This window comes from Anneissia japonica, unplaced genomic scaffold, assembly GCF_011630105.1.
Source record: "Anneissia japonica isolate Jap-2015-1 unplaced genomic scaffold, ASM1163010v1 scaffold287869_len1821871_cov162, whole genome shotgun sequence".
Classification (NCBI taxonomy): Eukaryota; Metazoa; Echinodermata; class Crinoidea; order Comatulida; family Comatulidae; genus Anneissia; species Anneissia japonica.
In genome coordinates, this window is record NW_022741034.1 from 1,260,837 (window position 1) to 1,332,925 (window position 72,089).

The following is a 72,089-nucleotide window of genomic DNA, read 5'->3' on the forward strand; positions in this document are numbered from 1 at the left end:
GATATTTTCCCCTTGTCCCCCAGTGGTTACGCCATCGGGCAGCATAAATCAAAGGAGTTATGACAGTTTTTGAAGTGGAGAAGGGGTTGCAGGGTGTTGTGAGTCTGGTCATTATGATATCTTTCCCAGTACAGTAAATACAATCTAATAATACCTGTATTTATTTTTCACGTAAGTGTAGTAAGTATTATAATACATTTAATAACAATAATAATACAACCTAATAATAAAAATAACTTCACTTTTTTTATTGCATTAACTAGGCCTAATCCATCGAAATGCACGTCATCTCTCTCGGGATTCAATATTTCGACATTAATTATGTCATCATCAGGAATGATGGGCCCGATATATTAGGTTTTATTACTAAATTCACTCATCATAGAGCATTATAATTTCTATCGTATTTCTTTAAGTATCACAAATTTAGTTAAATAAATAAAACTTGGTATATTATTTAAGTAAATACAATCTAAAAATTAGGGCTATTAATTTAATGTACTGTACTATATAGTATATGATAGTTTAATAGCAAATCCAACCCAATAAATTAGTTTGTTGTATTAAGTATTGTACATTTAATAACAACCTAATATACAGTATCAGCTAATTATTTAAGTAAATATGACAATCTAATAATCAGGCCTATTAGGCTGTATTTAACGTAATTTAATGTACTATATGATAATTTAAGTTTGTTGTATTAAGTACACCTAATAACAACTTAATAAATGAGCTCATATTATTTTATTAAAATATTTGTTAAGTTGAATTAGTATCATATATATTTTTTTTTATTTATTAGCTAAATATTCATCATTTCTGTTTTTTGTATTTCTTTTAAGTATCATAATACATTTATTTAAAAAAAAACAGTCTGGTTAGGTTGTATTTATGGTCACCCTGTATTTATACAAGTAAATACAATCAATAATACCTGAATATATTTACGTAATATATTAAATAATATTATAGTGCATTTAACAACAACAATAATACAAGCTAATAATAGTATTCATTTTTCTACCTTAAATAAATACCTAATAGAATTTGTTAAGATTATTTATTGTATATATAAGTGTGATACTAAAATGGTAATGGAAATTGTTTGCTTCATTATTGAATTTTACGTTTTATTTATTAATTATATATAATTAATTAAATACATATAGAGTAATTAACTAAGTTATTAGATTGAATTATTATTAAGTGTTGTGTTTATAATTTTTTTCGAGGTAGAATCATGAGTAAACATTTTCCAAATACATTGTTCAATTTGTTACTAGTTATTATTAATGCAAAAATCTGTTAATGATTAGGTTGATATTATTTTTAAGTCGGGGCTGCTTTTGAACTAGAAATTCAATTATAATTAATTTAGTAATTATACAATTATTATAAAGTGTTATTTATGTATTTATATAGAACTTTAATGTTTATGTTGGTTTATGTTTTTAAAGTGTAACATTTTAAAGAAAAAATGTTGAGTGCTATTATAGGAATTATAGGCCTATGAGCTATATTTATGTCTACTTTCAGATTTTATTAGATGGTATTTATTTAACAAAAATAAATGATACTAAAACAACCTAATTAAAATTTCTTATTAGGAAAGCCTCATTAATTGATTTAGGTTGTATTTATTATTATAAATAAATGTACTATATAATATTTATTCAACCAAAAACAATTATTCATTGGGTTGTATTTAAGTATCATATATTTACGTAAATACCCAAATAAATACAGGATTATTAGATTGTATTTATTTATATACAACATGATACACACAAAAAATTTGTATATTAACACGAAAAAAAAATATCAGCTTTAAATGCCAAGATAATTTTTCTTTTAAGTGGTATAAACAATATAACTTTTAAAAGTGAAATTTTGTTTTAGGGTTGACAGGTTTTTGATTACACCCAACATAAATTCAACCTAATAAATTAGGCCTAGTTAATGCAATAAAAAACTAAGTGAATATTATTAGGTTATTATTGTTGTTACTGTAAATACAATATAATAATACAATACATAAATAAATAAATAAATAAATAAATACAGGTATTATTGATTGCATTTACTTGCATAAATACAGGGTGAACATAATATAACCTAACCAGATTGTTTTTATTCAAGTAAATGTACTATGATATTTAAATCAAATACAACAAACAGAAATGATGAATATTTATTTAAATAATTAATTAATAATTCAATATATATGATATATATTAGGCCTAGTTAATGCAAAAAAAATCTAAGTGAATATTATTAGGTTATTATTGTTGTTACTGTAAATGCACTATAATAATACAATACATACATAATACAGGTATTATTGATTGCATTTACTTGCATAAATACAGGGTGAACATAATACAACCTAACCAGATTGTTTTTATTCAAGTAAATGTACTATGATACTTAAATGAAATACAACAAATAGAAATGATGAATATTTAATAAATAAATAAATAATTCAATATATATGATACAAATTCGAATTAATTAACAAATCTTCTTTTAAGTATTATGAATTAATAATTATATATAAAAAAGCTGATTTATTAGGTTAATATTAAAGACGACATCAAACATAAACCATCCAGGACAATAAGCACTTAGATGAAAACTACCCAAATACAACAAATAACAAATGTACAACAAACTTAAAGTATTATAGTACATGAAATTAAATAAATACAATGAGTGTCTAATAATAATGAGACCTAATGATTAGATTCTATTTACCTAAATATTTTGCTGATTTATTAGATTGTTTTTAAATGTCCTACAAACTGATTTATTGGGTTGTATTTATTATTATAGTATCATATACTATATCGTACAGTACGTTAAATAAATACAGCCTAAATAGGCTTAATTATTAGATTGTAATTACTTAAATAAATACAGCCTAACCAGGTTGTATTTGTTTAAGTAAATGTGTGATACTGAAATAATCTGAAATACAACAGAAATTATGATGCTCTATTCTATGAGTGAATTTAGTAATAAATACAACCTAATAAATTAAGCCTAGTTAATGCAATAAAGAAATAAGTGAACTTATTTCTATTATTATTACTGTTATTAAATGTACCATAATTTTTAATATATCTACGTAAATAAATACAGATGTTATGAGATTGTATTTTCTGTGATAAATTTAGTAAAATAATTTAGTAAAATAAATATTTACAACCTAATAAATAATTAGCCTAGTTTAATACAATGGAGAAATAACTGATACTGTAATTCGCTAATTGTACTATGAACACCAGAAATTACCATATGAGTAGGATTTACTGGGTGTGTAATGGCTCCTGTCTATGTCTTCACCCACACCCCTATTCTGAAATGGATCATTCCTTTGTTAATGACATTTATTCCTACTGATATTTCTTCCTACTGGCTTTATTTCATACACCCAGGGAGAAGCTTAGTAATTTTAATGATAATGAGTTACTAATTCGTAATTTCGAATTACTAATTCGAAATTTTGAATTACTAATTTGTTATTTCGAATTCGAAATTTCGAATTACTAATTCGTAATTTCGAATTACTAATTCGAAATTTCGGATTAGATATTGGAAATTCCAATTAGCTCAGCCGGGAGAAGGGCTCCTCCAACCCTTATATTGTTTAAAAAAAAAGAGAGAAAGAAAAAACAAAAGAAAAATAAAGAAAAGAAAAAAGAAGGGAAAACTAATGTATGTATGTATTCCGGTACAAACATAATAGGTCTATTTACTGTAATAAGAAAAAGAAAAAAAATTATCTGACTGTTATGACAAGGGAAAACCTTGAACTTTTTAGAAAAGATACTTCAGAAGTCGGAAAAGCTCATCGCCATCTAGGAATCAAAATTTTCCCGAGTGAGGACTCCTGGACTACCCCTTTTGGGGGTTATTTTTTGGAAACAATTTTGACCCCCCCCCCCCCCCCCCCCCCACAACAAAATTTTAATCCAGATCCGCCCTGCTAAGGGAATGTCCTTAAAATAGAACATTAGTTTGTTTACACTTAAAAAAAAAAATAAGAATCAGTAAATTTTTCCCAGGCTCAATGTTCTTATTTTCTTGAAGATTTCTGGCTCAACATTTTCTTATTTTGTTCTTATTTTACACAATTTTGAAACATAAAAAAGTATTATTGCACAACATTATACACTTTACTAGGTAAATGTGGCCCCGGGAAAATGGCCTCTGTAAAATAGGCCCCAGAAAAAAGGCCCCTGTAAAAATGGCCCGTAATATCAGGTACGTTTAAGTACAGTAGACCTACAACTACTGTAGGCCTACTGCTTTGTATAGTCGCACCTACACATAAGGTACAGATATTTTTTTGGTTTTTCTAGTTTTTAAAAATAAAAATCAGATCTCTTTGACATTTTATCTCACCCTCAATTTGTTCTTATTTTGTTCTTAATTTTGAAGCAATTTCAGTTTTAGTGTTCTTATAAAATGTGTTCTCATAAAAAAAAATGTGTTTTATTTCTTTTGGACATTCATCTTGACTCCGATGTAAGTGCAACAGAAACAGGAGTGAATAAAATAATTTGAATAAATGACTCAGCTTACAGGATGCTGTCAAATGAAGTTTAAGTATACAGAAAAAGGACAAACATGTCTTTGTGTACATTGGCGTCGACTGGTGAGGGACGGAGGTAATATGTCCCCTCAACATTTCAAAGTGAGGGGGACATAATATCAATTCCCCCGCCCCTACTTTCAGTAAGCGTCTATCAGAATGAAAAAAATACCGATATTTTTGGAATTGTCATCATCACCATTATCGATCATCTAATTTTTATAATCCTCATCACAAACATTTAAAATACATTTTCAAAGTTAGAGTGTAGTTTCCAGACGTCTAGGGTGGCATCATTTTCCCGCAATTTTTAGTATGGTCGATCGAAAAATACCGATAAATTTTTAAAATTGCGTCCCCCCCCCCCCCCCCCCCCCCCCCACACACCTAACATAATTGTGTATCGGCGTTTACGGAATTCTATTTTTTGCCTACAAATTCGTCGCAAATTTCAACATTTTTATGCTATAATTTGCGATAGTTCACGACCCTTTGAAAAGTATTTTTATAGATGTGGTGGACTCCACCCTTTCCAAAAATTCTTTATTCGCCCCTAGCTTGCCTCATTTTCCCGCAATTTTCAGTAGGGTCGATCGAAAAATACCGATAATTTTTTTTTTAAATGGCGTCCCTCACACCCCACATGATTGTGTATCGGCGTTTACCGAATACTTTTTTTTGCCTACAAATCACAAATTCCAACATTTCTATGCTATAATTTGCGATAGTTCACGAACCTTTGAAAAGTATTTTTATAGATGTGGTGGACTCCACCCATTCCAAAAATTCTTCATCCACCCCTGGCTTGCCCTCATTTTTCCGCAATTTTCAGTATGGTCGATCGAAAAATACTGATAATTTTTTTTTTAATTGCGTCCCCCCACACCCCACATGATTGTGTATCGGCGTTTACCGAATTCTTTTTTTTGCCTACAAATTCTTCACAAATTCCAACATTTTTATGCTATAATTTGCGATAGTTCACGACCCTTTGAAAAGTATTTCTAGATGTGGTGGACTCCACCCTTTCCAAAAAATTCTTCATCCGCCCCTGGCTTGCCCTCATAGACTTAGCTGTTTGCCAATTCAATTTTATTTTATGAAGCATGTCCATTTCACCGGTGACGAAGTAATGTTAAATCTAGTTTCTATTTTCATCCTCAAGAAGCCTGGATACCCACACGTTATTACATTTCCAAAGGGACGGATATGGGACTTAACAACAAGAAACTGGTCAAAAGTCTTAATTAAATGAACGATGAATAATTCATTTAGAAGAAAAAATGTCGATGCAAGTTTTTCTAGAGTGCTTTCAGTTGAACGTGGTCCTAGATGGCAGGAAATGTGACTTCCCGACTTCTGATGTGTCCTTTAATGACTTTTAAGTTCTTCAAAATTCAGGGTTTTCCCCGTCTTGAAAACTTTCTCGTTCTTATTACGGTAAATAGGCCTGTGTATATATTATATAAACAATATAGTTCTTTCCCAGAAAATTTAGTTTTCTAGATGACGGGAAATGATGTTTCTCGACTTCTGAGGTGTCTTTTAATTAAAGGTTTCCCCCTCTTGAGAAAACGATCAGGTAATTAAACTTTCTTATTCTTATTACAGTAAATACTATAGGCCTATTATGTGTATATATACATAATAAAATGAATGTACGTATTCTTTTTTTCATGAATCGATCAACCCTAAAAAAGAAAGGTGTTCGGGGTCCTCCCCCGGGAAAATTTGATTCCTAGATGGTGGGAAATGACCTTTCCCGACTTATAATTTTCCCACTGTAGCAGAAAAAAAAATCAGCTCAAGGTCCTGAAAATATAGGTCTAGATTTTTTATTTAAAAATAAGAAAGTGAAAATTTAAATAAGAAAGTGAATATAAAATATAAATTAATAGTTTAAATTATAGAATGTGACACAAAATTGCATGTTCGCTACTTTTAATTTTCAAATAAATTGTAATAGTTATTGAAAACGGGTAGAAACTCACACCAGGCACACAGACCTGATTGAGGACCATTCTTGATAACATTCGTCATGTTCATGTTTGGTGGTGTAGTACTAATGGCTGCAATGGCTGTGGAGGCACAGTTTTTAAAGGGTTCAATGTATTAACGGAAAGCTGAATATTTATAGATTCTTCTTATATAAAATATATTTATTTATTTAAACAATATTTTGTGAGGGTGGTCCATCCACCCTGAGCTGATCAATTGGGACCCTCAGTAATATAATTAGAACATAAGTATAAAAATTAAACTTGATCTTTAACATAAACGAATTAATTAAATTAATCCAGAAAATGAATTCCCATTGGATGAAAAAAAAAATCAACGTCAAAACACTAATTTCAATATGAATGAACAATCCTGTCTAGGCATTATGCCCGCAAAAATGCGAAGCTTTAGTATAGGCTTCCACCATTGTCAGAGGTCAGGAATCCACCATCAACTAAACTGCCTAAAAAAAAAAATTTTCAAACATTTTTGTCTATTTAAAAAAAAGTGCGTAAGTTATGGAGATGGTAACAATCAAAAATCGATTATAAATTTAATTCTACATTTTTAGACAAAACAATAAACCCTCTTGGCCCACGGCCCATTTTTGACACCATGACCATGCGTAATATTAACCTGCAGTGTATATATACAAAGAATTTTTTCTAGTAGGATTAGAGTTGACTAACTGGTACTTGATGTGGTACTAGGTTTATCGCATTTATGGCTTAGGGGCCGCGGTTTACCTCCCTCCGTTTAGTCATGCTGGATCAGGAGTAGTAAACTCGGCGATCGTGGGTTCGATTCCCACACGGGGCAAATTTTTTTTATTTATTTTTTTTTGAAGGTCGTGGGTTCGATTCCCGCACGAACCGATTTTTTTTTAAGGCAGTTTAGTTGATGGTGGATAATGAATGTACAGTATTGTACTCGTTGATGACGTCGCAAAATAACAACAAACAACAACGTGTCATGTCCGAGCCTAGGCCGTCATGGAAGCTCACTGGCTCCTGTGTAATTCATGTTGAGCCAACTGCAGACGAAAAGGTTACAATCTTTTCAGAGATAAGCCGGAAGAAAGTTTTAGACAGTGCCCATGAATGGAAGGATTTTAATACAGTACTGAGGAATGGAAGTTAGCGAAGTCCTTGGCTTGCTTAACCGTTTTTCTTCGATCGTCGCTTCCAACCGTCTAGGCGCGTCTAGCCTAAAGAGGGCCTAACATAGCAGGTCGAGATCCATGAAAAGTCGTATTTATAAAGATGTGGGTTACCCACATCTTTATATTTGCACAAGTAATTAAAATTGTTTATTGAGCAGATTAATCACACTGATAAACAATTGTACTACATTCGGCTGATGTATATGAACTTTATTTAGAGACATAATTTCATCATTTTCTTTCCAAAAATCTTAAAAAACGTTAACTAGCACCTTATATCGACTTTTGAATGGTGAAAATCGGCTCAGTATGATAACCATGGAGGTATTTTTGAGAAGGAGATCACTCGGCAACAGTTCCCTTTGACGCGACAAACCCATGTGTTCCCCGCTTTTGCATCGCGCGCGGGCGTATTACCCTATAATTCACTTTTTTTTCGTTAGCAACAACTTGGCAACGACATGCATTTATACGCCTCCAGCAGAGCAGTGTTGTGCAATAAAGCGTTTGATTTTAACCCATTAAATATCTTTATAATAAACAGTGTTCCCCTGATTAGATTTTTTCGGACTTTTAATATGATGTTATTTGTATATTTCAGGAACGGATTCCGTAAAATATTTATGTTAAAATTACTTCTGTGTTCATTATAATTTTGTCTAAAGATTGATTAGTTCGACTATAAAGCTAAGTCAGCGTAAAACTGAAAAATACTCAGATTTTGGATTGATTTTTCGAATAGTTAACCCTCGTTAACCCTAAAATGACTTTATTATAATCCTCAATCATTTATTAATTAATATCTGTTAAAATTAGAATTAGCGAATTTTGGCCAATTTATGGAAATTGAAGTTGAAATATGCTATACTTTTAAAGGTCATGGTTCCATTAAATTCGAAAATGTTTTTGGTGGAAAAAATTAATATGTTTGATATTTTATGAGAAGGACGCACATCTCCGCTCTCGAACATAGCGCGTGCGTACAGTCCTTTGATCTTTACTGTGGCATCGACAATCCGATACTAGTTGCGAGTACAGTCGTCAATTATTAGTCTATGCGTGCCATTCGTTTCATGGTGTTAGTTTTTATTTTATTAATTTTGGGTACCGGTACTTCGCAATGCCTGTTACATATAATTTTTTTTGACCGCGAGCTTGTTAAATGCTTCCATAAATTGCAATTTGATTTGTGAAAATTGACCAAGAAAATGAAAAGTTATAGCAATTTAAAATTTACGAATCTTATAAAATTTCATGTTCTTATGTAACATTAATCTGTTATTTTGACAATGTTGGCACATGGTGCCGAAAACGAACATTTGGGTATATACAGAACATTTATTAATTTATTGGTTACAGCATGCACGCAAAGATCATACGCGGCGGATACCCTACGCGGTGGATACCCTACGTGGCGCTATTTACACGATCTTTTGTTACTTTTTCGCCAGTGACGTCATGGTAAAATCGTATATAATCGCCTATAACTTCATTAAAAAAAAAGCCAAAAAACGATTTTAAGGTTGATTCTATTATTAATGGCATATCAAAAATCGACACTAGATCAAAAAATCATTTTGCTAGTTCTCTTTTAACAACAAATATAAAACGGAGAATCTCAATCAGATAATGAAATGCATTAAAATGCCGAACTACAAATAACAAAACAATTTTGGGTTCCTTGGACTATAAATGGGTATTGACGTAAGATCATGGTAAATGTTGGTACTTAAAGCCTTTTTGAATTGAATTTTTCGGTAGGAATGTTGGAGTGTCACCGTAGTCCCCACAATTTTAGAAATCAGCATACTAAAAAAGTTTCATGCTTCCTTCCAGGTGCACCATTTAGGCAAAAAATGTCACATCCGCCCGACTTTAATGTAATGCTCACTGAATGCACTCCCGGCGTTCCATGAATGCAGCCTCTCTAGACGACACGCACAGGAGCAGTAACAATCTGCCTTGTTTCGTAAACAGATGATATTATTATATACCAAAGAAGGTTTTCGACAGTAAACGAAGGCAATGATAATTTTGTTATTTTGTCATTAAACCTACATTTTGTTTATATTTCATGTCTAGGCCTAGGCCCAGGAGCCCTTCCCTAGCTATAGGTTAGGCCTGGCCCTCGCCCTAGCCTAGCCTAGATAGATAGGGAAGACTGGATACGTACGCCAGGCCTGGAGGCGGGAGGATGCATGCTAGGCTTTTTACAGAAACAACGCAAATGTTACAAGTCGATTGGTTTGGAGACACGTTTCTTTTTATCGTTTTCATACAATATATATTTGGATCATGATAAAATGCTTCAAATAAAATTTAGATTTATAAAATAATTAGGCCTAGGCTTATCGTTAATTTAGAGAGGATTAGTAATAAGTTTGTTTTGTTTTTGTTTGTTGCGTCTCCATTTACATTACCAAATGTTCTGTTTATAACAATACATAGGCCTGTATAAAATAAATTAAAATATACCGAATGATGTGATAATGAAAATAAAGCAAATATATTATTTTATTCATAAGGCCGACAAAATCACTCATTGCATTGAAATTAACTAAAGAAATTATTAACTACTGTACAGTATACAGTATAATACTCCATTTACATTACCAAATGTTCTGTTTATAACAATACATAGGCCTATATAAAATAAATTAAAATATACTGAATGATGTGATAATGAAAATAAAGCAAATATATTATTGTATTCATAAGGCCGACAAAATCACTCATTGCATAGAAATTAACTAAAGAAATTATTAACTACAGTATAATTTGAGGAAAGAAACATTTTCAAAATTTATGTTGAGTTTGAGGTGAAGCAGTCACATGGTTTGTATCTTCTTGTTTGTTTTATTTCCATTGTCGATGCATAATTTGATTAGGCATGTTTATAAAATACACAAATAAATGGAAATAGTAGAACATAGTTTTCTATAGGCCTACAATGTTAATGGCTGTTTCAGGCTTCTTTTGTTATTAAGTAAGCCGGAAATTTCACTCACAAGGCCTATTGTTGCATGGAAACTAACTATAAAAATCGGAAAGAAACACCCACAAACATTCCCACTGTACTCTTTAGGGTGAAGCAGACATCCTGTGTACGCCGCCTTCAGGAATGTGTGGGCGCACTACTGCAAAGAGTGAAGTAGGTTAGATAATAAAATTTGATGCCCCCGGCTCTGTGTAGGCTCAATCTCCAGCCTCCCCCCCCCCACCTTTTGACATCTCTGGATCCACCCCCGATGGATCAATAGTTGCGATTTGGATTAGGATGATGTACTGTTTTTGTAAATTTGAAAATGACGATAATGAAGTTTGCATGTTGAAGTAATGCTGACGGTACAACGTAGATAGGCCTGATTCTGAAAAGGTTTATTTTATTTTTTTTTGGAGAATGTCTCATTTTTTTGTTAATAAATGAAATTACTAGCAGCGAAAACAAACATGAAATTCAGATATTTGATTTAACAATTAAAATACCGCAACAAAACACAAAAGCCTTTAATTATTAAGGATCATTTAGAAATTGATAATATAATTCTACTGTCTTGTACACTTGACTTTTCACTACTGGGAACTGCAAGAAAAAACAACATTGTTTTTGAATAACCACATACTGTAAAATTATACTCAAACTAATTAAAATTTCTGAAACAATAACAATTGTAAAACTTAAATAATAATCATACTGAAAAATTCAGGGATCATAAAAAAAGACAAAATAAATCATACTAAAACACACAAAAAAAAAGCTCTTTAAAAATACAGGACCCAAATAAACCACAGTGCGTATTTGGCGCTCCATGCTGCTGCTGTTAATTGCAATCGAAATGCTTACAAACAATAGGCCGCGACCACTTCTGACCCGGGTCGTTTAGACCTTCTAGCCCGGGTCGTTTTTAAACGACCCGCCGAATCGACCCAGGCCAAATCGACTCAGGGCCGAAACGACCCAGGAAACCAGTTTTATTTTATACAGTTAGTTTATATATTAGTTTATACTGGATGGGACTACTGTACCAGTTTTTATAAAAATTGTTTTTACAGAATCCAATATGGCTTGGGCTGAACCCTTGGATTTTGGTACGCAGGTTTCTTGGCCAGATGGAACTGTTATTGGTAATAATCCAGCAAGAAGGAATGCAGACAGTAACAGCAGTAGTACAAATGGAAACCAGATGAGGACCTTTATAGCGGATCTTGCACCTCATCTGCCAAATGTGGTAATGCACTGTCCACACAGTATCAAATTTTATGTGACAAAAAAAAAATGTGACACGCCCATATTTGGGTGTAATATGACATCATAAAGGTAAAAGGTAAAGGTAGGGGAATAACCCATAACTCGCAGAATCATTGTGCTGAATTGCATATGGGCATATTCTGTGACTCCCTAGCTGCCGTTAAGAGGGACTTATAGTAGGTACATGCTCACGTCATTCAACAATGATAAGGGCTGCAATGAACCATAACATCGGGGTAAAATGATATTTTGTAGTAGAACTGATTTTTTTTCTACAGTAGGACGAAAAAATTTGTTTGATGAAAAAATTGGGAACGGTAATAACAAGATACAGATTTTTGAATATTAAAAAACTGGGGGGAAAAGGGGTGTAACTACGGTATCTTTTTTCCATGTTTCCCGCAGTTTTTTTTAATATTTAAAAATCTGCCTCACATTAACCGTTCCTGATTTTTACATCAAATTACTTTTGTGTATCTTAGAAAAATCAGTTTTTGCAACATATCAAAAAATGTTTTTCCTCCGGAGCCTTACCTTAAAGTGCACACGAGCCCTGGGCAAGGAGAGGCTGGAACCAGCGCCGATGGTAAAGCTGTAGTTAGCGGTCCCCTGCCTTACTGCTGGGCCACTCGAGTCGCAATAATCATGTCCACATCACACAAATTTGTCAGATAAAATTTGATAGTGTCTACAGCTTAAAGCTCTGTCCACACTATCAAATTTCCTTGAACAAAAAACTGTTGTATGCCCATATATAGTCATGATGTGCCTATATATGGTCATGATGTGATGTCATCATGACCATATTAAGGCATGTCACATGTTTTTGTCAAATAAACTTTGATAGTCTGGACAAGGCTTTAGATTTGTGCATGGAAACATGATAATATTAAATTTTAAACAATGTGTGGAAGTGTGTGGTGCGGTCAGCAATACATCATTATGCCCATATTTGGGTATAATGACATCATCATGCCCATATATGGGCACATCACACACATTTGTCACATAAAATGTGATGTGTGGACAACGCTTGTTCAAAAGTGTGAATTTGCTCTGTCCACACCTTAAAAGTTTATGTGACAATTACCTGTGGTTCACCATTTATTGGTATGATATGACATCATTATGCCCATCACACACATTTGTTACCTAAAATGTGATAGTGTGGACAGCGCTGGTTCAAAAATGTGAATTTGCTGTGTCCACACACACACACCTTAAAGGTTTATGTGACAATTACTTGTGGTTCACTATTGTATGACATAATTATGCCCATATGTTTTTCTGATATGACAGTGCATCATCATGCCCATATTTGGGTGTAATACTGTATGACACCACATTTATTGTCACATAAAATTTGATAGTGTCCTATAGAGCCTTAGTGTAGGGGTTAGTCTCATTACTTGTGTCTATGAGCTATTTATTAATATTTCAATTTTATAAAAACTTGCTCTTTATGAAAATGTTATTCATGTTAGTTTTTGGTAAATATACAAATTAAAAATAGCAATTATAATGATTTTCGTTCTTTATATGTTTATTCAAAAACAGGTGTTGTTTGGAGTTGTACTTTCAAAACAGTCCCCCAGATCTGTTGTCAGTAGAAAGTGTAAGTAGTAAATACTATAAGAAGAGAGGAGAGATTAAGTGAGGAATTATGAAAAGGAGAAAAGAAAGGTGGATGAAAGTAGAGCAAGAGAAAATTATTTACATTTTAAATTAACATATTCAAGGGGATATGGCATTATTTACCCCGCTGACTTCATTATTTACTTAATTTTTAGAAACCAATGGATTCTTTGGAATTGGAGCTTTGGTGTTTGTAATAGTCATGTGGGTAATGATATAACAATCTTATCTTAATAATACCACCATTTTTTAAATTTTTTTAAATAATACACAGACCCAAACACTCAGAGGTACGTGTTCAGTTTTGTGCTGAGAGATTCCGTCACAGACTTTATCAACATCTCATGTTGGGGAGCTGGAGGCTTCATCAAAGAATTGGCAAATAGTTTCAAAATTGCAGACATTGGTAAGATTTTTAACGATAACTGGTTAATAGTAATAGTTGAACTGGTAATCGGTGGAGCGGAGTGTTGAATAGCTTTGGCGATTTAAGATAAATGCTTGCCTCTTAATCCAAGGGTCCTATGTTCAATTCCTGTCATAGCAGGACTTTTTCTCGCAACTACTCCACTCCACTTTGTAAGTCTCATAGAAGCATCACATTATATAATTTATTTAAGAGGACCCCTGAATATTAGCTGACCTTCTAGGATATGCTGGGAGCGTCACCCTCTATAAATATGGTTGAAAAAAATGTTTTATTTATCATCTGGAAAATATATTTTAGTTTACAATTAAACAGAATAAAGAAAATCATAATTATGTTAAATGAGGTGTTCTACTATAATATGAAATAATAAGGTCAAATAATCATGTGAAATAAGAATATGAAATATATGAAATAATCATGTGAAATAATATGAAATATATGAAATAATTATGTGAAATAATAATATGAAATAAGCATGTGAAATAATAATATGAAATAATGATATGAAATAATCATGTGAAATAATAATATGAAATAATCATGTGAAATAATAGTAATATGAAATAATATGAATAATAATTAGGCTTTTGCACCAGAAGTTTACTAATTTTTTGTTTGTGAACTCACCATAAACTCATCAAGATATTTTATGAATTATAATTAATAATGATATACAGCATAATCAATTTTTTTAAATATTTACTATGATATACACATTTATTATTATTTTTAGTGGTAGTGAAAAATCCTTTGATACAGGCCAAGCAGAGCTCAGATTTTGAAGCTGAGGACAGGTTTAAGCCATCGACTAGCAGGTAGCTTAGGCCTACAGTTTAGGGCAGTTTGAGGGCAATTGACCTTTCCACTAAGCCCCGCCCCTTTTATATCTGATCCTGTTCTGATTGGTTAGTTGTTAAGTATGAATGGCACCCAGGAAAGGTTCATTGCTGTTCGATTTCTAATCTCAAAGTTATCATTGTAGGCTTAGTCCTCTCACATACGTGACCAGCTGTCGCAAGACCCTCTGTTTGTAGGAAAAATTTAAAATTGAGTTTTTTGGTCTTTTCAAATTCTGCATAAAATCTTCTTTAAAACAGTGTTTATATTATGGAAATTGGTTGATTATTTACTAAAGTTTTGCCACAAATGGAGGGTTTTGCCAGATCCGGTCACATATATAATTAGTTTTATTTCTGCTTTGAACTAACTACTAAAATTATTGAAGAATCAGTTGTTTAGTTTTTATTTTTAATATTTTTGAGGTTAGTAAATTTTAGCCAATGATTTTTTAATAATAATTGTTTATATATTGGATATAGAATAAATAAATCCCATCCTGGAATGGACTTTTCCAAAAGGACCCTTTTCCTTAATAGAAACTGTTTCTAAATCATAATTTGATACTATAGATCAGTACTTTGGAAAGGTTCATATTATGAATTTGAGGTATTTGTTAGTGACTAACACACAAACCATTTGTAAAAAAAAAAAGAAAATCAATATTATTTCATATCTATATTGTTGCTGTTTTATAGATTAACCTTTTTGTCCACTTTTTTTTAAACTAAACTTTTCAACTTTCCAGGATTTGGTTAATTAGTTTCATTAAAATAAATTGTATTGGAATAATATGTTTATTATTACTTCAGTTTTATACACCTATTTATATACTTTTAGTCATTGAATTAATTTTTTTTGTGATATGTCACTCCAATTTTGTTGAATATTTGCACTAAACACATTTGGATTTTTTTTTTTTTATTTTTTTTTATAATTTAGGTGTTTGTATGATTAGAGTTCAGATCAACACATTTTTAGTGGGGCTAAAGAAGGTTTTAAGATTTATCATTTAACTGGGAGGTGTTGTACTTTGATCTGTATCATTCATTTATTATACAGTATTTGATCTTAACACTCATAGACCTGTCAGTTTAATCAATTATAGTTTTCTTTCAGAATTGTGATTTACAAATTCTTTCTAGATTATAAGTTATTTTAATTTAGTCAGATGAGGCTTGTCATCCCAAAACCACCATTAGTAACCAAAAAATGAAAATTGACTTTTTAATAATGTTCTTACTCTCCACATTGTAAGCTTAAAAAAGTGATAATAATGGAATCGATTTGCTAATTTATGCCAAAGTTATGATAAGTATTATGGCTTCTCTGAACTAAGGTATATATGGTCATAGACAATCTTGCTCCCCAAACAATTTGTCAGTGTCTCACAAAAATAACTGCAAATGGCCGCATGGACACTCGGCAGATCACTAAAGGGGACTTACATATCCCCAGACCCCACTTTGAACTTTTCAAACTTTCATTTAGCTTTAATGCCCCCTCTTTCTTTAACTCTCTTCCCTTAGATATCCGCAATGCTTCTACTTACTCCTCCTTTAAATCGTCCCTCAAAAGTTACCTCCTTTTTTCTCTCCTGTAATTCTGTTTGTTTGTTTGTTTGTTTGTGTTTTGAATTTGCACTGAGAATTCATTTTTTGATTTCTACCTTATTATTTATTTTCTATTTTATTTATTAATTTAAATTGATTTATTTTCTTTAAATTAAGAGTGATTTGATTTATAGTTCTCATATACATTGGCCTATTATCTATTTTAAATTTATTTGATTATTTTATTTAGGCTACTTTATTCCCTTTGTTGTTTTGCCTATTGTTTTTTAATATTGCTCTTTCATTTACATCTTTAATTGTAATTTAATTTTAATTTTTATATTAAGTTTTTCATTTAAAATTTGAATTAATTCTTTATGTAAATTTTGAATTGAAAGGTTGTTATTTATTTTACTGTAATTTAATTAGTTTAATACGCTCTTTTGTTTTGTTTTACTATGTGTATTGAGGGTCTCTAATGATCAGCTTCGGCTGGATGGACCACCCTCATTAAAGATTGTTGAAATAAAATAAAATAAATAAAAATAGACTAAAGAAATGATTCTTTGCTCTATGATATGGTGACTACTTATCGGTAAGACAGCGGTGTCTACCTGATGGCTAATTGTCTTTCAAAGAAAGATGGCTAACATTTATAATAATACAATACTATGCTCATTACTCGGTTTCACATATATTACACTTGTATTGGGATGGCGTGCCTCATTTAAGAAATTTGGAAGAAATAATTCTCTTATATCTCTCCTCTATGTCTTCAGTTCATTTCAGTTATCTCTGAGTGAAAACCACTCATCCATCCAACTTTACACCGGTAGTGATGTGGACCAGTTCCAGAGTCTTCTGCATCAGCCAATCAAGGAGGGAAATGACTACTACACTCTTGAGGATGTCATTGCGAATGGACAAGAGCTTAGTGGACAACACATTAATTTGCTGGTACTAGTGAAGAGTGTAAGTAGGCAGGTGTATAAAGTAGCACTGTGAGGGGAGAAGAAGCAGGTCAGTGCCTCAGCGACCCGTCTTCAAAGGGGCCTTGGGGGAGGGGGGAAAAATAAGATAAATTTTCCTAGTACTGCTGTAGGCCATCTCTCCACCACTGTCTTCCCTACTCACTGCACCGTACGAGCATCTTACACTCTCTCTGTGTGCTATACAACACGGTGCCATCTGTTGATTGTCATTGTCTGTCTGAACAGATTGTCATTAAAATTGTGTTATGTTCGCATCGTTGCGTTGTTTTCTCCTAAGAATTGCATCGGCCTACGACCATCCAAAACAATGAGTGCCTGGCTTTAGCGGTATTGTTCATTCCAAATTATTTTACGCTGCGGACAATGTGTTTTCATTTGCCCTCCCCTCCCCCCTCATTATTTCATTTTTTAAAAGTAACAATCATTTCATTTCTTCCCCTTTCTCTATTGAACATGCTTCACCGACACCAGATATTCATAACATCAAATAATGAAAACACTGTAAATTTTTATAGTGCCATATCTGAAAAATGCACTCATGGTGCTGTCCCAAGTTAAAATAAAAAGCAAGAAGAAACAGAATTATTTGAAGTGGATGACAAAAAGAAAAAAAAAAGGCAGGATTTAAAGAGTGAAAGGGATCCTGCAGAAGGAATGACTGTGGAAGGTCATTCCGAATCTTTGGAGAAGTGCAAGAGATGCTCTTCAAACCACATAGATTACACGTTTGATGTTTTTCAAGATGATGTTTGTCGGATGAGGAAAAACTCAAGGAATAAACTTGTTATTAAATTGTTCTTCTCTCTGTTAACTTTCATATGCCAGGTTGGGAATGTTAAAGATATTGTAACCAAAGACGGACGGAACATCCATCGCTGTGAGGTCAAAGTGTTTGATGATACTTATCTAAATTTCTCCATCATTATGTAAGTGGATTCCAATATTTAATATATAGAAATGTGATTATATTGCTACTGCACCTCTCATCAGTGATTATATATTTTCATATTATTATTTGATTTGAGGTAGTGCCATCCTGGCGAGTCAAATGGCAAGCGGTTAAGGCGGGGGCGCCGTAACCTACTGCCATAACATCAGCGCTGGTTCGAACTGCACGCTCGCCTATGGTTCTGGGGGTGGAACAAGTCTTCTCGGATAAGGACTATAAACCGTAGGCCCAGTGTACGCAATTGGCTCATGTGCACTTTAAAGAACCCAGTACAACTCTCGAGATGAGTAGTGGGTTACCCCGGTGTACTGGTCCATACAGCCTCTGTTGTCTTGTGATGGGATTGCCACTTTGATGAGTGATTAGTTCACTGTTTTGCGTATCCTTGGCTTTCGTGCCTAAAGCTGAATTAATAAATATTTATAGTTTCAAAGAGTGGAGCCTTTTTTTAGTCATGAGGAGCAATCCCGGTCATTGCAGGTTTTTAACTCAATTCAATAAATGGTGTAAATAAAAACATTATTATTCATAAAGATGACCAAGTATTGAGTTAATAATAATAAACATAAACATAAATGAGTATTTCAGTGTGAATCTCACCAAGAATAACCCAGGTAATCTGAAGACTTGTTTCGGGATCCTTCTGGTGGTGAATTGGGCAGTAAACCGGGAGACAATCCCCTACTCCTTTCCGTAGAGTGTACTGCGTTCTTTAACGTACGCATGGGCCATAATGCACACAGGACCAACGGCTTAAACGTCTCATCCAAAAGATAATGAGCTATCGTAACTTGTATTTCAGCCCTCCAGCTGAAACACAAGAAAAGCAGTGATGGGAATTGAACCGGGGATCTAGAGATCTCCACGGTTCAGCGCACACACAGTGGCTACCACCAGATTAGACGACTGAGCTAAGCTGATCCCTATAATCCCTATAATTATTTAAATTCTCCATGAATTTCTGTATACCCTATAAAAATTCTTCTTAGATATCTACTGAACAGAATACCAAGAAAAGAAGAAAAATTTAATCTAATTGAAAAGAGTTATTCATTTGTATTATATGATATTTTTAATGTTAATTATAATTACATTATTTTTCTTTTAATTGTTATTTCAGGTGGGATATTTCAGTGATTGAACAGACTTACACCTGGGTATCAAAGGATACAGGTATTTGTTAACAAACGAGCAATTGTTTTAATTGTCATTATGATTTATGTTGAAATATATGAATTATAACATTTTCTTCACTTTTAAGCTTTTGCATAATTATTTCTGATGAATTTTGAATTGATTTTTCCCTTTTATTTTTTTAAAATACAGTATATTGAATTGTTTGTTTTAATTGAAAATGTGCTAAATAAGTTATTATTATTTTTATTATTATTATTATTATTGTTATATAAACTTAATTTGTATTTTATATATGTTGAATTTTTCTATTTGTAAAGATACCTTTCTTTTAAGTTGTAGATATCATGTAATTCAGCCTTGGCTGGAGCTTTGAAATGAATAAAAATATAAAAAGCATAATTGCTATCATTGTCAAAATCATCGTTATAGTGCCATTGTCATTATCATTTACAATTTACCACATCTACAATAGCTCCTTCCAGATTCAACCTATCCATGACCTTCCTTGTATTCTTTCTGTTTGACAGTTTCAAATCACACATCTTCCGAATCATGACTCTCTAAGAATATTTTTAATTCTCTTTCGTTTCCTTAGTTCTTTTTTTCGCCGATGTCCTCATCAAGTTTGACAATTTTAGGATGTGTATGACAGCCACAGTGGATAGCAAGACAATTATCATCACAAATCCTGGTAAGTATGGTTTCCATTTTCCATTTTATTTAAAAAAAAAAAAAGCTTTCTTAAAAACATAAATGTAATTACTACTGACAGGACAAAAATACACTTCTTTTTATGAACCCAAAAAGAATGGTCTTCTTTAGTACATTTTTATCGTCTCTCTCAGACTATTTTATGATTACTTACCAGGATAAACTGACTATTGCATTTGTTCCTTAAACTACAACATTCCTAAAAAAATAATAGGACTGTCCATTTTTTGCTAACCATGATGTGTGTGCATCTCATTCTTTGGAGACCAAAAAACATTATCTTTTTCATACATTTTCGTAATATTTGTCTTGTATATATTTTATCATTTTGTTACAAATTTTTATTTGTGAATAAACAGTTTATTTTGTGAACATTTATCTGGATAAATGTACATTTTTCGTACATTTTTATCATCTATGTCTCATAAATATTTGATTATTTTATTACATATTTTATCAGTTTATTTCATGAATTCTTACCTGGATAAATTGTTTTGTTCCTCCCCTGAGAATATTTGAACTGTCTGTCCCATGCTAACCGCTAGGTATGCGTCCGTGGAGACAAAAAGGCATTATCTTTTTCGTACATTTTTATCATCTTTGTCTCATAAATATTTTATCATTTTGTTACATATTTTATCATATTTCATCAGTCTATTTCATGAATACTTGGATGAATTGCTTTGTTCCTCTTAAAATACCAACCCCCTTAAGAATATTTGAACCGTCCGTCCAATGCTAACTGCTAGGTATGCCTCCGTGGAGACAAAAAGGCATTATCCTTTTCGTACGTTTTTATCGTCTTTGTCTCATAAATATTTTATCATTTTATTACATATTTTATCGGTCTGTTTCATGAATTCTTACCTGGATAAATTGCTTTGTTCCTTTTAAATACCAACCCCCTGAGAATATTTGAACTGCCCGTCCCATGGTAACCGCTAGGTATGCGTCTGTTGAGACCAAAAGGCATTATCTTTTTCGTACATTTTCATCATCTTTGTCTCATAACTATTTTTATTATTTTATTACATATACATATTGATAAGCTGCATAAAGTTAATGAAGCTTATTGGTAAACTACTCCCCAGCTGGTAGTTCAATATTTGATTGATAACACAGTTGAGCCATTGTGATTGTAAATTTACATCTTCGCCTGAAAGAGCAAACTCATATTTTATTTCATATTCACATTTGTTAATGCGAAACCTGAAAATCTGCAAAACAATGTTAAAGTAAATATAAATTTTTCGTTGACGACAAGATGGAGCCAAAAAAAAATTGTTTCCATTAATCTTCAATTCCTCAATGACTCGTAAAGAAAATGTAAAGTAAAAACTTTTTTTTTCCGCCGCTTGTTTTGCTTTTATGAGAGCTATAAAATTCATGAATAGATGAATGTATTAGTTTCTTTATAAAATTATTAGAAAAAGTTATTATTAAAACATACATTTATTAGAAATACAATAAAATAAATTATATTTTATTGTAAGAATGATGGAATCTTAGCTGCGTGTGGTCTGGTATTCACCAAAAACAGATGCTTATGGCGCCTTTCATTTATTACATTTGGTGAAAGTTTGAGCGCTGCATAGAAATTGGATTTCATATAGTTTTCCAGATAATCACGCAGATATATTCAACCAAATTGTGGAATTTTTGAATACTGTAAATGAAACTATGTCGTAGTAGTTGTGTAGTGTTTTCAAGTCATACTTTATTATGTTTTTATACTGAACTAAGCATGTTAATCATGTCGTCTACAGTATTCTTTGTTTAGTAAAAAAATAAAGATAAAGATTGAACAGGTATTTGTACAATAAGTACAGCAGCTGTATTGGTTACTACCATCAGAACCCAGGGGCAGATCCAGAGATGTCCGAAAGGGGTTGGTGCCAAAATGGGGGATGAAATTGGGGCCGATCAAGACAACACTAGCCCATGGTGTCTGGCTTTCCCCCTGCGAAATTTTTGTTAGGTGCCCAAAAATAACCTCTGATGAGGCATTGACATTGAGGGGGGATTTTATTCTGGGACTGTAACCAAGGCCCTAATCGCTCCTTGGTCTGGACTCCAGACTGACTTTTGGCCCTGTTACTGTTGAAGGAGCCAAATTAACTCTCATTTAACTAAGCTTAAAATCAATATAATGAAGATAAAATCATAATAATTCTCTCCATGTACACATTTTTATTCCTGGGTAGCGAAAGAGAGACAAACAAATAAAAGTGCCTTTGATTAGTGCTAAAGAGCAAAAATGGACAGTGTGGGAATCGAACCCATAACCTCATGAGTAAGGACCATAAGTCCTCAACATTATATAGAGAAGGCTTTCTTTACATTTACAAATGGCCAATCGATTTAGAGGTGATCATAATAATTGCTGCCATTAATATCTTTCTTGTTTAATATTGTGCATGTACCACAGTAACATATGATTACAGAAAGATCATAAGCAATAATTAAAACTGACACATTAGGGGAGAAATTGCCAGATAAGAAGACACCAGCTACTGTGCAGTACAATATGCAGTTGCATATTTAGGGAGGTGCTTGGAGGGTGCACACCCCTCCAAAAGTTACTCGCGCCCACCCAGTCATGTTCAAGTACAGTAGTTAGAAATCACCTAAAATAAACTTATTTTGCTAGTTAACGCCCCCTCAACTGATTACCGAGGCCCCCACTTCACCTTTGGACCCCATCAGCACCCCCACTTCAAGACCCCTACGCGCCACTGACTATATGCAAATACAGTTTTAAGTATAGGTACATTTATTTTAAGGAAGTGTTACAAAGGTTATACTTGAAAAAAAAACATAAGTCATAAATGTGAATTTGATATTTTAGTTCAATCTCAAGCAACAAAGTATTCTCTGTATGTAATTGACAATAACGTACCATTGTATTTGATTTCATAACATAAAATATAGAAATATGTTTGTTATTAGATATGAGTTTTGTAAAAGATAAAACAAATATGAATCCGAAGACAAAATGTAGAACAAAATTCCAAATTGACCATTAAGAACCATTAAACTACAGATCTTCTTGGATCGCAACACTTCAAAAAGTCAGAGAAATTACTGCTTATCAAGATTTACGTCTACAACGCGATATTTTTCCGACACTTGAATTTTCTTCAAGAACCTACTAGAAAGCATAGAGAAGTGTATTGTTGAACCGATAGAGATCTTGTTCCTTATTTGGTAGTGATGCTTACTGCAGAAGACCTAGTTTTTTTCTGGTAGTGTCTCCTTGTTAATCAGTACATGATTCAATAAGCCATGACTGTCTCCAAATGTACTTAAACATATGAATGAAGACATAAGTTGGATAAGTATCGCTTGAATGAATGAAGATTTTATATGAATATTTTATTTCTAATCCTTTATTCTGTGCTTGTTATTTTTATGAACCATCATTCTTTATAGTGTGCCCTCTATTTCATTTTTTTTTTGTTCATTTATTCAGTTTTTTTTAATCGATTTTAGTACCAATATTATTGATACTGTATTGTAAAAGTTTGTAATCATTTTGAGCCCATAAATTTACATCTTATAAGTGTGCTTTCCCATATATGTACATTCTTATTGAATATTCATATTTGAAAGTGTATTCTACTATATCAGTGGTTACAGTAATTCCTAATAGCCAGCTTGTGAGTGACAATGATTTGAATTTGCATTGAATTCAAATATGTGAAGAATTCAAATTCAAATACCACTTTTTACCTTTATTTAATATTAAACAATACAATAATTGTTACCTTATTTTATTCTCTTATATTTATATGCTAGTCCATTCTTACATTTAAACTTGAGGGCGCTGTTGATATGCCTGTAAAAATGCATACACCACATAGCACCAAGGCCTTTATGCACTTAAAGCACTGTCTACACTATCAATTTTATGACAAAAAACTGTTGTATGCCCATATATAGTCATGATGTGCCTATATATGGTCATGATGTGATGTCATCATGACCATATTTAGGCATGTCACCTGTTTTTGTCTATAAAATTTGATAGTCTGGACAGGGATGACTGAGGTCATGGGTCAGACACCTGTGGAATACTACTGAACTGCCTGGGGTCTATTCCATAATGTTGTGGCTATTAGCATTCAAACTTTCCTGTTATACTCATGGGGGTGGATCTCTAAAACGTTCTTTAACAGGTTATCCTTATCTAGTCGGTTATAGCCAGCTTCATCACATAAACGATCTTACGACTTTCACCCCTCCAAGATAATTTGCTGTAAAACAGTCTTAGCAGCCAATATGGATCAAAGCCTTTACTTTTCACTGATTATTTAATTAAAAAGATAATGATGTAATATATAGCACACCACCTAACAAATAATAGTAAGGTTCAATGAATGATATTTTGCCTTTAAAACCCCCAAAACATGTTGCTTTAATAATATAATACAGGTCTTCCTCCAATTAAAGGGGCTGAAGTTAGAAAATATATGATCATGGCACCTCTAGATGATTAGTTTTAAGGTGATGGGCTGCCTGGGACTTAGCAACTTTGGTAACTTAGAATAATAAAGATAAAAGACATTTGTTATTTTGGGACTGCAGAAAAGTGGTCTTTAATTGGTGGTGGTCTTAAATTTGGAGGGAGACCTGTACAGCCAAATAGGCCAACAAATGCTGAAGTAATACACAGAAAAAAATACAAATGATGAGGAGGATTTATTGGATTGAAGTGCATGATGGTTTGAAGGTATACTTCCTCGCTTTCTAATCTGTTACTTCCATTAATTTTCCATTAGGCAAAATTATTCCCTTGCATATGTTTACGCTCTTTCTAATTGCGTGTTACTCATTTTCGTGCGCATTACACATGAAATTGATGATGGCACTGTGATATTATTGAGATTGATAGATTTACTGTACAGTACAATACTCCAGATAGCCTACCAAAGTTTAAAAGACTTAACTGTATGAATATGAATATGTTTATAATACTATTACTTAAGCTGGGCACCCGCTGTGTCGTACGACAGCCGTATGACAGTGGCACGATGAATCCAACTCCGCTCCCTGTAAACGCTAGATGACGCTACACCGTCTATTGATTGGCGATGGCAGACTGAACGGATCGCCATTTTAAAAAAAACGATCTGTTGCACGCACGTCAACGCGTTACGTTCTCCATAGAATCGTGTTGGACTACGACCATCAGGCACAATGAGTACATTAAAGAAACAAAAACACCAACTGCAAGATTGAGGAACTTTATCATAATAACCACTGGCCTCTTAACACCCCATTAGTACAAGGTTTTTACATGGAAGATTATTATTTTAGTTTGACACCATTGATGAGTAAAAAATATCCCTTACCCTTGAGTGTTAATTTAAAAATTGAACTTGGTGGCAAATTCAAAAAGACCCAGACAGTCCATCACCTTCAAACTCATCATCTTGAGGTGGGTGATCATTTTTTTTATAACTTCAGCTCCATCTGTGAAAGTTCATCCTAGAACCCCTATTTAAAATTCCCGGATCCGCCACTGGAACTGTTTATATTTAATTACATTGATAGTTAATGTCTGTCTTCATATTGAAGTATTTTTCCCTTCTATTTCTGTACACTGTGCCTTTTAAAAATTAGAGCTCTAGGCAAGTTTCCATGCATACCATATAGTTATTTTTTTGTGCTATTTTCAGTTGTGTTATTAATTTTAAGCAGTGTATCTCTTACAAATTTGATGATGGTATTTTGTTATATAGATAGATTGATTGATTGACTAAATACAGTGCAGTGCTCTAGATAACCCACTAAAGGTGAATGAACAAGTGCATGTTCTCTCTTATTATTCTATGTTCGAACTAATGTCCATAGTACAGTTACCAATTCGACGTATGTTTCATATTCTACTCTATTTCAGCTTTGCATCAGAAACTTATTCAATGGTTTTTAATAATAGTTATAACCCTACATATATATGTGTGTGTGTATAAAAAATGTGAGTTTCAACAGTAGCTTTGATTTGACATTTTATTACAACTTGTACCACACGCAAGATGTGACATTATATTCAGATGAAATTTCCTATATTTATTTATTTATTTATGTATATAAATCATAGATATTTACATGTATTCATTTATTTAAAATGTTGCATCAAATTTGTAATTACATAGTTTTACAAGTTAAATTTTATCTAGTTTCAAAATTGTTTATGTAATTTGATCCTAAAATATGTATGAAGTGAGCCCTCTATATATTTTTTCATTTGGTAAATTTAGTATTGCTTTAGATTTTAAATATTTTATAAGAAAAAATGTTTAATTATTCATCAAAATCTCATTGTAAATTTAAAATGCTGTCTGAGGACACATTTGTAATAGAATGTGTTTGGTGTTGTTTTATAACCAAAGGTTGGCTTCCATGAATGTCTTTACTGTAGTAGACTAGTAATATGCAGATTTAACAAAGTGACTTTACAATTAAAGCCAATTTTCTCAAAAAATATATTTATAGACAGTACTGACTGTGTTTGAAAAAAAATAAAGTGAAATATGCAAGTTGTTTTTTTAATGAAATTGTTTTAAATTTCTTTGCCAATCAACAAAAACATCCAGATTTTCTTACAATGTTTTGTATCCTTTAATATTATATGATTGTCAGGTTTTTATAAGCCTACTGTAACAACTATTATTAGTATGTACTGTATGTTTAATAAATACATTTTATTTTAAAAGTACACTTGCAGTATATCTAGTACACATCAGAATGCAATTATAAAGATGAATAAATAATGTTTGAAAAAAATTCATTAAATAAATCATGGTTAATGAAGCCAATCTGCTTATGTAATTCCCAAACACACTCAACCTTCATGCACACTGCACTTGGATGAAAACTCATTTTAAACTCCTCTTGTATCTCCAAAGTTTTGTTCACCATATCAAATGTCGTAATGTCATAACTAAATGTGATGTGCCTCTATATGAGCATGATGTCATATTACACCCAAATATGGGTGTAATGGTATCACATTCATATATGGGCATGATGATATATTACATTCATATATGGACAGGATATATTACATCCATATATGGGTGTAATGGTATCACATTCATATATGGGCATGATGATATATTACATTCATATATGGGCAGAATATATTAGTTCTTTTTAGAACTATCTACGTGGTGTTTCAGTATGTTATTTTTTCGCAATGCAAGCCTTCAAACAATAATAAAATGTAATGTCTTATAGCGCATAATACAATAAAGTTGCTGCTATAGGCTTTGCATGAACAAAAAGAAAAACCATGAAATATTCTAATGAGTAAAAAGCTCCCTCTATAATATTTCACCAAAAATACCTCATCTGAATTCCCATCAGCTTATGATTTCATAGAATGTATAATAAATATTTTCTCTGGTGATTCTTCCATCAATTCACTGGGTGTTTTCCTTTGAACTACTATTACATTTTTTTTTTTATTAGTAATACCCAGGTTTTAACAGTTTTTCTATAAAATTAATAAATTTTATTTTATTTTTTATTTATTTAGTATTAAAATTCTCAATCACAGAGGGCAAGCTAGTGAGTTCACAAAAAGAAAAAAAAATAAAATAAAATAATATGCAAATGAATAAAATACTTAATTGAATTTACATTTTTTGCACCTCTTCACCATCAGATAGCCCCGAAGCTCACTCTCTGTATCGGTATGGTCAGGGCTGTTCAGACAGCATTCTGAATGATCCAGACAACCAACCCAGTGATGACTTGGATCGTAAGTAACATAACATGTTACAGCATTACTGCACTCATAGTTTGAATTGTACACTACATAAAAAAGTCAAAGGTTACTGTACACATAGTTTCATCAGTACTGTTAGTATGCTAAAGGTTATTAAGTAACTTTGTAAAAACTGAATAATACAACTATCTTCAAAAATTGTTTAATTACTAAAATTCTTTAAAATGCAGATTATCGTCATACAATGTTTTAAATTTTTATTCATAAATTGACCTTTGACATACATACACCATTGAAACTACTGTACAAGAGGGCTTATTATATTTGTTAAGATTTTTCTTTTGATGATCCAAAAATATTTTAATAATACTGTATGTTAACTTACATTTTTATTCTCGAGCTTTCACTGGTTTTCAATGCAGCTAAATCATGGGTGAGTTCATGCACCTTGGGAACGATTTCGTGAAATCTCGCTGTTGGTGTAGCGCCATCTATTGACTAATCAAGTTTCCCAAATGGGGTTGTCGTGGGGGAGTATGTTGTTATAGTTTGTGTAGTTCCAGTCTGCCATCATCTCTTTTCATGGTGTTTCTGTGTTTTCTTATTTTGATGGATCCTTTAATTTTTGTGTCCTTCCAATTCCAGTATTTTTACGTTACTCAAATATTTTTGGATCATCAAAAAGAAATCTTTACAAATACAATTTAGAGATCCAAATGAATCTTTTCACTAGGGCTTATTATGTTTTCTCATTCCAAAAAGAACATGCAGTACTAATGCATAATGGAAATAGAGCATTTATTGTGCTTTGAAATAACTGTACAGAGATAGTCCTATAGGCAAGCATAATTAGATTTACCCAGTGGATGTGTAACCTTCTCTTAAAGATGAACTGTACTTTGGTTATTTAGTATGTGAGTGTTTTTTTTGTAATGTTTTTTGAGTCATGAGTACTATTACAGCTACCATCTATAATTAAATTTAATAGATTAATTAAGTTGTTAGCCTAGCTTTATGTGCAGTAACATATGAAAAGGGGTGTGTTTCGGTCACTAATTACCACTATCAAAGCCAAGTTCCGGTGGGGAAACATTTTTTATGTAAGTTTCTTGATATGTTGTTGTTATTGCCCAGTCGCAAACTGCTTTTGTGTGAGCTCTTCATTCATTCATTCATTTATTTGATCAACAATCAATAAACTGTACAGACATAAAATTCAAATAGGAACAAGGACAAAAATTGAGAGATAGAAAGACTAGAAAAACGTCTTGTGAAAATGGTTAATAAAAAAAAAGTGATTAAGAGGACAAGATTGAAACAATGATTATCATATTAAGTATTAAGATAATTACAATTTAAACTTTCCAAAATGTTTGTTAAAAAAGTTTACAAAAGTAAAATTGTTGATTGTTGAGAAAATGTTTTTAAGGACTTAAAAAGCATTAAAATTTAAGAATTGAATTAACCAGATAAAACACATGAAAAATAAAAGAAATAAGACATGAAAAGCATTGATTATGATAAGGAAAGCCCAAAAAATAAATTACATACCTAGATTTATTTCCATTGGAGTCCTGAGAACATGCAACAAAAATGATAAGAAAAAAAAGACAAAGATTGGAAGATTATAACCCTCCCTGTCCCCTCCCCCGGATCAGACTAATCTCTCAGAGAAGACAAGTGCTCTTTCACAAGTTTCCTAAAGCTGCTGCTAGGTCTATTTGCTGTACTTTTCATAAGGTGTGGAAGTTTATTCCAATGTTTAATGGCAGAAGTATAAAATGTATTGTCGATGATCTTAGAAGAAAGTGGTGATGAGGCAATAAGGGTATGTTGATTTTCGGGGAAATCCTGAGAGTATCGTTGCTGTATGCAGTGTGCTGCGCATTTCATGGAAGCATGTTGGTTGACTCTGGGCTAATGTAGTGGTCGCCCAGGTTCTCAAACAAGATTTCAAACACTAAAGGTCAGCTGAAAACTCACCAGGATTTCTCAAAGTGAGGCAAATCAATCAGAGGCATATGCTTGTTTCAGCCTTTGTGGTGGGGGTGGGGTATGGGGTGTGAATTATTGAGAACTAAATCCCTATTCCAATGAAAACATTTCATATTAGTATTTTACCCATTAAGTGGAACTAATTTGCTGACAGATATACAGTAATATAGTGTCTGTATTGAAAAGCCAGTTATCTGTTGAGTATAAAAAAAAATGACTAAAAAAAAACATAATTTGTTACTACATCTCTAAGTGTTATGCAATTATTCAAATAGTATTTCTCAAGCATGGAATATGGAGCCTAAGTGAGATACAACATATACTTGACCAGACAGATGGTGACAAAACTGACACCTATACTTCGCAAGTGACAACGAATGTGACAACTAAATCTGTGCATTAGTGGTGGAGCGTGCCAGGTTATAAATATGTACATCTCTTTTGTCACGTCACGTAGTAGTCACATAGGACTCCAGGATGTTAGAGCACTGTCTTGCGCATTTTCACACCTTCTGTGGAGTTGTCAAATACTTGTAAATTACTAAATAACGTGACGCCGTTACGTTACTTCAGGTTTTCAGGTACAGAGGTAACTTGCGGGAAGATCATGAATCAATAATGCCAAAGTAAATTTAAAGCTTAGGAATTGAGTGATTTTATTTTAAGTGTTGTAAATTAATGATTAGGAAGTGATGAAAAAGTAAGGCCAACTGTAAAAATATAATTAGCGCCTACATTAAGATTCACCTTCTGTTGTGTTTGTATACAGTATGTTTTTGCAAGGTCGCTCAATATTAACAATAAATAGATACTGCAAATTTGAGTAAATTTAAAGCAGTCTTTTTGCGAGAGTGGAGCGTTGAATCTACTGTCAAGTGCCATGGGATTTGCAGTCAGTGTTGCATAGTAATATAATGCATAAACTAACTAATCCGAACATGTGCTAATTTTCTTTGTAGTATCGATTAAACATGTTTGAATGTAGGTGAATTAGATACCTGATTAACACTCACTTTTTGGTAGGGAGGGGATCAACAATTGCTTTTTTTTTACACATGGTCTATTAAGTGCTTTAATTAGGATGGCATGATCACCATTTTGTACAATTCAAACTGGTTCCTTAATTCTATTGGTGCAATAATTATTGTAAACCATGGGAAAATATTGGCACAAATTTTAGTTTTATGCAAAAGGATAAAAAAAGAAGAAATTCAGACTATCTCTCATAGAGATTACCATTTTCCTTGACTTTTTTTACTAGGCAGATTCAAGGATTGTAGATCACATCCGCTGGAATGCTCTCGCTTTTGCGTATACTTTTAATACAGTCAATAAAGTGCGCCCTCTCTAATGAGATTAGTTTTTGTACTTCACATCTCGCACACTGCGGTCGATCAAGTAGGCGTGAGATATGTTTGTTTTTTTCGCAGACATATTGCAAAATCAAACATATAAAAATTCATGCATGGTTATTTTTTGTGTAGAACACAAAAAAACCAAATTTCAGTCTTATTTTACATTTTTTGTTTGTTTAGAAATGTCTAAATCCTGGTAAACTAGCAATTTTGTATTATATTTATAAATTTTTATAACACATATAAAAATCAGATTTTTCTTAACGACTGAAATTTTGCTGGGAATGAGGTTTTAACTTTGAATTGCATAGTGACATCGGATGGAATGATGGTTAAAATTCCTGTCATTCATAACCTGGCGTAAGAATGTCTAATGCATAGGAAGTTACAGTAACTGCTCTTGAACTTTCGTTCAACTTTTCACCTTGTCAATTGTCAAACCTTTTGGCATCATCCAACAATACCTTATATTTTTTTCTCTTATTTTAGTTTTTTTTAATATCCATGTTTGATAAAAAAAAAATCTAAAAAATAATTCTGACTATAATAGTAGCAAAGCCAGAATTGTTGATTTATAAAGCTTTGTCCAGGCACAAATTTTCTTAAATGACATAACATCACATCATATATAGGAACATCATGACTGGCATACAACAGTTTTTTGTCAAAGAAAACCTGATATCTGAACAGAACTTAACAATAACAATATTCTTAATGCTAATAGCATTGCTCAAAATGCATCAATCAATCTCTTAGTAGATGCACCTGATAACAGGTGTAACAAGATGTCAGACCTTGCTTAGCAATTTCCACGTATGTAATCAAGTTATGTGATTTATGTTCTCATTAAAGTATCAACAATTCAGGACGTGTACACTATCCACCAACTGAACCAGAGATGTGAAGAAGTGAAAAGCGGAAAACAACAGGCAGTTGTATATGGCATTGTGTATGCTGCCCTCACATGCTTCAATCTCGATGGTCCTCTGCATACTGTTATATCCTACCGCTGGTAAGCTACATGTGTATACTTTAGTTTTGCTGTAGTTCATGACTATAACATTCCTTTATGAATATTCATTATATGTTTTTTTTATAAATAATAAATAAAATAATGAATATTCATTTAGCTAAATGAATAAACAAAGCATAAATAGCTCATGTAATTATTTACTATTTTAGTTGTTACTCGAAGTCATAATCTCCAATTTAGAGTTACTGTACATGCAAGAGTAGTAATCACCATAGATTAATCACTTTTCACAGTTTAATAGTTAGGATTTGATAAATATCAAGAACGTTGTCTTAATTTATGACCTTATTTTAGTATAATCATATCAGATCGCATTAAATCGAGCTGTAGCATAATTATGGTTAAGGTGCTCAGCTTTCATTCCCAGAGTCTTCGGTTCAAATCCTTCAAATACAATAGATATTTTTTAGGCCATGTCCAAACCATCAATCTTTATTTGACAAAAAGCTGTACTACTGTATTTATTTGAAAAATTACCCTGGAGCATTTATTTTTGAGATAGCTTTTGAAGGGAGGTTTATACGAGGGAGCAGTTTAAATTTGTTTATTTGAGGGAGGCGTTTAATTTTTTGGTGTAAAATAGATACGTATAGACCCAAATAGACGAACATAAATCCACTGTACGACACATATTACACCATCAAATTGTGTTAATGCGTAATCATAAAGACTTATTGATTCCAATAATGTTAGGAAAAATGTAATTCTGCTGTATTAAAACATTAATAGAATGTGTTGAGGATGATGTTGCTACCATTAGGTTTGTTTTAAGGGGAGGGGGCATTTATTTGTGGGAAAAAAAAAAACGCTTTGGAGAGAGGAGTTTATTCCAAATGAGGCTCTAAAGGAGGCGTTAATTTGAATAAATGTGGTATATGAATTCATAATGTGCCTATTTATGGTCATAATGTTATATCACCATGACCATATTTAGGCATGTCACATGTTTTTGTCAAATAAAATTTGATAGTCTGCATAGGGCAGACTATCAAATTTTTGGAAAAGAGCAGCTACACTTCCAAAGCCAATTTTAATGTTAAAACATGTCCGTCAATGTATATATGGTATTCATGTATGGTATTCACGCAGACTGTTACATCAAGTTTTCCAGAACAAATTCTTTCTAGCGCTTGCTTTTCATAAATTTCCCTCGTTTATGGTAATTAATCTCGCTGGAAATTAGAGTGCTAATATTCTTGATAGTTTTAACTGTTTTAAAAAATGCATTTCACAATTCTGTTCGTTATTTTTAAATTGTTTTAATAGGCATTTTATTTTAATTGCAACATTTTATTGCTGATCTGTTTAAAAATCTTTTATGTTGGTTTTTTGCAGTATGTATACTTTGATGTACAGTCAACATGTTGACTGTCAGACCTTTTTTTAGGTTCCTTCAGTGCCAAAACAAGTTTACATGCGCAAACATACTTTTTTTGATCATAATTTTATCTAGTCATATGTCATCAAAATGGTGTGTCTAATAAATTGGCCGGAAAATATAATAGTTGACGAGTAACTTGTCGTGCACCACTTTTTATTGCCTCTGCCAAGTCCGAGTTTTCTCATCAGCTTTTTGCATAGGTTGGTATATGTTAAGAGGGCGCCCCCACTCATGCAATCGAGTATACTGCCAGTAACATAACACAACAAACATACATACGTTATTTGTACGTTATCGTCTGCTGTAGGTGTGCCTTCCCCGAAGTACCAGCTGTTAAGTCTGTGGTTCTACAATGTATAACAAAGAAATATTAAACACTTGAATGTTACCCCGATTTTGACGAGTATAGTCATCCCTAGCGACCTCAGCAATACCAAAGATACTAGAAATACAAGATAGAGCACTCGCATTGTAAAAATGAGGCGGAAATTGTGCCCAACGTAGGCGGCGCCCTTCTTTTTAACTGTGCAAGTTTTGTACACTTCGTGCCCAACGTACAGGGCGCCCTTCTGTTGCTAAGTATATCCAGACGCACACGGCGCCCTTCTTTTTCCACTAATGGAGGAAAATTTTATCACTAGAGTGCGTCTGGACATACGATTTAGCGCTATTATTGTTGTTTTCTATACTGATCCATAGGCTTAATTGTGTGTTTTATTTAGATAATAGCAACGATTTCTACCTCCGCCAAGGAATTATGTACTGACCGTTGTCACTGTCTGGGTACAATTGTACTAATTGTACATATGTGTACAATTTTTTAATTGAGAATTGACAATAAAATACGCGACGACTTGGTAACGAAAGTTTGGTTGAAGTTTTTTTAGATCCAGTCGTACGGGGTGCCCCATTGTTTGTATTCCCACCATGCATTTCGGTAGAACACGGTGGAACACTTTTTTTGTGGAGAACTCTATCTTGTATTTCTAGTATCTTTGGCAATACCCAGTGGGACAAGTATACGCGGTCCTGGCGGCGAGTCTGTTAAGATTTTCAGTATATTAGTTTTACTTGATAGTGTTTGTACTTTTGGCAATCCTCAGGTAATGAACATCTTGTTTGTATGTTTTGTCATGGAAAGCATTTACCTGCATATTAAATAAATTAAATTATATAAATGACTGATAAAAATGTCATTGTTTTTTCTCTTGTGTCCCATTGCAAATAAGCAATTCAATAATTTACTTTAATTTTTTAGAGTTTTCCAAATTTTTCTATAGACTGTATAGCAATAATGAACACTCAAAAGCACTGCATCTTATTCTCTCTGCCCATCAACATGATATTTTAAACGCCATCCATTAAAATTAGATATTCTTTTCTGCATTGGCTAATTACGATGCAGTAAAAACAATACGATGATTGCTTTTGACGTCAGTTTATCATGCATGCACTGCTGAGCAGTGAAACCCAAAGCCTACTTAATTTCTTTCATAATTTATCGCCAAGCCAGTCTCATCCAACCTGTGCTTCAAATTTAATCGGTTTTCTATTTCCATTGTTGCTAAATCCTTGACAATTTTAGCCTATCCGTGACATGTAGGCTTTTCTTGTATAACAGTGGTGTATTGGGGAATCTTCAAAATGGGAGGCTGGCTCGATAATTAAATGAAGAGGAACTAGCCTGCAAAATAAGATGATATGAGATGATTTTTAACCTCTTGAGTCTGATCTTTCTTCTTCAAGCATTTTAAAGGGGAGGAAGGGTTGAGCTGGTTGAGTGCAGCCCCTCGTAATCTGTGTGAAGTTGTTGCCGACTTCTTATTTAAAAAAAAAAAAATACTTATTGTGAAAAACCGCCAATAATAATTGGTATTAGATGATGATTAAATATAATATTACTATAGTTACTTATGAATACATTACCTTTCTACTACGTGGCAACAAACAAGTACTAAACACATCTTAACTCTAATTGGTCTAATATGGTGAATACATTATGTTTCTACTACGTGGCAACAACCAAAAATTAGACTACGTGTCAAAGCTTATTTGCATTTTCTCAAAAATTGTAAAGAATTCAGCATTTATCCCAAGTTTATATCATTTAATTTACTTATGAAATTTTACATATTGTTTTATTTGTCAGTTTATACTTTCTGTTCTCTTGATTAATTTGTATATTTGTATATTTTATTTTATTTTCATTTTTTTTAAATGTTGGCTTTTAGGGGGTTGGAGAATCACTAGACAGTTGATTTAACACTATTTTTTTATCATCCCATCTACACCTTGATTCCAAAGACAAAATAAATTAAATAAAACAGCAATTTTGGGTCTCTATTTACTAAATGCATAGTCATTTAAAATACGCATAACACAAGGAAAAGCAGTAGAAAGGAGGACATAAAAAGGGTTTCTACATATAAAAGAACAAAAGAGCAGAAAAATGGAATTGTAAGAAAATTAGTACAGTATATTGTAGTAACTCTAATGTCTGTCTCTTATACACATCTAGATGTGTATAAGAGACAGGGTATCAACATTAAAATTGTTTTTTCTTATACACATCTAGATGTGTATAAGAGACAGTGCATGCACTGCTGAGCAGTGAAACCCAAAGCCTACTTAATTTCTTTCATAATTTATCGCCAAGCCAGTCTCATCCAACCTGTGCTTCAAATTTAATCGGTTTTCTATTTCCATTGTTGCTAAATCCTTGACAATTTTAGCCTATCCGTGACATGTAGGCTTTTCTTGTATAACAGTGGTGTGTCGGGGAATCTTCAAAATGGGAGGCTGGCTCGATAATTAAATGAAGAGGAGCTAGCTCGCAAAATAAGATGATATGAGATGATTTTTAACCTCTTGAGTCCGATCTTTCTTCTTCAAACATTTTGAAGGGGAGGGAGGGTTGAGCTGGTTGAGTGCAGCCCCTCTGTGGCCCAATCTGTGTGAAGTTGTTGCCGACTTCTTATTTAAAAAAAAAATACTTATAGTGAAAAACAGCCAATAATAATTGGTATTAGATAATGATTAAATATAATATTACTATAGTTACTTATGAATACATTACCTTTTTACTACGTGGCAACAAACACATCTTAACTCTAATTGGTCTAATATGGTGAATACATTATGTTTCTACTACATGGCAACAACCAAAAATTAGACTACGTTTCAAAGCTTATTTGCATTTTCTCAACAATTGTAAAGAATTCAGCATTTATCCCAAGTTTATATCATTTAAATTTACTTATGAATTTTTACATATTGTTTTATTTGTCAGTTTATACTTTCTGTTCTCTTGATTAATTTGTATATTTGTATATTTTATTTTATTTTCATTTTTTTTTTAACATTGGCTTTTAAGGGGTTGGAGAATCACTAGACAGTTGATTTAATTCAACTTTTTGATCATCCTGTCTACCTTTTAATAGGTCATTTGATTATGTATGTATGTATCTTTCTTTGTTGTGTCCCAAAAACGAAGTAAATAAAATGAAAGTGAAAACTGATTTTTTTTTCCTATTCCTTTTTAAAGTGCATCTTGTAAACGGCGAGTCAACCGTCAAACTGGTCTTTGTAGCAATACCGAATGTACCGTAGATACCTCCGATGACTCGCCAGTACCAGTATTTGATATGAACCTTGCCATATCCGATCACACCGGTACTATCGATAGCTGTCGACTGGGGGGCTCTGTAGCTGAACGCGTTTTGGAATGCACGGTAAGAAGCTAACTGCAATCAAGGGTGGCCGAGCTGGCCCGGGGGACCCCCCCCCCCCCCAAATTTTTCGAAATTATATTTTAAAAATGGGAAAAAATGTAATTATAATCAACTTTATGTCTGAGAGTACCATTTCCGGCAATTTAGAAGTGCCATAATCATAAATTTTCCCCAACCATTGTGGTGCTGATGTGTATGTAGACCCTGTATCTGTGAAAATCCCTTCCTGGGCCCAATCTATTTCGAATTCCTTGATCCGCTACTGAAATTAATCGCTTAATCTTGTTAACAAGTTTGACCATCTTTGGGATAGGATGGAAGTTAATATTGTTTATTCAATGTATCTTCTTTTCTAAACAAAGTGCTGAAGCTTTAACACGTTGATGTTGATAATGGCTGCATCTGTGAAGGTGGAGGTAGTGACGATGTTGATGAATTGATAAACATGAAGATAATTATATCATGTATTGATAAAAATAATAATAAAGATGATGATGAATTGATTAATGAATATGATGATGATGAATTGATAATAATGATGGTGATGATAATGCTAATAATAATGAAAATGATGATGATGAATTGATAATGATGATGTTGATGATAATGATTTTAACAAATATAATGATGATGAATTGATAATGATAAAGATGATGAGAAGGAGGGCAGTAGTGATAAAATATATGTTTGATGGTATTATTAATGCTTAAGGGTGAATATGAGGATGAGTATAGTGACGATGATGAATTGATAATAATGAAGGTGGTGATAATGTTGATATTAGTAATAAAAATGATGATGATGAATTGATACTAATTAAAATGATTAATAATAATTATCAAGATGATGAGTTATTAATGATGAAGATGATGATGATAAATTGATAATGGTGATGTTGATGATAATGATTATAACAAAAATAACATGATAAATTGATAATGATAAAGGCAAAACTTTTTTATAACTTGTTTAGCGAACCCGCCGACTGCAAATATAGATGATTTGAAATGAAAATAACATTTAATTTTTTGGCAATTAGCGCACCAACCGGCACGAAAAAGTGGAAATTTCAGAAAAAAATAAAATGTTTTCTTTATTTTTATTACGCCCTCCGCTGCCTTTAAATCTCCAAGGATAAGATATGTATATTTCTTCCTAATTATATAAATTTGAAGCATTTAACCATCCTATTTTACATTCACCAAAAAAATTATATTTTTATTTTCTCCATCTGGATGATTTTAGCAAAAATATTTGCTAAATAAGAAAACAAAATTTTATTTTTATATTTATTCCGCCCTCTTCCTTAGTCTATAAAAATTATAAGTACGCGAAACAAGGAATAAAGAAAGTCTTGCCTAAAGATGGAAATTAGGACAACAGTGATAACAAAAATATGTTATGATGGTAGTATTAATGCTTAAGGATGAGTATGGTGACTACAGAGATCTCTTTGCTTATAATGATTTTGAAAAGTGATAGATGGTTATGTTACCATGGTGATCATGATGACATTCAATATTTTGTTCATGATTTATATAACTCAATAAACTCCATCAAACTTCATCTTTGAGATAACACTCCTTGCTTGACTGCCAACTCGTCATTTCTTACGATTGCGATCAACTAAATTATCGTTGCTAGGCAGCGGACTTCTGCATGATGGATGACGAAGAAAAAACGGAGAAGAAATGGAAATATTTGCTGGAAATGTGCAAGGTTTTCTTCAAGGTTTGTATTCTAAGAAATTGATGGCATTACTTTAATTCAGTTTTTCTAAATCCTATCTAAAATGGTAAATCTCAAATGTTCAGATATTTTATTTCTTCAAGAACATGATTTATTTCAGACAAAGGTGAAATTATGGTTAGATATGATAAATGTAAAATTGTACTATGATTTAAAGTTGATATAAATTTTTTTTTCTGGCTATTTTTTTGAATTTCTGGCTTTGGCATGTAAAATAGTGGAATAACAGACAAAAAAATAACTACATTTCACTCATCGCAAAAATCTATATTTAGTTTTTAAAACAGAGTTAAAAATGAACATGAGAGCTATAAAATGGTAAAAGAATCATTTAAATCCGACCTTTCCTTATGAAGTTACAAGCTTTTAAACTTAAAACTAACTTGTTTAAAGAACAATATTTGAGAAATCAGCCTTCAAAGTTTATTTCAGGCATTTCTCAGGTAGAAACCATCAACAAATTGTTAAAAAGTGTTGTTTTAACATTGAAGATGGAAAAAATAACACCTTATCATGATGAATAGATGTATAAAGGTTAGTTTAGTGCAATGAAATAGATTTCAACAATTTTGACATTTCAGTTTTGGGCACTATCTCTAAAACATGTTTTGCATATATATGTGTGTGTACTGTATGTATATGTGTACCAATATGTATACAATACATACATATAAAAAATTCATACAATATTAGAAACATAAATATGATACAATTTATTTGCCAACAGCTAAGCCCAGCTATGCGGGACTCAGGTCTGGTGGTGATGATTCGAGTTTTGTCCTGCTCCAGAGCAGATCAACAAGAGGCTGCCAGCTACATACAGTGAAGGCTAGACTGCCAAGCATCTGGAATAGACATAATGGTAATGATGCTTGTTGTGATTAATATGTTTATATTAAATAAAAGCAATGATGGTTGTTGATAATGCCAAATATTAATATCGGAACATTTACGTTGTCTGTAGTACAATCTGGAAAATCAATCATATATTCTATTAAAATATTCAAAAAAATTATCTATTTCGACACAGATTATTAACATCAGTTACACTAACCATTGTTGTTGTGTATTAACCCTGGGCAAGTGGTTGCACCAGCGGGGGTAGGGGCATTTCTCTCCTGCTGGACAGGTCTAGGCGCCCTGTCGTCCGACGCGATGGCTAGGTTGTCGGATCAAGAATAAAAAAAATTATAATTTGTTTATCCAAATAATGTTAATTTGATTGCTAATCTCTAATATTGTGGTCTAAAAGCACAATTTGGACCATTCTAAGCCATAAAAACTCTACCTGTGAACCTTCCAGGCTATTAACCGAGGCTCTAGTCGGCCCCTTCATCGGACATGTCGGATTCCTTGTTGGCAAATTTCTGGCGCCACCACTGCCCTGGTCATTGGATTATTATAGCAAACTGAAACACATTTAAATTTTCATCACTCCTTGGGAGGTATACTTGATCGTGCAAGAGCTAATATATTCATTGCTACATCATCGTAACAGGTACACTTTGCACCCCTTAGGTAGGGAGAGACAAATGTAAGTGATGTGCCTTGCCAAGGAACACCAGCAAATTTTCTTTTGAGAGGTTTGAACAATATGATCTTAAGGTTGAGAACTTGATCTGGAAATGCTGCTCCAAAATATATGACTTTATAGTGCCGGTTGTCCATGGTGGTTGCCAGTTAACACTTTAGGATGTTGGTGTAATGTTCAAGGCTGTCGATGATTGTTTTGGAGTTGTTGTCGACTGTTACAGGGCCACCATCTTCGATGAAGCCAATTGTTTTGCCAAAACCATGCTGGAGCTGATGAGGTGTGATCGAGTCAGGGAACTTGGACCCTTGTTGGGGAGTCATTGGCACCACCACTGACTGGTTGTTGACCATAAGATCATAATGAATTCCCAGATTCTTGGAGCATACAGCACCAATAACTTAAAAGATGGACAGAGTGTGCTGAAATAACTTGCATTTCAGCCATTCAGCTGCAACACAATGAGAGCAGCAACAAAATTGGAAGTCAAATTCAAGAATCTCCATGGTTCTCAGTGCAAACATTGCTACAATTTAGCAGATTCTCCTTATTATTCATCAACAAAAACTATCTTTTATACCAATAACTCTCTAGGAAATTGGTAAAATATAGGAATGGAGGTTAAAGGCCTGTTTACACTATGATGGTAACTATTAATGATAAATTCAATTCAATCTTTATTGGTCCAATACATAAAAAATACATAGGAAAATCTTGGTTTGTTTGTAGGAAATTCAAAAAGCTAAAAAGCAATTTCTCATATAGAAAATAATGATTTATCATGTATATGGTAAAAAAAAAAATTTCACAAATCAATTCAAATAACGTTATCAAAAAATCGTTATCGAATCATCCTAGTGTGAAAACTTCTTATTTCTTTTATTTTCTATATGTGGCAAAGACAAGCCAAACCAGTCACCCGTCGCAAATCGTGTTTCAGAGAAAATGGCCAAATCATGCAGGAATGTCAAATTTTTGAAAATCTATTTTATTGCACTAAACTATCCTTTTTATCCTTTCTATGCTGTTATTTTCCCAATGTGCAGTGTTAAAACAACATTTTTTAAGGATTTGATGATAGCATGAGAAATGCCTGAAATCATAAACTTTGAAGGCTGATTTCTCATATATAGTTCTTTAAACAGCTGTGTGTTTAAAAGCTTGTAACTTCATAAGGAAATGTCCGATTTGAATGATTTTTTTTACCATTTTATAGCTATTATTTTACTCTAACACTGTATTAATAACTCAAAATCAATTTTTGTGACAAGTGACTGGCTTGGCTTGTCTTTGCCACATATGAACAATTGCTTTTTAGCTTTTTATCATTGATCGTTATCGTCATAGTGTAAACAGGCCTTATTAATGTTGCTGTCTTGATTCCAAGTAAAATTGTTTATTTGTAGTGCATTGAGAGCAGTAAATTCATTCATCTACTCTCCAACCTTCGAATAGATTTCGACTATTTATTTTGTAGAATCACATGGAATTTTAGACCTTGCTGCTGGTTTACCAATGCCTAAATGGTTTTACTGCAAAATATATCTCTGACTTGCTAAACATCAAAGAGGGTATTCAAGAATTAAGTTCTAGCCAAGAAGCACTCATGGACATCCCAAGGAGCAATCATAGCTGGGGGGATAAGGCTTTCAGTACTGCCAGACCTATGCTGCTGAATAAATTTATTTTATACATTAAAAACCCATCTTCACATAACAGTTTTAAGTCACTACTCAAGACATACCTTTTTACAATCTCTTTTTTGGAATGGCACTATGAGCAATGACTATTGGAATGGCACCATAAAAGGGAACAGTTGATTAAATTTGCCCAATATCTATCAGAATAAAAGTTAGTTTGTATTTGATTAAGCACCATGGCTCCTGTGTGTTATTATCTGTCTCTTATACACATCTAGATGTGTATAAGAGACAGGATGTATAAAGGTTAGTTTAGTGCAATTCATTCATCTACTCTCCAACCTTCGAATAGATTTCGACAATTTATTTTGTAGAATCACATGGAATTTTAGACCTTGCTGCTGGTTTACCAATGCCTAAATGGTTTTACTGCAAAATATATCTCTGACTTGCTAAACATCAAAGAGGGTATTCAAGAATTAAGTTCTAGCCAAGAAGCACTCATGGACATCCCAAGGAGCAATCATAGCTGGGGGGATAAGGCTTTCAGTACTGCCAGACCTATGCTGCTGAATAAATTTATTTTATACATTAAAAACCCATCTTCACATAACAGTTTTAAGTCACTACTCAAGACATACCTTTTTACAATCTCTTTTTTGGAATGGCACTATGAGCAATGACTATTGGAATGGCACCATAAAAGGGAACAGTTGATTAAATTTGCCCAATATCTATCAGAATAAAAGTTAGTTTGTATTTGATTAAGCACCATGGCTCCTGTGTGTTATTATTTCATATACAGTTTTGCAGCCTATTGGTCTGACTTAATTGCCATGTACTCCCCGGTGGATTTTACAGGACCTAATGACGTTAACGATTAATATAATGATGTTCTTTATTGTGTGATGTCTACCATATTTGGTGAGGTTAAAAGTGCTCATCATTAACATTGGTAATATGTATGCAGATGATGATTATGTTTTACCCAACACATTAATAGAACGTCTATTTATATCGACCGTTTCCGCCGACAATCCTAAGCATGTGCTCCCTTGTGGATACCGTTCACGACTTGATTAGTGGGTGAAACGTTGATAATACATAGCCTATAACACATCACCTACTCTACGGAAAACAATTAAGCTTTCTATTCTTGTAATAAATTAACACGGTCTGTCGACATAGCATCACCGGCGGACACATCCACTTGCTGCAGTAATTATTAAAGTAATTTACAGATATATATCGAGGGAACAAGTTGACTTATTCTGTCCGGGGAATAAGTTGACCCAGTCATTAGAATGCTTGATTCAGTGTTTGACTAAAAGTCTATCAAGTTCTTCACTTTTAGTTATTCTAAAATTATTATTATCTATTTTTTCTAGGCGACTGTGAGCCATTTTCAATCAGATAAGTTGGAGTACATGATGGCTCTACTGTCTAGAGGATTCGTACGATTACCTATGGTGCTGTGTGTTGTCACTGGAGTATCAAATTTCATTGAGAGTATCAAAATGATGATGAGAGATGTACAACAGCAATATATATTATTTAAGAAGTTGCAATTTGATTGTGTTTGAAAATATATTGTTTGTGTGATGCACACTGTTGATTGATGTTTACTTTTTATATTTATTATAATAAAGTTTCAAATTGTACTTTTTGATTGTTGTTTCTCATTCTTGTTGGTATACTTGGTAACACAGCTAGTGTGAAGGGGATAGCCTCCCACCCCAATGCTAAACTTCTTTAATAATCATGATATAAACCGCTTTTTAAACCATATTTAATGAGAGCTTTTATATTCAAGCTCAAGTCCATTATGGTAAACTCATATTACCTTGTTTTGCGAGTTAGCATCCCTCACTTAATCTCCAAGCCCCAACCTCATCTTCGCCTAGATACGCCCAATGGTAGAATCATTTTGTTCCCTTCCCCCCCCCCCCCATTTTCTAAATTATAAAAAAAAATGGAGAAAACAATAAAATTATAATCAAATATAAGTCTGATACTGCCATTTCCGACCATCCAGAGGTGCCTAATCATAAATTTTCTTTCCTTAGCCCCAACCATGGTGGGACTGAAGGGGTGGACCTTCTATCTGTGAAAACCCCTCTCTGGCCCACTTCTATTACGAATTCTTGGATCCGCCACTATCAACAGCACTGAATATTCAGGGACCCTTAAATAAACAGCAAGGGTAGCCAACGTAAGTGGGTTCCTTCTGGCGGTCATTTGGACAGTTCACCAGGTGAAAATCCCTTCATTTTTTTCCAAAGAGTGTACTGTGCTGTATTCTTTAAGGTGCACACCAACACCAGCAGTAAACGTTCTGCAAAACCACCAAGTATACACAGTTCCACTTACGTATGGAAGAAAGTACCCTACCACCTTTGATATCGTTTTGATCAGGGAACAGTTAAATTGGTTTTGATGTAATAATTTTGAATCCTAACACAATGGCATTTCTGTCTTTCTACCCTATTTATACTTCTGAAAATCACAAATTATAATAATATTATCGGCCTACAACAAATATGAAATTTATGTGGGTGGGGAATTGAGGTTTCTACACAAAGGTTTTGGTACGTAAAAAAATTATGAAATTAATATTTTGGTCTTTATATAGGATGTCTGAAAACATACTTTTTGCAGAGAACATCATCTCGAACGATTTACGACTTTCACATTTCCTGTTGGCTTACCTATCCTATCGATTGCTGTATCTGATAAAAAAAAAACTTTACAAAGTTTAAAAACACTGACCCTATTTTAGTTTAGTTTAAGGAGTAGGTTTTTTTTTTAGTTTCATAAAATAACTTCAACTTTCTTTTTTCTCAAAATGTCCAACTGAAAGAGCTCAATCACCAAGCGCATAGAGGCTTTTTCGCATGATGCACTCTACAAATCCAACTATTATTTATTATTATTATTATTTTTTATTTTAAAAATATGACCACATACATATTTTCTTTAACTATATATCAAATTTACCATATAATACAACACGACTCGTGTCACGATACCTTACTTAGTATTTCGTAGTTTGTTAGTTCTCTGAAAGCAGCTATTTTAGGCCTGCGCGTTTCCACGTAAGCCTATTGTGATCTGGCTTAATTTTATATTTAATTGATTATGATTTGTTGTCAGGAGGTTCACGTTGTTGCGTATTACTCAATAACGCCAGTAACGACGTTGTTTGCATTGAATAATGAAGATATAATCTTTAAGCCATGATTAAAAGAATTCAACGTCACGTCAAGAAATCATAAATAAATTAAATCTCAGCAAATTATAGATGTATATATAGTCATATAGTACATTCATCTTGTTAAGCGGTGAAAGTGTCTAAAATAGAACTTGACCGTTCATTAAAACTTGTTAAGGTTACGTTATGTACTTGACAATTCGGAAAACATCATCCCGTTGCAGGAAATAGAAGTTTATTAAATAAAATTAAGTACTGTACGCGGCAACAAATTGAAACAATGTTAGTCAGTATTTTGAAGGTCCTATTCCGAGAAATTTGTGATTTTTCTTCTCGCGTTTTGGAGAAATAATTCACGGTGTTGGATTTTTAATGATTGCTCAATTTGCATTAGTTTCAACTGACAATCTAATAGAACATTATTATGGTGAATTTTTTTTTCGTAGGTCTTACCCTTTTTTTGTAATATTTATTCATACTGTTAGAAGCCTATGGAATTTGGGTGTGGAGCCCACGCCTTTCTTACGAACCTTACACAGATGAAATGTTAGTGTAGTCTGCTTGTGACAAGATTTGAACCCAGGAGTTAAAGCAAACATCGTAAATAACATTCGTTACAATTGGTACATTGCTGCTGATTCCTCAAACTCAACAGCATACAGAATCCGTAAACATACGAACGTAAACCTGTATGTTTGTGGAACATGCGCATAATTCAGCTCCAGTATTGATTGATACTCCGTTTAAAGTTAATAACCAGTATAATAGATGTTGTTTCATGCATATCTAATTTACAGTAATTGTTTATTTATTGTTAGTGCAACTTTGAGACTGATTTCGACAAAAGCAGATTGGCCATATCTAAACCTCGAACCTTCACATCGATGGTTCTATTTTCCCAGGCAAAAAACTTCTTTGATTTTCCTACCATGTGACTCGTGTATTCTAAAATGTAGGGCCTTGATATACAAAGGTAAAGAAGAGGAATTTACAAGTGTTGAAAATCGTCCACTATACGTTGCTAGTATTGCCAACTACATTTATTCATTATATATACTTTTATTTAACAATGTATTTATTTATTTATAGGACAACATTTGTTGAAAGCTCTGCTACACGGTGTACCATTATGTCCTTTATTCGAACACTGTTTACCTTTCTTTATATATGGTACGTCACGGCATTTACTGTAGAATACCGTATTATACGAATACAATTGCTCGTCATAGCCCAGTCACGAAAGTATCAACTTTAAAACAAAAGTGAAACTATTTTCGGCAATTTTTAAACATCAGAGTATGTCTTGCTGCCAGCAAATTACAGTTGTTTCCTGTATTAATTTTCATATAAAATAAGTTAGCCTGGTAATACCAACAATGTTTCTCGATTACCGGTATCAAGTCTTTTTTTCTTTTGTTGTTTTAGTAATACCGGTAGTAATAGTAAGCCTATATATAGTTCCCAAGTCTGCGACTTGTTGCTAACCATCCCACTTGTGTCTATGGGTATTACCTTCTCCTGAGCACAGTGTCCGGTCATGGTCGGACCATGAAGTTATTAATATATACCGGTAATAATTCCACGGTTGGACCAAAGATTCCTCTTCATACTTCAGTGAGAATACATACGTTTTATGACATCCTAAAGGAAATTGATCAGACAATGGATTAATGTGGGCCAGGCTTAAAAAAATTAATTGATGTGTGTGTGTGCTGATCAGGGCAATGCATTGAAGACTATATATACTGAGTAAAAACTTGCTAGTTTTCAAATACATTTTGTGGCATACGGTATTATCTGATACCATTTGACTCGTTATTTACTGTACAGTGTGCGTATTACAGGGGATCCAGAATTTTTCAAACGGGTATGGGGGAACAACATATTTAGAATAGATAAGTGAGAGTACAAATTTTAATATATTCCTTGAAATTTTAAAGTGGCAAAACGGGGTGGGGGTGGGGGGAGTTCCCCCTATTGGATCCGCCTTTGTATTTCGTCTATCCCAGTAACCATCAGTGTTGCTTAGTTCAATTAGGGAGAGGGTATGTGAACCTAGTTAGCGTCCTTACCTCTGTCATGATGTATAGTTCAGTTAGATATCTTATGCGAGTCAAACCTTCCTTCGTTAGAACGTGCGCTTTATGTCGCGTGAGATTATAAGCGAATTCATGTATGTAACTTGCTTTGAGAAACTGTTCTCTGCTTTGAGTAATGTTTAAAAAAAATGCAAAAGAATAAAAAAGAATAAGGCGTAAAACTTCTAATAACGCAGTATCTCATTACTCCATAAGTAATCCTCCTCTGATAGGAACCCACCCTTGAGGTTAATCTGAAATAATAACCGCTACTCTAATAATAACCCATGTGTTACTATTAGAGTCACCAAAATTATAGACAAAGTACGGTAACATTCAAATCAACATTTTTGTCGATTTAATACGATTTATTCCTTAAAATAGGCATTTCTTCACAATGGCAGGTTAACAAAAATATGAGGGGCGGACCTGTGTGTTTGAGTATTAATTACATTAAATCAACCAAGTTTTTTTTTACTGGAATACATTAACAGTATTTTTGTCTATGAATTGCTGACGCGAAAAAACTGGGGGGTTGGTGGGTTTTTACTATTTTCAATTGCCTATTCAGTTAATAGTAACCCACTACTCTAATAGTAATCCATACTCTAATATTAACCAATCAAAGAATAGTAAACCAGGGTTATTTAGATGTTACCGTACCTATTCACACGTCACGTTCGTATCAATAAACCAAACCATTTTTGCTACATTAGTGTTTCATTTTGCTAGATTTTTGTACGTGTGAATCAGTACGGAATGCGTAATAATAGCCGACAAGCGCATTACTACCAGCGTGCCTCTATTAATGGCGGCATCTCTAATTGAAGTTACGGTAACAAAAATAAAAAACATTACAAGTGTTCTTAAAAGCTACTTGTAATATAAAGATGCGTCTCAAGGGCGCTGTTATATAAAGCAGTATACTGGATCGCAGAAATCTCTGTGTTTTATTATGCGTTCACCATTTGATGTTCGTCGCCATGGTGTTTACAGGTTAATTTACTTACGTTGAAGACTGTTAGCCTTTCCCTCCATCACTATGATTTATGTCCGATTATCCTTATAGATATTTCTTATTTATATTTATTTCGGATTTCTGTATATTATTAACATTTACATTTATATTAGTATATTTATATTTTATACTTTATTTTATTTTAATTTTTGTTGGGTGAGATTTGAATTTCTAATACGATAATAGATTCCATTTTCTTTAAAAAATACAGCCTAAATATGACAAAGCCTTTTCTTGGGCCCAGATGATAGCACTGGTATTATAATTACATGCCTCATTCATTGAATTTACTATAATTATTTTGTTATGTTTAAAAGTAGGCATTCTATGTAATTTCAAAAGTATTTTTTTTAAATATTAATGTTACCGATTCATTTATATATTACGGTTTAAATTAATTAATTAAAATCTGTGTAGTTTTAAAGTTTCAGTATTTTTGGGGTAATTATGTTTGCCTTGTTTAAATCTTTAGGTGAAGTCAATGGACATGTTCGCTCAAGGTTTGTCGGAATTTTGTAACCCGAAATTTTCGTAACTCTTTACAAGATACAAGGTACAAGATACAAGTCAACTTTATTGTCAAAATAATACATTCTGAGATATTTGTTGTACATGACATAGAATCGTTCATAAACATATAGAGTGTTAAATAAAGATTTCTTAGAAAATAAAAATTTGAGTCCTCTACAGTTATCTTCTGAAATTTTGATTAAATAGATTACAAGCGATGTACAATGCTGAATTTTTAAAACGGTTTGTGTCCGTATTACCGTAATTCAATGTAAGTTTACATTAGGTGGACGGTGCATTCTTACAATGAAATAAATGAAAGTATGATAAATACTGTACAATAATTAACCTGGACATTACGTAACCATATCAGGATCCCTTGTTATTAAAATTTCGCGGTAGAGGTATGAAAAGTCTGAGTTATGAATCATTATATTTATTTATTTATTGATTTTGTTAAATTTAAAACCATATTTCAAGAAGGGTAACACAATCCAGCAGAGCTTATTATTTGCAGGGACGGATCCACAAATGTCTGAAAGGGGAGGGGGAGGTTGGGAGGTTGGGACCGAAAGTGGGGCCGATCGAGACAACACTATCCACATTTTTGCATTCTAAACGAAAAATAACTTCAGGCATTTTGGGCGATCATTCAGTTATTTTTTTTATCCGCCCCTGATTTGGGGCCCTCACCCACTCAGTTCTCACAACCTTAATGGCATTTTCGGTACTGTTTGTGATTATTCATGATTTGATTTGACAATGTATTATGTTATTCATGTTGCGAGTGAAATAAAATTGTTTTGATTTTGCACATACTACAGTACGGTACTGTTCCTATATTTTGCCGTAGACCTTTAAATTGGCTGGTAGGAGAGGTAATCAAGATATGTTCGTAGTGCAAAGCCTGTAATTCAGCGAAAATTGTTTCAATATGTGGTCATGCAAAGCTGATAAATTATTTTTTTTGTTTGAAAGAGTGATTCAATGTTTGAATTGATTCCAGGGTTTTAAGAAAACAACGGAAATGAGACTTAAAAAATAACAGTGCAGAAAAAAAAAGAGGAAACAAAGTCTATTTAGCCGAAGTTCTATAGCCACTCACAGTATTATAATAACTTAATAGGTAGGCCTATGCTTCAAATCATTTAAACAAATGTCTTCTTTTACAGTGCCTATATAACTATCTGAATGTGTTTGATATTAAAAAAAAACAAAACAAAACAAAACAAAAAAACATTATTTAGATGGTACGATCGAAAGGAACGAGTCGTATGTCGCCCGATACCAGTTACTGGATTTTTAATTAAAGTACCATGTGGCCTACTTTTTTTCGAATTCTAAAAATAATGTGGTTGCGATTTATGAATTGGAAGCCGAGACGTGACATGTCTCCAAAACCGGCAGACTTCGCCATTAGGTCGCTTGTAATGTGGGTGGGAGTCGTTGAACTTTTGTAGCAAATTTATTTTCGAATTATGTCGGGAATTATATATAAAAAGGCAATTATTTTACAGGATAATTATTCATCTGAGATTGTTTAATGTCATCCGACTACCGTGATTGTCCTCAGCATTATTGGCTATAAGTAGTAGGCCTATGCAATGGTTATTGTTATTATAAAAGAGGTCGAAAGCATTATTGATATTTTGTCGACAGATGCTGTAGTCTTCGCTGGATTTAAAAGCATTTGCGTATATGAAGAATCCGACGTTCACAATTTTATTGCCGTCTTTGATAATACTGGCCTATAAAATCCGAATAAAATTCAATCATTGAATGCAAACATTGAATAATCATTCAATTGATACTTTAAGCCCTGTACAAACTATCAATTTTATTTGACAAAAACATGTTACATGCCTAAATATGGTCATGATGACATCACACCATCATTACCATATGAGAACATAACCTCATTCCATACAATGTATTTTTTTTTCAATTTGCATTCTTATTTACTGTATTACTGTATTGTATGGAAAATAAATGCATATTTGATTTGATTTGATTTGATTTGAACATAGCCTTATTGCTCATTTAAAAGAATCAATTTCTAAAAATACGTATAGTGATTTAACTTTTTTTTTTCTACTACAAAACCCATTATTTATCACCAACCAATTTAAAGGTCTATTATGCACTCTTAGAAAAAAGTGACCAGCGGTTCTATTATTATGTACAATCTTTTGAGTGCTCGACATAGCTTACCTTTAACAAAACCGAGGAATTTTCTGAGAGAGGGTTCAACCCAAGAAACCAAACGATGTTTCTTCAACCCTAAGAGAACTCTAAGATATCTAGACCGGGAAAAATAAAGAACTTCTTTGGTTCACTCATAGAACCCTTTAAGAGGGTTCTGTAGGCATCCAGAACCTTTAGGTATATAGAGGACACAACTAAATAACGTTTTTTGGTTCCTTAAAGAACCTCACAAGAGGGTTCTTCGAATGAAGGTTCTTGGAATGAACCTGACAGTGTTCCATATGGATGGAACAATAATTAGTAGTAAATGCAGCTCAAAACAGCAACAGCATGAAGAACCATTTGTTCTAAGAGTATGCAACAAAACGATATCGAATATATTTTATTTATCATTTATATGTTGGCGGAAACAGGCCTACATTTTTTTGTTTTGTTTTTGTTTTTGTTTTTATCTCACTCTAAATTTCAATTGAAAGCTAGGCCTATACATAAATAGGCCTCAACAAGGTAATTCAAATAATGGAATTAAAAGTAAAATAAGCTCAACAAACAGCATCAATGGTGAAAACAAGGTACGGCAGGTAAGAGTCATATCGTAATGCTATTATGCCTATCACCAGCAGGCCTACTATGATTTAAACAGATTTTTTAATAAAGTAAAACTGAAGCATTTATCATTGTCATATCGAATACGTCTAATAATAATAATATAGGCCTACCTACAGTACAACGAATGTTATGCTCTTGTTATCTGTTAACCTGGGCCTATGTTTACATGATAAGTACAAATGTGAAATGTATAAGTTTTGTTCATAGTAAGGCTTACTCTTAGTATTTATTTATTCTCTGTTTTGCTGTTCATGCATATTTTTTTCTCCGCCTCCTCTCTGGCTATCCTCACCCCGGCACTTACTAACGATGTTCCCTTCTTTTTATTTATTTATTTTGTTTTTACTTTTCTTTTCTAAAGTTTGCTTATCGCTCGTATCTTTAACCTACTTTTAGTTTTACAGTTGAGTCTGTTTTCACTTTCCCAATTATTTTTCTGATCAGTATAGCTTCATCTTTAAAATCAAAATCTTATAGTTTGATGTGAATTTTCATCGAATTCCAGTGTTTTTTCCTGTCGTGATCTTACGCATTATCTCAATCACTATCAATTAGAAACGAAAAACCATACATAGGGCATTACTGTTTCACACATTGGCCTTGAACTAGTTATACCCATCGCGCATTATGTCATCGAATTAAGCATTAATTTTAAAATAGGCATAGCCATGATAGACCTAAACATTTATCTTACGATATTGAATATGTTCTGGAAATATACCTCCACAGTCACGAAGTTGAAAGTGTTTTCATTTTAAAATCTAATAAAGTATATATATATATAGGCCCCTATCTAAAGAAGTGAAATAGTCATAGGTTACGCTGATAAAGTCCTTAGAAAGAGGACGGAATATTCGTTAAAATATATTATATTTATGCTACGAAATACCGTACCTCAACCCTATCTTTATCGTTTGTCTCCGACACACATTATTCACCTGTCTCTTATACACATCTAGATGTGTATAAGAGACAGCCATTGTCATATGTTATCATTATATAATCATTTAATAATTCCTAGTGTAATCACCATTTACATAATATTCTATAATTCATCATCAGCTTTATTAGTTATAATTATTATCCTATTTTCATTCCACATCATCATTATCATCCCATCATAATTATCACTTTTATTATCAACATCATCATCATCATTTCGTCATCGCCACCGCAGCGCCGCCACCGCCACCGTCAACACCACCACCACCACCACCAAAACCACCACCACCACCACCAGTCATTAACCATCATTGTTATCATCATCATCATCAATATCGTCATTATCACCACCACCATTGCCATATATAAATATATATACACACATATATATATTATATATATATATATATATATCATGTCTTTGTGTCTACAAAATTAAATTTATTGCTATTTAAAATTTAAAAATATTATTTCTTTGAAGGCGGCTAAAGATTAGCAAATTCCAACATATTTTGTTCAACTTATATGATTACTGTACCTCTTTTTTATTTATAGTAATATACCGCGTACATGCATATTCATGAAGCGACTTCGTTTTGAACACCCACAGAGCAAGAGACTGATGATGATAGCAGTTTTCTCACCTTGCAGCATGCTATTAACGCGGCAATTACGATACTATTTTTTTTTTAATAATAAAAATGAGTATTTTGATACTATATTTAAACATTCTCTTTTGATATGGTCGCTTCAATGAATGCATGTATAGGTTAATTGACCTCGATACAATTAGATACTGTGCGTCCCGAATGATAATCGAAAATTAAAGTTTGTTCAATTAAAGTACCTGGCATTATCAAGAGCTCTCCTTATGTTCTGTTCGACAATTCGGCCTACATAAAAATATTTATACAGTAGTTGTCATCAACGAAGTCTCCTGCAGTAGTATTCTTTCCAATGATTTTATTTATAAATAATATTAAAATAGATCTTTCTTCAAGATTCAAGATTTCTGGCGGGAACATTTTCATTTCAATAAATACAAATACATAATATAAACAGAGGTTAAAACTGCGTTTAAATAATAAAATACTACACACTCAAGACAACAGCTGATATTAAGCCTGGCACACATTGCGTCGTACGACGGTCGTACAAACGTCACACGACGAATCCAACTCCGCTCCCTGTGACCGATAGACGACACAACGCCGCTTGCTGATTGTCGATAGCAATCTGAACGGATCGTCATTAAAAACGATCCGTTGCGCGCGTAGTCACGTTGCGTTCTTCATGGAATCGCGTCGGCCGACGACCGTCGTTCGCAGTTAGTACTCGGCTTAATAAGTAAATGTAAAACATGAGTTGCAGGAAGTGAAACCAACTTGAGTTCATAATTTACGCTCTCATTATTTTTCTCACTTTTCGTGTTTGAAAACACAGATTTTTTAAATTGAAGTGATGAATTTAAACTTTCAAAAGTTTAAATGTATTAAAATTTTATTTTAAAGCTTAGTTTATAGTTTATAGAAATAAAATTTCAATCTCTAGATAAACAATATATATACATATATATATACACACACATATACATACATACATATATATATATACATATACATATATATATATATATATATATATATATATAAATGAAGAGGCATTAATTATTAATTGTAGAGCACAATGTAACCATGACAAACTTCAACAAACATTATACTATGAATTAAGCTATAAAGCATTTATCTAATGTATTTAATCTTTATTATAATCGTAATTTTCAAATATGTTACCGGGTGTAAACCTATAAATGTATATAAAGTAGGTGATTTTTTAGATGGTTTTCATAATTATTTTCAGATCCGTTTCTTGATACCATATTTAGTTATTCTAAAATTATGTAAGAGATAAAAGGAACTTTTTTATTTTATTATTTTAGGTATATATATATTTTAAATACATTCAAAAATTCATACAAAAACATTAACATACGTACAAATTCAAACAAATTCATAAACGGAAGCCTTTGGCAATAAAAATGGAATTGTAGGCAACTGGCTGAGGTTAAAAAATTGTTAATAAGTAAATACAAGTTGAAAGGATTTATTCATTAAAAAAATGTTTAAAGAATGGTTAATTTTACTACAGAAGGATGTTTGAGTTTTATAATCAATATTGGTGGCGCCCTTTAATATTTTTTTTGTGCAAGTGTCTTAAATTTACTTTTCATTTACCCATCCATAACGTAGCGACGTTGGTTGACACCACGGCTTGAGTATTCCGTTGCTGGATGAGAAAAAAATTATCGACTGTAAATGAATTTAATTGATGTATTTACATTTATGACTGGAACAGCCATTGAGTTACAGACGTGACATCTTCTCTCGAAGTATTTCGCCCTCGGTTTCGTTACATTTTACCTAGGCTGTCTCTATCTTCAATAACATCGGTCTTCTGCCGCGGTTGCCTCTGTGGTTTCGGCTATTGAGTTTTGTGCCGAAACGCTAAATCTGATCCTTCAGTACATTATTGTCGCAATTGAAAGGCTGAAGCAGTAAATTAATCAAGTCAGTATTGTCATAGTAGGTTGCCTTCTGGAGATATCTGTGTTTTTCTCTATGTACTTTGTTGAATAAAATACATTTCCTATATTTATCGTTTTTGTGTGCGGACACCGCTATTCATCCTTGCTAAATGATGATCATGGCCACAGAAGCAGTTGTTGGAATAGCGCATGATAAACAAACAAATTATGTTCGTAAAAGTGATATGGGTTCGGAGACAATTGTCATCAAAACTGGATTTAAAGCCAGTCAAGATTGGGAAAAGCCATCCCAACCTAGAACCGCTTTATCAGTGGTACCGTCAAAACTCGTAGGAGGAGGAGGTTCAGGTGAAACCAGGAGAGCAAATCATAATATAAGCCATGTATTTTCACATGGAAAGGAAAATAACGTCGAAGATAAGGTTAGTAAAGTAGTGATAAGATAGATGATAAGTTAGGACTCTGTATAATAATATTTTATATTATAAAAAAAAGCCATATCATTTTCATGAATCAATACATATTGATTTTAATAACCTGTTTTGCATTTGATATTTAGTATTTTAATCATTTTTGTTATTGATAAGATCTCTTCAAAATGATTTCGAGGATAAAAAACTTTTTCAGAAATTATACAGAAAAGTAGTAACTATAGTGTTATTCCATTGATGGGAAACATATTGGAATCAAAGCATGTTCGTTGTTTACTAGCATATATTTGGTTAGTGCCAGCAATTTGCTTGGTATTGTTCGCAGGATTAAATCAATATTTTGTGAAATGATGCATTTAGACAATGTGTCAATTGAATCAGTAAATACTCACTGACGTGTTCAATTCGGCCCTTGTAGTGAATCTGGCTTTCGACCAGTTTTTGGTTTTACTTTCACTTATAGTAGGCTTAGATATGATAGTAGTAAATGAATAAATGCTTAAGATAATAGTATAAACTGGATATAGTGTCAGAAAAAACAAAGGTGATTCAATTTGGGTTACTGTTAACCACAGAGTTGTTAATAATTTCATGCAGGAGAATGATATTAAGATCATGTTTTGATATATTGATTAGAGTTCATTGAATAAATTCATGTTGACCTCATATAGAAGTTAAGTAATATTTTGCAAATAGGAAATACAGTTCTTACTGTACATACTGTTTGTTATCAGATTTGGATTTAAACAAAAGAAAAAAAATAAATTATTTTAATTGGTTCCATAATTGAAAATACACAATTCTTGGCTATGAAGAAAAAAATACCAATGATTGAATAATTTTGTCATGATAATAATGATTATAGTTGATGTCATCATTATTAATGTCAGCATCATTATCATTAATCATTAATCATTATTATTATGTTCATTATCACCATTATCATTTATGATTGCTAATCAAATAATCCATTAATATCATCATCATTTATAATAATAATAATAATAATCATCATCATCATTACCATCATCATCATAATCATCATCATCATTATCATCATCATTATCATCATCATCATCATCATCATCATAAATTATCAACATCATCATCCTTATATAATCATCTATAATTATGATCAAACTCAGTCACTCTGGAATCTTATCGGTGATTGGTTGATTGTACCCTGTGCTTAACTGTTGTATCCAATGAAATTACAGGATATTACTATCCCTAAACACAAACTTCCAGCCAGTGGCACTTTCGACATATGAGTTAATGAACCCATGCTGTGTGCCTTATGTGAGCTGTTAGCCAACAGTTGTCAACTACTCTGTAATATAGAGGTTTATAGATACGTCAGTCAAAATGTTTTGAGAGGTTAATTTTTAAATAAGAATGTACACTGGCAAAAAATATAGTCAATATATTATTATTATTATATATTTTATTTTTTAATCACGGGTCTCCCTCCAATTAAAGACCACTCTTGGGACTGGCATTTCCTTGGTCTTCAGCAGATTTGGTTTCTAATTAGAATAAAAGGTAAAAGACATTTGCTAAATGAGATCTGTAATTAATTGGAGGTGGTCTTTGATTATACGGAGACCTATTAATTGGCAAAAAATATAGTCTAGCATTATCATTTATCATCTGCAGGACTTTCTCCAATTAAAGGCCACTTTTGGGACAAGTATTTCCATGGTATTTAGCAGTTTTGGTTTCTAATGCAATAATAATAGAAGACATTTCCTAATTTGGGACCACAGAAAAGTGGCCTTTATTGGAGGGGTCATTAATTAGAGAGTGACCTATATATGATTGGCAAGAAAATATTCTCTCAAATAATTTGATGTACACTGTACACATGGGGCTGGATGCATGGTTTGGTGGTAGTGGGTGCTTGAGAGTCAACACCACATCAGCCGACATGGTTAGGGCTGAGGTGAGAAAATTTTGAGAATATGACTACTCTAGGTGCCCGAAAATTAAAAAAAAAAAAATCTTACTAGTGGTACAGTAGGCCCTTATGTTCATAATGATAAAAATAATGTATCAACAATAAAATACAACAATTATTTTTCTTAATACAATTTGGGAGAATGCAATCACATAGTCTGCACCCTTCACCCCCCCATCCCAACATCCACCCCAGACGCATTATGATTTATGTAAGAAATTAAAATATGTAACTTTATTGTTGAAATGAAAGCACAATATGGACAGTTACCGTAGTATCTGTATAATTAATAAATACAGAGTATAGCATGAGTAATGACTTATTTCAGAAGCTTTTAACACTTAACACTGCTTTTTCAGGTGGTGTGTGACCTGAATATTCATCTGAAGAAGCCACGATAGTAGTGTTGTGAATAATGTCATTAGTCTTAACATAATGGATCAGTAATGTTAATAAATGTATCTGAATGTGAATGTTAGTGTAACTGGCAAAATATCTTGACAGACATCACACTAACTTGCGCTGAAAGACAAAGCTCTATTACTAGAGTGCTATTTATTATAGTTAACATCTAGCTTTCTGGAATATATGTCATTAGTCTTTATAATGGATCTGTAATATTAATAATTGTATCTAAAGGTGAATGTTGGCAAAATATCTCGACAAATACATCACAGCAACTTGCGCCGAAGAAAGACAAAGTTCTGTGCTATTTCTTTAACTGTAGTTAAAATCTAGCTTCAGTAAAATTTGAGCGATGATAATAGAATGCTGTACAATGCACATTGTTTACAACCCAGCAAGCAAAAATCGTTCTTATAACCTTAGCGAACGTTGTGGTTAGGTATGTTGGGAAATAACGTTCACACAACATTGCAGGAACCTTTAATTGTTATGATGTGAAATTAGATTAGAAAATACTTACTTATGGTTCTACAAAATAATGTTTTTAACACAAAAATGTAACATATTATTAAACATTCTTTAACATAATACTGTTGAGCTTGAAATGTGCTATAGTAACATCAAATATAGTACAGTAAAAGAAAATGGTTGTAGATAGATGACTAGAAAAGTTATTTTTGAAGGTAACAACATCATAAAAACAAAACAATTAGACAGTAATTGTACTTTTGCGGTTTTGATAAGGTCAAGGCCAACCAAATTATTAACTGTTTTCTTATTTGTAATGTGCACCTCTGATGTCCATTTTATTTAGTTGGCCTTTTATGTACAAGTAAATGATATGTGGATTTGACATGTCAGGTTTTAGGAGATAGTCCTGAAATATTTAACAAGAAGGTGTTAATTATGTAATAGTTAACGCACTATAGTAGTAAATTATTTGTCCAGAGTCCACTCTTGTATTTTATCCTAGAGTGTTGAGGCATGATTTTCAATAGCTAATCCAGGCATATTTCATCACACTTTTGCGTCCAATTTTATCTTTATTTATAATATAAAGTTATTTGTGAATGATAGAATCAATTCCCGTATTTAATTATCTACAATCAAGTATTACAATAACATGCCGTGTATTTACATGTCTTCACCGCTTTATTCGATACAAAAAATAATTTTCTCTTAGTTGAGACATTAGTCCCTCAACTTTTTGTATTTTCGTTAGTGATTGAAAGTTTAATGTTTTAATGTTGTTTTGTCCTGATTAATAGCTTTAGGATATATTAGATAAATCTAAAATTCAGATAATCTTGAATAAGCAAATCTTTAATAAGCACATTTCATTAGATTTTGTACCAGGTAAGTGTTCTTTCAGGTGAACAAAGATTATAATAAATTATAATGGCAAATGCAGTCATTCACTTTTTGTCACAATTTACAAATGGTTGGATTGGGTATGCAACTAAAGCCTCAATCGCACTGGATTTATTTCAGTAAAAGTAACCGTCTTGTCGGTATGTTTGACTGGAAAAATCCAGTGCGGATAGTCCCGTTCGGTTAATTCGACTGTTGCCGCCGGTTAATTTTCGGGAATGAAATTTACTCAGGAATTCCTACTGAGCTACTCCGACCGGCCTGGAAAATCCAATGCGAACAACCACAGGTCGGTTAAATTAACTTTTTTCTTCGTTTGTTTGCTTTTTTCAGCCATTTTCTTTTTCCAACAATTTCGGTAAGAACTAGCTAGAAAGTAAGTGCAAATCAGCGCGCGAAACAGATCAAGGGATCAGAAGGCTGTAGGTCATGTCAGTACGGGTCATGTCACGGGTCAGTACGGGTCATGTCACGGGTCAGTACGGGTCAAAATGTACCGCCCTCAATAGTTAATTTTACACTACTCGGGAAAACTAACCGAGTTGAAAAGTCCAAGTGCGATTGACGGTAACATTTACCCTAGAAATGTTTAACATGATGACGGTTACATATTCCCAAAATTTAATCCAGTGCGATTGAGGCTTAATACTCGATTCACATGAAATAGGATGTCACATGGGACTTCCCAATATACTGTATATTCTTGCATATAAAATGATGCATAAAATAGCAAATTACAATTGAAAAACAGAGGGTTGTCTTATCGTGCAAAAATAACAATTAAAAAAAATTTTTTAAATCATGTTCGATGTATGTGCGGAACGTCCTTAACACATGAATTTACTACTAAAATTAAGCTATTCGCTGTTCAGTATGGTTGCCATGTATAGTTGATGAGACAAAAATGAAAGCCATACAAGACTTATTTGTCAGTTTCAGTTTTAATTAATGCTTTTCAATGTTATTACACAAGCCTACTGTAAGCCCTGGACTTTTATGGCGATTTGAAGACTATGCAGATGTGGTCGAACTGGATGGTATAGAAAAGATGAATTTTGACGGTGAAGAGAAGTGGGTGAGGTCGTGTTATACAGTACGCCCGACATAAAAAATTCTCCAAAAATCTTCTCAAACTTAAGGGTCACCCTATGCATGAGAATATACAGTATCTGAGGAGTGGGGCCTAGAAAAAGGTTCAGTTATTAATTATAAGGAAATGGTATTTAACCAATTCATCTACTGGTAGCCCTATGTAACTTTTTTTAAAATTTTTGAATGGACCAAATAATATGAGCTCTCTTTTTTGTATCATCCAAACACTTCAGGAATTGTGTGTACTTTATCACTTGCCTAAAATTAAATGAATTTGCAATAGTTTGTTTGCCCTTCTTTTTTTAAAGTGATAAAAAGAGGCGGTTGAAAAAAGTTTTTTTTTTATTTTTTTAAGGTACTTATCAGATGAAATAAAAATAACCCACAGAGGCCTAGAATGGCAATATCTTTAACATCAGACAACAACTTTAGACTAATTTGTAGGGCATCTGGCAAAAATAAAATAATTTGTAAAGAAAAAAGCCTTTTTTAAGTTTTTTTGTTTTTCCGCTCCTATTTTTTTGCAGTGAATTAGGGGCGGGTGGAGGAGGGCGAACAAATAATTTTTTTTTTTCGCCTAATTTATGAAAAAAAAAAGTTGATCAATTCATTGTACAGTACAGTATGCTCTGAAGATCGCTATCGTAGTGTAAAAGAGTTTGTTGGTTGTATTGTGAGCCTTGAAAAAATGAAAATTTCATATTTGTATGTAACAACTAAATAGAAACTTAATATTCAAATTGCTTTTAAAAGGTCACAACATTACTTTGTTTATGAACAAGATGTATATAATATTTAATATACCCACAAGTTTAGTAATACAGTAGTCAATATTGGTCTGTTGGATTTTTAGGGTTTTTAAACAAATACTGTTTTAAGTTTACATTAGATTGGCTTAACATTTTGAGCATGGTCATAGAGATCATTAGGTGGGTGTTGGGTGGGAGGGGGTGGACAAAGAGACACATCCTCCACATATTTTTCAAGGAGGCTGTAAGAAAATGCCTGAGACATTTCGAAATAAACTGACCCAGATATAAAAGAAAGAACGTTCTGCAGCAGTTCTATGGCAGTGTTAAATTTAAATTAAATACTAAGACTTATACAATTTTGTAAGTATGATGTTATGGTGCCATGAAACAAGTGTTACTAAAGTATCTGATAAAAGAGCATGAGAAATTTGTTTGACCTTGTGATGATGATGAATTTTACTATTATGACCTGTGATTTCCGACCATCTATTTCCTCCAATCTTTGCACCTCAGCCCCAACTAGGGTGGGGCTATGGTGGGTGTGAACTTACCACTGCCCCCACCTTTCAAAACAGAAACCCTTCATTTTGACAGTCAAAATGAACGTATGGATGCACTATATATTATTCGGCTATACCTGTGCACATAAATCAGGTATAGCTACTTTTGTCTAATCTCTTCTTATTAATTGTTACATGATGAATTAGATACATTCGTTAAGCAATTTACTGCACTTTCTAAAGCTCAAGTACCAGTTGTCAGTGAAACACTAACCAATGATTTAAATATAAAACCAGCTGTTTACACACTACCTCCACATTTTGACTTCAGGATGTCTAATGACTGCAACAAAACGTTCCCAAAAGTTTATTAACATTTGTATAAAGTTTACAGTCCTCTATACTGCCATGATGAATAATAATTGAATACTGTATTTATTTAAAATTTGATATATAAAAATAGGAGATGAAAGGAGATGTTTCATGTCCTCCTTGATGTCACTTATAATCCATTACATAACATACTGTCAATTACTGTAATATAGTATCAACTATTAATTAATATAATTAATATAATATAATGAATGAATTAATATAATTGATTAATAATTAATATAATTAATATAATTATATAATTATATTATATTATATTATAATTATATATAATTATAATTAATTAATTAATTAACATAATTAATATTAATTAATCAATATTATTAATTATCAACTATCAGATAACTTCATAATGTTCACTATCTATTATACAATACCCGTATCTATAAATTTGAATGAGTATACTGGTCACATGGGATTCAATGGACGTTCACGCTAAGTCCCGCCCCCTTCCTTGTGTTTGGGAGAAATGCACACATTCCCTGTTCTGATTGGTCAATTGTATATTTTGATTGACACTCCAAAATGTTTCTTGAACTTTAAAGTTGACTCCTGAAATCCCAAGTGAAACGAGAGGGAAAAATATATCTTGAGCCTTGGGACCAGTAAACCACCCATGTCCTAATAACGATTCATGCGCAAACGAGTAGGTGTGGATTCTGGTAAAGTGGCCAAGGCAGGTCCCTATCAGGCCCATTGAACAAACAAAAACTCTGCTTTATGTTAATCATACTGTACATCTGTGTGATTTTGTTCAGGGTCTCATACAGACGTCATTTTGTTCAGCGACAGTGTATCCTGATACAGGTTTAGATAAATTTAATAATCTGGTTTAATTGGTTACATGCCCCCAACCTTATATGGTAGCCTACAAAACAAAGGCCAAAAAGGGGATGTCTTTGGAAGGACAACACTCGGTTTATTCGTCATTGAGTTGATCTCATCGTAAGTTTTAGTCACCTAATTAGAGAATGAAAAATTTGGCAAATGACTGGATAGGTATTATTTTGATGTATTGGTTTCGTGACAAGATAGTCTACTCATACTGTATTATCCATGCTACAGGAAAACCTTTAAATTTAATAAATTGTATGCATGCATTTTATGGTTAATAAATTTTATATGCATGATGTATCCTCTTAACGATGTAACTTGAAAAATTTATTTTAAACCATTGCTGATTTTATGATGTTTAAACCTTTTTTTCGTCCTTGTCCTTATGTTTTCTTTACCTTGCCTCCTGCTTTGCAGGGTAAGCCTGTGACCTAGGTTTTGTCTCAATGTTTTATCCTTTTGAATAAAGTGGTTGAAATAAAAAATAAAATTAATAAAAAAAAAATGTATGATTGTTCCATGTCCTTAAATCTTGAATGATACACTAACTTTGGGTGTTGTATGTTATGTTTAATTTATCATCTCTTCTTCTTTTGTTTTTGTGAAGTTTGAGGTATCATGTGCTATGAAATATTGAAAGTGACCTGAACCATCTGTACACTCCTAATTTTCAGAGTTTTTTCCCACGATTTCTATAAAACATTTTTTTAAGGCATCATTTTTTAATTCCAACATCACTACTGATTTGTGTAATTTGGTACCTGCTAGGTGTTTTTGGCATAACTAGTTTACTAACTCCAAAATAAAAATTATATAATATTCTTAAGTATGCCTCAAGTCTGTCAATGTGGATAATAAAGTTATTAATAGAAAATGTAGATAATCTTACAGCTTAAGACTATTGTAATATCACAGCAACATCTATCCTCTTTTATGTGCCAATAACTAAGAATTTGAAGCCAATTTAACTATGTGTTACGGTATTAATTTTATGCTAGTTGTTAATGAATCATATTACATTTACAGTAATCTTTAATACCATATTTGTCACTTGACTGTTAAGAATGTTGTGTAGCTTATTTAACGTCATTATAAATGTAGAATTATATATATTAATGTTTGCGGTACACCTCGTAGATAGTTCTGAAAGGAACTGTTGTTGATGGTTGAGAATATCTCTACGTTTTGATTGAGTTGCTTCAGTCGTCTTCAGGAGAATAATATCTGCTGAGGGCAGATAATTCTCCTGAAGATGATTGAAGCAACTCAATCGAAATGTTGAGATATTCTCAACCAACAACAACAGTTCTTTTCAGAACTACTGTATCTACGTGGTGTACCGCAAGCATTAATATATTACTTCACCATGCAACCTTCAAATAATAAATGTAGAATTATATCGATAAAATGCCAAATGTTTTGAGTTTTGCGTTTTCTTCTCGGTTGCATCTAAAGTATCGTTATCATTATTCCTGGCATCACGTACAACATTGATGGAATCATTTGTTTGGAACGATGATTCCTGGCTTGGTTGCTATTTTGTGCCTGAGGCCAGGAAAAACAACGTCAGTTGTATGGTACGATCTGCCTACTCTAGTATTCTTGTTATTTTTCAACAATTTCTTTTCATTTAACATGAATAAACGACTACAGTTTGCTAGTGTTAGATGGTGGTAATAATATGTCTGTTTTTTTCATCGTGTTCTGTATTATAATACTCTGTTTATTCAGATAGATCCTAGATGCTTTGTATCTTTTAATACTAAATATAGTTATTGCACAAGCATTTAAAAAAATTACATAACATTGAAGTTTTAATGTACTGTAGTACAGATCAAAAAAGTTTTTTTTCTCAATGGTTTTAAATTTTACTACCTCCTGTACAAAAATCTTTAAATTTGCTGGCAGAAATGTCAAGGTTCAAGATCAAAATTCAAAACATTCATCTTCAAAAAGGAAATTCATTGCACACAATGTACATGCTAAAATTCATAAAATGTTAAAAGAAAAACAATATAATCAGACATAGAAAAAGAATGGGGATTTGTGCGAGAGGCTGGCGGTGTAAAACATCCACTACAACGGATATGGATGCAATGTGTTTAACTTAAGTGTATTTTAATCAGTGAGAAATTTTTTTATTCATATTTTTTTTTAAAGGTATAATATTATCTTAATATATTCAAAGGAAGTGATTCAGCATATTATTTTAATTTTCAAGTTTAATAGAAGAACAAAATGGCAGTATATTTTAAAAAACTGAAAAATTGAGAGGTATCAGGTATTTAAATCATTGCTTCATATTCTTTATTTTGGAGTTAAATTTTTTTTTTTATTGAAACAAAATCTATGGCATCTGTTGTTTTTTTAGAAATGCACAGATACTGAAAAGGAGAAAATAAATAAAATCACTGGCATATTGCAAGATTAATGGTAACATTTGTCTAGTGCGATGATCCTTTCCAGTAAAATGGCTAAAAATTTCAAATCATGATATATCTGTTCACATTAGGAGATCCTCTATCCTTCAAAACAAAGATGATACATCTTCGTACTTCTTTTTTTTGCTAGTGTTTCATTATTCCAGCTAATTTGTATTATCATTTTCTACACATTTTTTCACTGTTTCAAAGAAGGACTCATTTCCGCAAATCTAGCGTTAACAGATTCGTCTGTTAGATCAATCTCAACATTTTAAATTACAAATCTACATTTTAGGATGATACACTGTTGAGCAAATTGTATTTGGCTGGATAATATGATGAACTCAGTGTACAGTAATCAGTGCTTTTAATTTTTTACTGAAATCATATTCTATAGAAATTTACTTCAGACTTAATTTAAATTTTTAATTTTCTTTCTTATGTTCCGGAATTTAAGTACCTGAGAAAAAAGAAATCTAAAAATAAGTGTAAGATGTCTTATCCACACTGAATGCAGTATATGTGCACATCCAAAATTATAAAAAATGGGTACAATGAAAGAGGACAGTAGTCGTGAATACTTAACTGGATAAACTGACAAATTGCCTATCTTTTTTCATACATGAGAACACCCCTTGAAAAATAATAGAACAGTTTGACTCCTGGCGCCAAGCTCAAGTGGCCCCGCTACCATGCAACTTCCTCATTCTTTTTCAAGTCACGAAAGGGAATATCTTGGAATCCAGGTTTATCCAGGTAAGTATCCACTCATCCATTGATTTGTGTGATCGGTTAGTGAAAACAGAGGTGCATTAGTACAAAAGTCATTCGTTGGATTGGCACTGTATGATGGAGAATGACCTATAATCAAGTGACAGTGACTGATGAAAGACAGGCTTATAAGCGTCAGGCATATATCGTGACCGTTGGCGCTGTCAACGACAGATTTAATGTAAAGCTTCCCATGTGAGGAACTGCACTGCATTTAATATTGCTAAATCGTTAACATTTTCTGTAAAAAAGTATATGATAGGCGTTAAATATACCAGTAATTTGGCTTCGATTAGAATTTTCCCTTTTGATCTTGGGTCTTGGATCATTTTTTTTTTACAATGCGTTTGTATTCGTCATTCAAAAAATTATGTAAAATTTAATTGATATTTTTTCAAATCCCTAAGATCATAGTAAAAGCTCATAGACCACACTAAAACTTCTTCCATGGACCCCACCAAGTACTCTAGAAAGTGTGGCTGCTTGCTTTGCTAAATAAGAAAAAAAACATAGTGCAGCTTAGCTCGGCTATTAAACTCGTCTGCTGTGTACAGTATGCTGAGCCTATGAGATTTTTTCGTAGGCTTCAGTGGTCCCCATTTCAATTTAATGCACTCCTGTCCTCGTGTTTCAGCTGGTCAGTTAAAGTTCAAGGTTCATTAGGGAGCTGTTGATTATACGACGACGACGGCAGGACCAATGATGTCACTAAAAAGTGATTTGCCTGCAGGCTAGAACGTTGTTATTATAGCCTCGATTCTGGGACGCAGTTTGGCCCGAATGTACATTGTACAGAGAATGTACATTGTACAGAGAATGTAAGATGGATGAGTGAATCCCTTGGACCGTTCCGTTGTCTCGCAAGTGGAAAGTTTCCTATCATCTAAATTGATCCTTGAGGTCATTTATTTTTTAAGTCATTTTCAAGAGAGTATAAGTCGTACTCTATGATTTGACCGTCTCCCCCTAAAAGTATACACACTGTAGTAAAATCATGATTGTTGTCTAGTTGTTGAGGTCATTAATTTTTTTCATTAGAGTACTTACACCGTTGAACTCCGCAATAACATGTTTTATGTTCATGGGAATAGTGAAAACAGTGGATGACCCCTTATAAATGCCAAGCATATTATTCAATGTTTTAAATAAACGCTTGAAAATTCCCCCTCCTCAATGGACATTCTATTTATAGGTTACCATCGAACGTTAAACCATAATGCTTCTCTACAATTTACCGTGCAATTGCACATGTCCCAGCATGCTTTGGTGTTGATGTGATAATCGTTAAGAATAAATCAAATTAGCAGGTTGATAGCCTAGTTCATAAGGGGTACTTCAGTTGTAAGGGTCGCTGAAGCTAAAATCAATAGCTGCGCTTTAAGTGTGCTGTGTCTGATGTTTGTTATCAGTGTAGTTGGATAACTGTCTTTTATCTGTAATCGTTCTTGCTGATTATTTTGAAGTGTAAATTAGATTGATAAATTCCAGATTAATTATTGAGTCAATAAAACGATAGATAAAACACTTAACGGTACATGTGCGGTTAGAGACGATCATCATTTTGTTGACCTACTGTAGTATTCAGTATATGGTTCCAACGACAACATACAGTTAGTGCAGTATAGATGTTTAGTGTTTCTATAGTGCTTAAATGTATAAAGATATAAATGAAGGATTTTTTTTGCTTTATGTAAATAGAAAATATTGGCTTGAAGAGAAGCAGTGTGGCGTAACATACAGTAAGTGATTAAATAATGTCATTTGCTAGTAAATTATAAATTTCTGTTGTTGCAGGCGTTTATCTCTTTCAGTACATGCACGTTTTAGTCGTTTTTTTTCATCATTATCTGGTGTGCATTTTTTCTACTGATTTACTTTCATACCGTTCTTCAATAAACAATTCTTATTCTGTGGTAGCCATAATTTTCAGTGATGTTATTCCCGTAATGCTCTGATTTATCAAGATACTCATAAATGTCATCGATTAGAATTGACAAGATTTAAGGCGATGCAATTCAAATATGTTTAGTACTTTTAGTGAGCTGAGCATGCAGTTTTAAGTACTATTTCAATACCTATACAGTTAGACTTTACTCACTATACATTTTTAACAGTAGTTTGATGATGCAAGAAACCAGATGTCACATTTAAAGCACAATTATGGTTGGCTGGTTGGCTCATGTGTTAGTGATTTGGTCTCAGAGTATTGATGTTAGGAATTTGAACGTTGAACGCTGTCCATTGGCTTGTGTCCTTAGGCAAGACACCATATCCACATTGTCTCTCTCTACCCAGGTGCATTAGTGGGTACCCGGTAGTCATTTTCGGTGACTAGCAGCGGTAGTTGTGGAGTACAGTATGTTCCACAGGCATTAATTCCGATGACTGGGGGTAATAATGTGCGGTGTAACGATACATAGTGATATGCGCTATATAAGAATGCATATTATTATTATCATTATATTTCAAATCAAATACAAATGATGCAAGGAGATTTCTTCGACCTTACTAAATACAATACAATAACTCTTTTATTTATCAATGTAAGATAAATCATAAAGAAATTAGAGTTGCCTAAATCAACCAATATTTATGGAGCTCAGCATTTTTCAATTATCAAGGTTTATGATCTCAGTCTAACTGAATATGTTTCACTTTGTACAGTATAATCGGTAGGTGGAATATTTATTATTTTTTTATCGTAGACTATTGATAGTTGGTTCTTTGAATTTTCTATATTATTATTAGGACACATTTATCTAGGTTAATGTATATAATGAAAAAAATCACATGATTTTAAACCTAGTGGTATGAAAAAATCATTCCTTTTTAAAAATATAGGTAGAAAAGGTAAACTTTTTCTGTCCTTATTTCATATTGATAAAAAAGTAGGTACCGTATATTCTTATGTATAAGGCAATCCATAGATAAGATGACCCCTGAGTTTCAACGTTTTTTGGTATGTCGGGCGTATAAGATGACCCCTTGTTTCCCCGTTGGAATTCATACTTTTCGCTGCTCTTTATGGTGTTTGTACTGCATTTAGCTGGCTAAAAACAGAGCCAAAAATATAGGACTAATCTTCTAAATAATACCATTTCTATGGGCTTTTAATAATGGTTCATTAAAACCTTATTTCTTTGCATTTTAAAAAGTTAATAGCTTCTTTTCAGTAATAAATTTGCATATTACGGACGATCCCCACGTAAGACGAACATGATTTAAAGTCAGGCTCCAGAGGATAAAAATTTTTTGATATGTTTGACGAAAAACTGGGGAACGGTGAATGAGATACAGATTTTTTAATATTTAAAAACTGGGGGAAAAAGGGGCGTAACTTCCCATTTTTTCGTCAAACAACTTTTTTCTCTCTTAGAAAAATCAGTTCTACAACATATCAAAAAATTTTTTTCATCCGGAGCCTGACTTTAAAAATATAAAAATTGTAGGTGTGCCACGTATCAGACAATCCCTGTTTTTCGATCATAATTTGCTATTTCAAGTCTTGTCTTGTGCGCGAGAATATACAGTAGACAATCTTTTCACCAACGATACATTTGACAAACCACAAACTGTTCTATTTCTGATATCAAACCTATTGAATCAGTCCCACTCAACATCTGTCATGTGTTACCAGATCAATTTGTGAAGAATAACGATGCATTGTGAATGAAATTTAGAACAGTAAATATGTTGTTGACTTTTGATATTAAATACTAGATAAATACGATTGTTGACTTCAAATTTGAAAATATGTTGATTTTGTCGTAAATGTATAGAAATCAATATGGATGTCTTCCATATTGTCAGCATTAAAATTTCACTTAAAAATTTCTAAAATAAATAATTCAAAATTAAATAAAATTTTATTTATAATGAATAGTAATAAAAGTAAAAATTAGGAAAATTGTTTATATGGTAGAGTACTACAATATTTATATAATGTATTAAACTTTATTATCAGCTGTACTATATACTATGTTTTATTTTTGTAATGAATCATATTTTCTAGTACAATAATATAGAAATTTATACCACGCATTTTGCCCAGGAGGGTACTTACTTTTATTCCTGGTAGTTAGAATCATGTTGGCAAATCAGCGCAAAGTGCAACTTTCCCCGTTGATTGTTATATTTTTAAGAGCGGCTGGAAAGCGCCACGCCAAGGTTGGAAGTCTGAACCAGATCTGCTATATCAGCCGCTGTTAACAGTAAACAATTGTGGATAAAGATTTCTACAGACAAATACATTTTGCACCATATTCATCCTACCACGTACAGTACCCATTTATTCTCCTGGGTGGTGAGAGACAAATATATGGTGGGATTAGTTCCTTACCCAAGGACACAAACGAAATGCAAAGTTCAAAGGATTTGAACTTCGACCTCAAGGTTGAAATCCTCAACCGCAAACTGTTGCGTTAGCTGCTCCTACTAAAAATTTCTTGTAGGTCTATGTAGCAACAAACGCTATTCCAAAGCTGGAGAAACTTGCATCTACCTGTAATAATTTAGATTGTAATATTTCTTTCAACCAAATTAATAATGGTAAAAATTAATAACAATTGATAAAACATATTGCTGCTTCTATTAAAGGATTAACCATCTGTAAACCTATGTAATTGAATTGACGATCTACCAATTTTTATGATCAACGTGAAATGTTAGCATTGGTCATAGCACTTCATTTCTGATAGTACATGTGTAGTGGCCTAAAGGTGCACTGACTTCACACGAACCAGTGACTAAGCAGACAACGACGACACATCATCAATACACATACTTCTCTTAATTACGAAAATATAGATCAGTCTACTTCAAACTGTGTTAACTATAGCCTTATAATATTGCAGAATTAATGCCCGGTGGAATTGTAATTGTCAAGACAAGAGAGCCTTTCTAATATCATTCATCAACAAAAAAAAAATGCAGACATATACTCGGGGGATGGGGGGCATAACTTGCCTGGACCACTAAATTTTAATTAAAAAAACATGGGAGAAAATATGAAATTGTATTTAAATTTAATAACTGCCCTTTCCAGCCATTTAAATGTCACACCATAGACAGGTACCTCAGATCCAACCATCAGGGGCGGATCCCGAGATATCTGAAAGGGGGGCGGGGGTGGGGGATGGGGGGATGAAAGTGGGGGTCCGATTAAGACAACACTATTGGGGTCAGAGAGCATGGCCCCTTGAAATATTTGTATTCTAGACGCCCAAAAATAACCTCGGAGGTATTTTGGGCGATCAATTCTTTTTTTCTTTCTCTCTTTTTTTTTGTTTTGTTTTTTTCCAAAAAAATGGGAGGGGATACAACTGGCAACCCCCCCCCCCCACTCCCAACTAAATCTGCCCTAGACCATAGTGAGAAAAAGGTAGTCTGGACCCTCTGTCTGTAAAATTCCTTGTCCTTGCTCTCTATCTAAAATTAATAAATCTGCCAGTGAAATAATATAACAAAAATGAACGATAATTCCAATAATATCATTTAAAAATTCCATATTAATATTTAGTATTTTACATTGACATTTATACTCTTAGATATCATTTTTTTTCTTCCTGTCAATATTTTCATTAAACTGTATCATGTTGGAAAATTGGAAAAATAGTACATGAATCATAGTATAGTGCCTG

At 32.7% G+C, this 72,089-nt stretch overlaps 1 protein-coding gene across 2 annotated transcripts; it reads left to right on the forward strand.

The window, feature by feature from the left end:
* Positions 1–9,661: 9,661 nt before the first annotated feature.
* Positions 9,662–44,064, forward strand: LOC117118535 (meiosis-specific with OB domain-containing protein-like). Of its 2 annotated transcripts, XM_033263155.1 has the most exons (15): positions 9,693–9,782; positions 11,815–11,989; positions 13,567–13,624; positions 13,919–14,050; positions 14,808–14,889; positions 17,244–17,436; positions 18,282–18,382; positions 19,526–19,578; positions 20,138–20,233; positions 27,926–28,021; positions 32,191–32,350; positions 37,297–37,483; positions 39,128–39,214; positions 39,960–40,094; positions 43,792–44,064. In XM_033263155.1, exons 2-14 carry the CDS (start codon positions 11,822–11,824, stop codon positions 40,056–40,058), a joined length of 1,512 nt encoding a protein of 503 aa, XP_033119046.1. In that variant the 5' UTR covers positions 9,693–9,782; positions 11,815–11,821; the 3' UTR covers positions 40,059–40,094; positions 43,792–44,064. The 2 variants fall into 2 exon arrangements, 1 of the variants encoding a protein (XP_033119046.1); XR_004447055.1 differs by lacking the exon at positions 43,792–44,064 and having other exon boundaries at positions 9,662–9,782; positions 11,814–11,989; positions 39,058–39,214; positions 39,960–40,021.
* The last annotated feature ends 28,025 nt before the right edge of the window (positions 44,065–72,089 follow it).

Bases quoted from the DNA above. Each gene is read 5' to 3' on its own strand.
- LOC117118535 (XM_033263155.1), top strand. From the start codon at position 11,822: ATGGCTTGGGCTGAACCCTTGGATTTTGGTACGCAGGTTTCTTGGCCA. The intron at 37,484-39,127 runs GTAAGAAGCTAA...TATCGTTGCTAG, and splicing joins AACGCGTTTTGGAATGCACG to GCAGCGGACTTCTGCATGAT. The intron at 39,215-39,959 runs GTTTGTATTCTA...ATTTGCCAACAG, and splicing joins TGTGCAAGGTTTTCTTCAAG to CTAAGCCCAGCTATGCGGGA.